We start from the raw sequence: 72,089 nt of genomic DNA, 5'->3' as shown, positions 1-72,089 counted from the left end.
AAGTATTTCTGAAAATTACCTATCTTTAACAAAATTTTGGGTCCCTAACAATTGTGAATCTTTCTGGCCTATGCAATTCCTTAATTTCCCAAGATAAAACCAATAGGGGAAAATTAATGTTAAAAAGATGGTTTCCTGGGGACAGATAGATGGTGCATTGGATAGAGCACTGGCTCTGGATTCAGGAGGACCTGAGGTCAAATGCAGCCTCAGACCCTTGACACTTACTAGCTGTGTGACCTTGGGCAAGTCACTTAACCCTCATTGCCCTGTTAAAAAAAAAGATGGGCTCCTAAAGCAGTAAATAGAAACTTACTCAAGTGCCACCTGGTGTCATACAGATGATATTGGGTTTTCAAGGTCTATGGTAGCAAAGAACAGACTCTGACACATTCTCCAAAGCTCTAAAGGCTTTAAGGGTTTCAATGGTAAAGGTATGAGTACATCTGTCCAGGTGAAGACAGTGAAACTTAATATACAGAGACTGACTGCTACTTCACAATTAAGAAGGCACAGTAACACATTAATTTTTAATTGCTTCTTTTAAAAAGATTTTTATTGATATTTTCTATTTTAACATCACCTAGATTTCCTACTATATCCTTATCTTCCCTTCCCCGTTCCCTAGACAATCAAACTTTATAAAAAAGATTTTTTTAAAAAGATGAAGCAGCAGCAGAAGAAGAAGAAGAAGAAGAAAACAGAAGAAAAATAAACTAAATCAATACATTGAAGACATATCTATCTCACATTATATGCATCCTCCACAGCCATGGAATGGCTATGAAAAGGATTAAGGGTACCTGTCTTTTCATATATCTTCTGTGGGACCAAGTTTGTTCTTTGCAATTTTGCAGCAACCTTTTTTTAAAATTGTTTTGAGGTTATTCTTTTCATTAACATTGTTGTAGTCTATAAACACATGCACATAAAAGCAAATGCGTATTCACATGCACATATACATATTCATTCCTATGTTTAGACCTACAAGCTATACATATGCATATATACATACATACATACACACAAAGTTTTTTTCTGGGTTAGTTTACTTCACTTTATATAAAAGCATGTGTTCCCATATTTCTCTGTAATTATCCTATTTATTATTTCTTATAGTATGGTAATACTCTGGTACATTGCCTATGAAACTTTTGATCAACATTGGAAATCATATTGCCTTCTGACCTCTTTTCCCTCAATTTAATCTTCTTCATGGGCAAGTGTACCACAAGGAAACCAGAGAGAATAGTAATGTGGGGAAATATAGGAATTGAACTTCTCATGGCAACAAATGTGCCTAAAAGTGCGTTTTCTTTAATATAAATTTTCAATTTTAGGAACACCCTGTTCCTCAAAATGCCTGAAGATTTTGGGGATGACCCATAATGAAGAACCACAACTGTTAAATAGTGACATTTGAAAATATTAGGAAATCCTGATATCTGAAAGGCAGAATGTTCTCTTAACAAGGTCGAGTTGGTTGAAGATTGCTCATCTCCCAGGACTTTCGACAAAGGACAAAAGAACAAATTCTCCACCGTCAGGTTGTGAAATGAGTGCTTTGAGGTAAAGCATAGGTTTCTCAAATTTTTGATAAGCACACCTGTCATGGGTGAGGATGCCATTTGTCATTTGTGTAGTTTATTTTATGCCCTAACAGAAGGCTGAGCAATAGTGTGACTGGTGTTTCTTTTCTTTGCCAGATTTCAGACATTCTGGAGAACATATTCAAAACTAACATAGATTCCTATCACTTCATTCTAAATTAAGAACGTCACAGAATCATGGCTTTTGAGCTGGAAAGGACAGTAGAGGCCACCTAATACACCACCCTCCATTTTATAGATAAGGAAACTGAGGCCCAGAGGTTCACAGTCACAGAAGTAGTTTCTGTTTCATGTCAGAGAATTGACACTGTTAATAATAGGCAACACATATAATGCTCAGAAGTAAACAAAGTACTTTTCATACAATATCCAATTTAATTGGCGCAATAATCTTAGAAGGTACATATTATTATTATTTCCATTTTATAGATGATAAGACTGAGGTATGGAGAAATTAAATGACTTGCCTCATAACTTTTAAACTTCAGAGATGACATGCAAACTCAAAATGACAGTTTGAGTTCCTAAATCCATGTCTAGCATTCTGTTATTACAATGTGCTACCTGAAGACTAGAGTGTCTGAAGGTCACATTCCTGGGTATACATCCACTGAAATAAACAAAATCATCTTTCAAAGCCCAAAAAGAAAACTAAACTCTTGCTGTGTAGATCATAATACTAAAACCCCTTAAAAATATGAAGCAATATAATTCTAGTGTCTTATGACTTCCAGTAATGAAACACTATAGTCTATTTAGAATTATAATTGGCCATCACTTAAAGACCCATGGTGAGTATAAGTAGACTTCAACACATCAGTTACTAGGAATTACAAAGGAGAACCAAAGTCAAAGATGTGATAAAGGAAATTTTAGAAGGAGATGACTTGGTCCTATAACTAGAGACAGCAAAGATCCATAACATTTTGGGTAGATTCCATAGGGTGACAGTATGGGCCAAGGGGATGCCCACAGAACATGCACAATAATGGATGTGTTGTGATTTGCAGCGATGAAAGGCTCTTCCACATTGATGGGAAGACAGATCCATGGACATACTGCAGCATACAAAATTGTTAGAATCTTACCTAATCAACTCTAATTATCATCCTCATCCATTTCATCCACTTCTTTGAATCTATAAGCCTTTCCTTCTCAGACAATTTGTCTAACCATCATGGGAGGATCCGTAGATGATACAACAGGTCTGCCCATTGTCATTTAAATGCATAAGAAATTGTGGTGTGCCTGATAATTTTCAAATAAAGACATTGTTCTTTGTTTTCTAGAAGCCTGTGACATTTGGAATAAAAAGAATGCAATTTGCTTAAGCAGCACTTTATTAGTTTTTGAAGAATCTAAGGTACATAGGGAGTCCACTTTTCTAAACTAGCTAGTAAAAGTTTATGCCTGTTCTCCATTTTTAGCAATTAAAGCCTCATTTCCTGTTTCCTCAGTGAAGACTCACTGGAAATGCAGTTTCCCCAGAGATAGCAATCACATATGACCACACCTCCTTTACACATGCACACAGAGCACAAGCTCTCCAACTGAGATGACTTAAGCTAAGGATCACACCAATTACCAGAAAATTTACAGCTGCATTATCTGTTGTGTGGCTGACAGCAGAATCTAGCTTTCAGTATTTACCAACAGAACGATGGTTGATTCCTGGATAATTAGTATGGCATCATTGCATAATGGCCTAGAAACCTTCATGAATCCTCTTTATTACTCCCAGTCTGACTTTGATGTGGGGACACGTTGGGCTGATTTACTATATAGAACTGCAGAGAAAATAATAGACAAAACAACAGCATATATCCTAAGTAAGATATCACAAAAGTCCTCAAGACCTCTGGCACAGGAAGTAGTCTTGAAGTTTTGTTGCCATTGTTGTTGTTGTTGCCGTTGTTGTTGTTATTGTTGTTGTTGTTGCCATTGATGTTGCCATTGTTGCCATTGTTGTTGTTGTTGTTGTTGTTGATGATGGTGATCTTTGGCTCCACTACAATATTCTTTCTGTCTCTTTGCCTCTCTCTTTGTCTCCATTTTTCTATTTTCATCTCTATGTCCCCCTCTTCTCTCTCCTTCTCTCTTTTCCTGTTTCTGCATTTGTCTCTGTCTCTTTGTCTAAGTCTCTCTCTCTTTTTGTCCCTCTGTTTCTGTCTCTCTGTCTCTGTGTGTTTTTGTCTGGAGAGTGGGTTAGGCAACTGATAGAGACAAAAGAGGGAGGGAAAAATAAGGAAAAGACTGAAATTATGGAGCAGTGGTGGTAGGGATAGAATTAGGACCTTGGAAATATTGCCTATGCCCACATCTTAGAGAGGGAAGATGTCTTCAAGTAACAGAGAATCCTAGAGACTAGTGATCACCATGCTGAGGCAGAAAGAGACAAAAAGACAGAGACAGAGACAGAGAGACAAACAGAGAGATGAAAAGAGAGAGAGAGACTTAGAGACAGAGACAAATACAGAGGCAGGAAAAGAGGAAAGGAGAGATAGAAAAGAGGAGGACATAGAGATGAAAATAGAAAGATGGAGACAAAGAGAGAGGCAAAGGGACAGAGAGAAAGATAGAGAAGCAGATACAGAGAGCAACACTCACACATCCTTTGACCTTCTGATAAGAATGAACCAAGATAAGCCTATTCAGAAACCAGCCCCAGAGAAGGCATCATATTTGGGAATTGGGATTTACATAAATCATTGAAAGTTACTGCAGCAGAGCCAATATGGTTATGATGTTTAAAATCTAATGTGGGTGCTCATCTGCTTCTCTGCCCCCCCCCCCAGTTTTGGGGGAAAGCTGGTTAAGATTACTGATAAATTCAGCAAGAGTTTAGGCTTTTAAGTACTTATTAAAGTGTATTAGAAGTTAGTGAAGCGAGAGAAGGTGAGAACAGATCTCTTATAGAATGGAAAACCCTAGTTTAGATCTATGTGGGATAGAGAGAAAACCTCCCTGTTCTCTGTCTGTGACCAAACCAAAGTCCCAAACGAAAAGAGGGAAGTTCCAGCAAGGGAGCCACACCTTCCTACTTCCTGTCTTCCTCCCTGAAAGGGGAGGTCTTTCAAGCTGATTGGTTGAGGGTGGTCTCCTGTTGATGTCTTAGTTCACAGCCTCTGAGAATAACACCACACTCAGGGCTGGCCAGGCATGGTCTCAACTTTATCAATCTTAAGTAGGTTCTCAGTCTCACCTAATTCAATCAATTCCAAATCAGTCTTCAGGTGGGGCCCCTGGGTGTCTGCCAAATCCCATTATTTTATCACATGGCAAAGCACTCCACCAAGCTCTCCTAACATTTGCCTCCAAACAACTCTCACATAATAGACTTTTATGGTCAGGTGGTGTTGGTTTTTGTTTTTGTTTTTGTCTGTTTTATTTTGCTCATTTTCCACCATATTTATTGATTTTTATCTTTATATGTTATAGTTCAGCTCTGTTGCCAATATAGGAAGGTAGGGACACTGTCCCAACCTTCAGGCTCTTTTGTGCTGCTTGTTTCAGAGCTAGTTATGGGGGTTTGGAAGTTTTTGATGCTTCCATGTGATGTGGAGAGAGATGTAGTTATTGCTCTCCTGATCTACATTCTGATCCTTGACCAGAAAGGGTTCATGATCCTTTGAGATTTCAATTTTTGCTGCTCCTCCGAACCCCTGCTCCTTCTTAACTGAAGGTGTTCACCACCCTTGAACTATGTCACAGAAGTGGATTTAGGCAATGAAGCCGCTAACCAGCATCTTCTCCTCTATCCAGTTCTAGTACAGGAGTCCCCAATTATCTCCTTCTAACCCATTGTTAGGTCATTTTCCCATATCTAGCTTGGGAGCTCCCAAAGCTACTGATACTTCTGTTGCCATTACTTAGTCCCATCAATTAGTGTTTTATCCAGAAGGGATCTGGGCGACCCTCTACCTCCATGTCACAGAACTCTCCTTCCAGCATTTTAAATTGTCTTGAGTTAGAAGAATGTCTTACTCTGATCTTTTGTTCTCTCAGTCCCTCCAGAATTTGATGTGATATGTTATTTTGAAGTTGTGTGGATGGAAATATTGGGATAGCTCAGCTGAGTCCTTCTTCTATTCTACTGCCTTAGTTCTGCTTCTGGAAATCTCTATTCATTTTTTTTTTGGTGAAGCAATTGAGGTCAAGTGACTTGCCCAGGGTCACACAGCTAGTAAGTGTCAAGTGTCTGAGGCCAGATTTGAACTCAGGTCCTCCTGATTCCAGGGCTGGTGCTCTATCCACTGCACCATCTAGCTGCCCCTCTATTCAATTTTAACAAGCAAAAATCACACAACTAGCAAAAGGCAAGTCTTGGATGAAAACCAAGGATATTAGTAGTTATGATTTACTTCAAAAATTAATAATTCAATATTCAAACATATACGTTTATAATATATAATGTTTGATTTTTAAATGGTTCTTCTACTGTGGAAGGGAATATTCCATAATGGGGGTAACATGGCAGTATCAGAATATAATAAGCAATTACTGGACCCACTATCACACATAGGTTTGCTGTTCTATAGCAACCTTATTTTCAAACAGAAATGCAATAAAAGGTAAAATGCAGCAATAATAAGGCACCAGCCAAGAAATATTTAGAATCACATGGATGGTGAATAACTTATCAAAAATAATATGATGGTTTAGAAGGCATTAATGGTGAAGACAATGTTGAAGAAAGGCCCATTTTTCTCTTCTCTCACCAGCCAAGTATACATTTTTAGGGGGGGTGGGGCAATAAGGGTTAAGTGACTTGCCCAGGGTCACTCAGCTAGTAAGTCTCAAGTGTCTGGAGGCCACATTTGAACTCAGGTACTCCTGAATCTGGGCCGGTGCTTTATCCGCAGTGCCACCTAGCTGTCCCTAAGTATATATTTTCAGATCCTAGAATGAAGCATGAAGTTTAATGAAGTTTAAAGAATGAAGTTTAGTAGGAAAATTGTACAATTCAATTAACCCACCTAATGAGTCGGTAATTTTTGCTTTATTTAGTGCTTATTTTTTACCTGTATAAAAGAAAGTGTTAAATGTATCCATTTATAGATGCTCATAATAGATCATACAGTTAAGCACACCTAAAAGTTGTAATTCTCTGCATCAAAGAAATTTTCATTATATCCTGTCACTTGTTTCTTAGATACTAAACTCCTCCCAAAGATGTAATATGGACTTTCCAGTTAACTCTCCATTTACTATCAGCAGCTCTGCTTAATTTCAACTAGAGTAAACTGTTGTGGCCCCTCCCTTGTCCTCCTTCCTTTTATTTGTTGTCTTCCTTCATTAAATTGTAAACTCCTTGAAGGGAGGGACTGTCTTTCTTAGTTCAATGCCTGGAACTCTGTTGTTATTTTGTTGTTGTCTTTCCTTCTCAAAGACCAAAATGACAACACTATGATGGAATGTGTCTGACTATCTGATCAGGCCAATATGAGCTTAAAAGGCTCCACCTCAAGTTGGAAACAAATACTCCATGTGAAGATTTGGGGTAGATTCTCTAAATTTGGACATTTCACTGCAATTTTACTTTTCTCATAGAGCATATCACCTTCTTTGATGTAGGCATGCCATGCTGGGTGGTCCTCTGCCAGTGTCTCCCTCATCACACAATCAACTCCAAAGTTCTTCAGAGAAACCTTGAGAGTGTCCTTGTAATGCTTCATCTGACCATAATGTGAGCACCTTCCTTGTTTAAGTTCTCTGTAAAATTTTCTTTTAGGCATTCAAACAATGTGGCCAGCCTATCAGAGTTTTGCTCTCTGTACTAGAGTTTGAATGCTTGGAAGTTTAGCTCAAGAAAGGACAGCAGTGTCCAGTATCTTATCTTGCCAGGTGATCTTCAGAAACTTCCTAAGATGACTCAAATGGAATAGATTCAGTTTCCCAACACAGTGCTACTATACTGTCCAGGTTTCACAGGCATTTAACAATGAGGTCAGCACAATGGCTCTCTAGACCTTCACTTTTGAAGTTAGTCTAATACCTCGTCTCTCCCACACTTTCCTTTGAAGCTTCCTAAACACTGAGCTAGCTCTGGCAATGTGAATGTCAGTCTCATCAATGTATACATCCCTGGAAAGTATACTACCAAGGTAAGTGGATTTATCCACAGTATTCAAAACTTCCTTTGCTACACCTGATGGTTCCACATATGGATGGTGTAGTACTGGTTGGTGGAGTATCTATGTTTTCTTGGTGTTAATTTTTAGGCCAAACGTAGCACAAGCAGCAGAGAATCAATCTGTACTTTGTTGCCTCTCAGCTTTGGAGGCTATACTGAGTGCACAATAATCTGCAAACAAAAAATCATGCACCACCTCTCCTTCTACTATAGTCTTGACTTGTAGCCTTGAAACATAGTAGGTTCTTCATAAATGTTCATTGAATTGAATTGAAATTACTATTTCTGGGCCAAGCCCTTCTTCAGGTTGCACTCTTCACTTTCCCAGTCTTTCTCTAGAAGTTCATTTCAAGTCATTTTTGGACTTCACACCCTGGAAGTAGCCCATACCCTAGCAGCCTATCCCTGAGATTGTCTGAATCTTTCCAGAATCTCCATTTTAAGGAATGTGTCCAGACCAGCCCTGTCTTCATTCCTTTCTAGGATACACTCTTAACTTTCCTGTACTTTATACTATGCCTCTATACTACTCACCTTCATCTCTGCCCCCTCTAGCCCTTTTCAGTTTTCTTTTATCTGTTGTCTTTCCTCATTAGAATGCTAGCACATTGAAGAGAAGGACTTCCTTTCCTCCCACTTATATTAGCATTGTCAACATTTAGTACAGTATTAAATGCTTATTGATTTGACTTATCACCTCATTCCAGAATGAAATTAAATACCTTTCTAGTCTGTCTCCTTTCTTCTAGCCTTGTCTATCTGATTCATCCTGAATATTATTGCCAAAGTAGTCTTCCTCAACATAATTGTCATCATAACCTTCCCCTTATGTTTGGAGAGTAGTTAATAACTTTCTAAATACTTTCCTATGCATCATTTCATCAGATCCTTACAAGAATCCTGGGGCTGGCAAGTTATAACTACATATTGTAGAGTTGGAGAAAGTGAAACTCATCTGATCAAGGCCACACAACTAGTGAGGGTATAGATTACCAGTAAATAAGATCTGCTTTCAAATTAAGCCTTGAATACTAATGAATTATGTGACCCAACCTCTATGAGCATCAATTTCTTTAGCTGTATAATGGGTCTAATAATGGCAACCATCTCATGAGCTTGCTGTGATAATCAAATGAGATTATGTAGAAAGCATTTTATAGATCTTAAAGCCTGTATAAAAGAGAACCCTTGTTATTAGTCAATATTTAGGTATTGTTAATATGTTTTGTTTTGTTTTGTTTTGTGGGGCAATGAGGGTTAAGTGATGTGCCCAGGGTCACAGAGCTAGTAAGTGTCAAGTGTCTGAAGCTGGATTTGAACTCAGGTCCTCTTGAATCCAGAACTCATGTTTTATCTACTATGCCACCTAGCTGCCCCAGGTATTGTTAATATGAATATATGGATCACCTGGATTTGATGGAGGTACCTTATTATCCAAGGGGAGTTTTATGAGACCCTGGATTAATAGGATTAATAATAGCAAAATGGGGGCAGCTAGGTGGCGCAGTGGATAAAGTACTGGCCTTGGATTCAGGAGGACCTGAGTTCAAATCCAGCCCCAGATACTTGACACTTAACTAGCTGTGTGACCCTGGGCAAGTCACTTAACCTTCATTGCCCTGCAAAAAAAAAAAAAGGAGCAAAATGTCCTTCAACTGAACTCCAAAACTGAACTCAGCTAGCACATAAAAGGCCCCACCTAGTGACTTCTTTTCCCTCAGGATAGTAAGTCCCTCTATTATGGGACCATCTGGGCATCCTCATCCTTGCCAAACCCTTTTTTGGAATCCTGTAGTCTTATCATGATGCTTCTGTATTTCCTCCATACTTGTTATAACTGAAATTGTTAAACTACATTTTGCTTCTGGGTTGATTTCTGTATCATATTATTGGAAATGACAATGCCCTGTGATCAATGAACTAAAACCTTATATACCCTCAGAAATGGGGAGTCCCCTGAGCTTCTCTCTTAGGAGGGAAGTCTCCACATGATCATGTGTTTTGTTATCTTTCTTCTTGGGACAATAAAATATTAAATTGGTATTATGTTTTTTCTATCTGTCTCTGATTTGTAGGAGAAATTAAACATTATTTCTCTGACCTGGTTCATTGTAGAAGACAGGCAGTTATAACATGCTCTCTTTCTAGTTATTAGGAGATATAATAATATAATTTATCTGATCTGTTTATTAATTTGTAGGAGAGATTAAACATTATTGCTCTGATCTGTTTGTAGAGACAGGCAGATACTAAAGCTATATTTTAGTATTCGACAGAAACTATCCTATGTCCTCAACTAAACCTTTATTTTCTTAATGTTGCTGGCCCTTTGTTAATGCCTCTATTGATTAGAACAGTGCCTTACACATAATCATTGCTCAGCAAATATTTGTTGATTGATTTACTCACCAACTATTCTTTAAACTTACTGTATTCACCTACTATAGTAGATGCTTGGAGGGCTACAGAGATGTTTAAGATATGAACCCCATCTTATTAGAAATTTTAAATGGGTAGGTGAGATGCCATAAAATCATAAGCACAACACTACATAATTATGGGCAAAATAGAATAAAGGAAACATAAAGCGATATATAGGTTCAGAAGAAAATATAAGCTCTGCTTTGTAGAGGTCAGAAAAGTTCTAATAAAGGTGACATTTATGCTAGATCTTGAAAAATGATTAATTATATGCTAGTTCTCCCATATTTGTCACTCAATAAGCCTTCTTCCCTGATGTAAAATCATCTTTTACTATAGAGTCCAACATTACAAGTTTCATTTCTTTGTTCAATTTATTGGAGCATCTTATATCACAAAGACTTATTCCTTTCAAAAGTGAGGTGTAATTTAAATCATGGTAACTACACTAAGGGAAATTCCACTTTAAAAGAAATGCCCTTTTCCCCTCTTGATGCAAGGGCTCCCTTTACAATGGGAATTATTATCCCATAATTTGTCTGCTTTACAAATTTATGTTCTATGAATAGGGATAATGACCCAATGGTTTTTAAAATAAAATTAACTACACCTTTTTCTTAGTGCTTATGAAAAAAGGCATTAAAATCTATTTGAGAAGTAAAAGAAATTTAGTGGAGTCCCTCATCAACCACAGTAACACAGCCCCTGATGATGGAAATCTCAACTCTAGGAGAAGTTATTCACTCACATTTTTAAAATGCAACATACTTACCTTTGACAACTAGAATAAATTCCTGATCACACAAGATATAAATAATAATAAAGGATAAAATGGAAAATTTCCATTACATCAAATGGAAATGTTTTAGCACAAAATCATGCAACTAAAACCTTCAGGGAGACAATTAAATGTCTGGGGGTGGCGGGGGGGGGGGAGGAGAAGGAGAAACTTTGCATCAAACTTCTCTGTTAAAGGTTTGATATCCCAGGTTTAAGAAAGAGATTCAAATATTTAACAATGTTAGGTGGCATAGTGGATAGAATGGACCTGGAGTCAGAAAGTCTTGAGTTCTAATACAGCAATTGACACTTAATACCTGCAAAGCCCTGGGCAAGGTATTTAACTTCTATCTGCCTGAATTCCCTCCCCTGTAAAATGAGAATAATAATATCCTCTGTATCCCAAAGTTATCATGAGAATAAAATAAGATATCTGTAAAGAACTTTGCAAATCTAAAAGTATTATATAAATTTTAGCTCCTATGAGAATCCCAATAATTTAAAAATGGTAAGAATGGACAAAAGAAATCTGAAAACTACAAGGATCTCCAAATTACAAATAATGAGAGAAATTAAAGTTGGAACAACTTTGAGTTTCAACATTACACCCATCAGATTGACAAAAATGAGGGAGAAAAACCAGAATGACAATTGTTAAAGGGTATATGGGAGGACAGTCTCACTAATATATGGTTGGTAAAGCTATGAGTTTATGCAAACATTCTGGAAAACAATTGGGAACTATACCCCAAAAAACATAACAGAAAGAGGGAAAATACATATATTTCTATGAGAACTTTTTTGTTGTAGCAGAGAACTGGAAACAAAAGAGGAGTCCATAAATTGGGGAATACTAGAAGAAATCATGGTATAGTGATATGATGAAATATAACTATGCTATGAAAAATAGCAAAATATCCAGATTCAGAAAGCTTGTGAAGACATTTATAAATTGATGCAGCATGAAGTAATTGAGAAGTACCAGGAGAACAATTTACATGACAACAACATTGGAAAGAAAACCAGTTTTGAAAAACAGAAGAAACATAATCAATGTGATTATTAGCCATGGGTCCAGAAGACTGATGATGGCTTATACTTCTTATCCCTTGAAAGAAGTGATGGATTATAGGTGTAGAATAAAATGACATTTTCAGATATAATCAATTTTGCATGTTCTTGTTGCTGTTTTGTTTAATTGTTTCAGTTTTTGTTATTTGTTTGTTTGGGTTTTTTTTGGCTTGACTATCTGTGTGACAAAGACGGTTTTTTACATATGGATAGGGATTATGAAATAATGGCAAAAAGAAGAAGAAAAATAAAACATCAATGGGACATTGTATGCAGAAGAGAGCAGAAGGAAGTTCAAACGGGACACAGACAAGCAAGATGATATTGAAATAACCCTCGTTAATTATATACTTTTAAATATAAGTTATATGAAATACAAACTCATGATTCTCTTTTCTGTTATGGTATTTGGAAAGGTTCATGAGGATATATGTTTGCCATGAGAATAAAAAGAGAACAAAATTAATAAGAGAGCAATTTTAAGAAAAAAATTAAAAGCATCATGTAAAGCACATGGATTCAAACCCTAAGTGAGAGTTTCTAAGAACAAAGTTTCACCGACATGATGACTTTAAGTCATTGCATCACAAAGTATTTTGCTCAGATGTTTATCTGATCTCTTTACTTAAAGGGGGGTCAAGGAAGAAGATCAAGTTCTAAGTTAACTCTAGTGAATTTGAATCTGTACCTAGACTAAACTCAATATCATATAATTTTAGGTCTTTATATACTTGCAAGTGAATTATGCTATCCTTCTTCTTTGGATTGGTGAGATCTAACAATATATTTCTCCTCTGCTCAAAAATCTTCATTAGTTTTCTCTTGAATACGATAAAGTAAAAATGCCTTTAAAGGCATGGCATTTAAAGTCCTTCAAAATGTTGCTCTGGTCAATATTTCCTGACCTGTTTCATGTTACTACTTCCCCTCATATACTTTGTATTCCATCTAAACTTGTCCAATTCATTTTATTATTGTAACACACAGGATCTACGTCCTACTGGGTCTTTCCCGGTTCCCATAATGGTGGTTAGTGATGCCCTAATCCTGAAATTATTTCTTCTGTATATATATGTGTGTGTGTGTGTGTGTGTATGTATGTATGTATATAGTACTTATTTATGTAAGTGTAGAATATATAATGTGATGTAATATTAGACTTTTTTCAATATCAACCTACTGAAAACTAATCTATACTTAATTTTGCTAGGCTTCCCCCTCCATTTCTAATTATTTGCTATAATCCCTAGGATGGTGAAGAATACACTGGAAAATTTAGGTTATATAAAAACAAAATATAAAAATAATTTGTAAGTACCCCCATTCAAATAGAAAATACATGACTCCAATCCCACAATATTGCTTACACAAAAATGGGAGGAACAGGGACAGCAAGGTGGCACCAGCCTTGGATTCAGGAGAACCTGAGTTCAAATCCTGCCTCCAACACTTGAAATTTACTAGCTGTGTGAACCTGGGCAAGTCATTTAACCCTATTGCCCCCCCCAAAAGATTTTTTTAAAATGGAGGAAGATTTTGGATAGGTGTGTGCTGTTAAATGTTTAACAACTGTGTCTCTGAAAGCCACACATCAAGTGTGTTTTTTTTTTAAGTTTAATTTTCAGTATTTTATAAACACTGGACTTGAAGCCAAAAGACCTTGGTCCATGGCTCCCCTCTATTTACTAGCTGTGGGAAAATCTGCACATCATCCAATCTTTAAGATTCTCAGTTGCCCCATCCATAAAATAATGATTAAGATTTTCATACACTACCTCAAAAATAATTGTTGGGAAAGTACTTAGTAAATTGTCAAACAATATTAAAATGTAAGATATTGTTAATACACATTTCTTCTGTTATTTCTAAATGCTTGGCTAGTCTAAGGAAATCCCCTGAATGAAGTGCATACTCTTATCTCTGCTCTGACTTCTCTTTCCTCCCTTCCAGATCTTCACCATATAGTTGACCAATTCAACCTCACATTATCCTCTAAATTTCAATCCCTCATCCATTTGTCTTGCCAACACTCCTCCCATTCCTGATTTACTCCCATCATATGCCTCCTCTCCCCCTACTTATGTGCTATTGCACCAAGCTGAAAGAAGTCATACAGCCAAGATTACTTCATACATTATGAATTGATGACATCCAATTTCAACCTATTCTAATTACAGGTAGGCTTGGGGGAAAAACATTTTTTGAGAAAAAGTGATCATTTACTTGAAAGCATTTTAAATAGCCTTCAGTAATGTAGCCACAGTATCACTTTGATATCCCCAAAGAAGAGGGAAGAAAGTATACAGGGAGGAGATAGAGAGAAACAAAGACAGAGAAAAAGCCAGGGACAGAGAGACAAAGACTATAAAATAAACAAAAAGACAGAAATAAGAGACTAGAAGAGAAGGGATGAAGAAAAAGTGATTTACCCTGGTGGAGGGAGTATCCACAATGGTGAAAGCACAGGTATGCTAAAGCATTTCAAATACTGAATACCTTCATCTCAAAGTGAATATCTTACATTTGGCAGCACCATAAATTGGACATTATATAAAGCTGCTAAACAAAAGCCAGAGGAGTAGGTATTCCAAATAAGATACCATCTTGCTTATTATGCTCTGCCCCCTTCTGTGCTTGCTGATTTTCTTTTTATTTTTCTTCATTGCACATTAGTAGGAGGGGAGTTATTTGTCAACTGAGATGTACTTTCTTGGTTTTCCAAATTCAAATTTATTTTTGCCTGCATGTGCTAATTTATGATTTATTCTTAAAAGTGACCACAAATAACTTTGGCTATGCCTGTTGGAAAATAAGAAGCTAAAGGCTGATGACTAGTTTTACATTTTTACTTTTTTTAGTAACTCCTAAAATTCCCAAATTTTGAGACTGTGAGCTTTAAAATTTTTATAACACTATTTTGAAGTACATTTTCCTTTGAAATCTAATATATTTTACTATATGTATTTTAAAACATTATTCTGACAGGTGGGGGAGAGAGATTAGCTTCACCAGGCATCCATGGCAAGAAAAAGAAGCCCTGCACTAAGATTTCTGGGACAGAGCCAGGATGGTGGAGGAAAGGCAGTAAGACGAAGTAAGAGAGGTAGAGGGAAAAGTCAGAGAGGTAGAGGAAAAAATGGAAAGAGAAATGAGAATGATGAAGGAGGGTCATGGGAAAAAAAGCCAACAGCTTGAAAAGCCAAATTGGCCAAATGGAAAAGGAGGTACAAAAGCTCTCTGAAGAAAATCATTGCTTAAAAATTAGGATTGAGCAAATAGAAGCAAGTGGTTTTATGAGAAATTAAGACACAATAAAGCAAATCCAAATGAATAAAAAAATAGAGAGCAATGTGAAATATCTCCTTGGATAAACAGCTGATATGGAAAATAGATCCAGGAGAAATAATTTGAAAATTATTGGAATACCAGAAAAGCATGACCAAGGAAAGAGCTTAGATATTATCTTCTAGGAAATTCCCAGGAAAATTGCCCTGATATTCTAGAAGCAGAAGGTAAAATAGAAATTGAAAGAATCCACAAGTCACTTCCTGAAAGAGATCCCAAAAGGAAAACTCCCAGGAATGTTAGAGCCAAATTCCAGAGCTCCTAGGTCCAGGAGAAAATATTGCAAACAGCCAGAAAGAAACAATTCAAGTACTGTGGAGCTACAATAAGGATAAAACAAGATCTAGCAACATCTACATTAAAGGATTGGAGGGCATGGAATATGAAATTCCAGAGGACAAAGGAATTGGGATTGCAACCAAAAATCACCTACCCAGCAAAACTTGTATAATCTTTCAGGGGGAAAAAATGGGACTTCAATGAAAAAGAGGACTTTCATTTATTCATGATGAAAAGACCTGAACTGAATAGAAAATTTGACTTTCAAATACAAGACCCTGGAGAAGCATAAAACTGTAAACAGGAAAAAGAAACTAAGAGGGATGTTAAAAGATTAAACTGTTTACATTCCTATATGGGAAGATGATACATCTAACTCATAATAAGAAATTTCTCAGTATTAGGACACATGATTGAAATAAATTTAGACAGAGGGCACAGGTGGAAATTTATTATGAAGGGATGATATCTGTAAAGCATTTATTTTTTTGTTTATCTTTTTTGAGGGGTGTTTGGAGTTCTTTGACATGCCTGGGGATGAGTAGTGGGTGAGTGTCTTACGACTTGGGTTTGATGTGGGATTGGGTCCTCCTGGGTTGAGGGTGTGGGATTTGTCCACTGTATCACCTAGCTGCCCCATGATGACATCTTTAGGGTAAAATTGAGAGGTGAGAGGAATGTAGTGGGGGAGGGGGAATGCAAGGTGTAGAATGGGGTGAAATCTCACATAAAAGAAACAGGAAAGGGCTTATGGAGTGGGGGAAGAGATGGGGGAGGAGCAGGGACTTGAATGAACCTCACACTCATCAGAATTGTTTCAAAGAAATTAATCCCATCAGAGTTAGCTCAAAGAGGGATTAACATACACACTCAATTGGGTGGAGTAATCTATCTAACACTTCAATTAAGTAGGAGGGGAAGGGGATAAGGAGGGAAAGGTGAAAGAAGATAGATAATAGAGTCAATATCATGGGGAAGGGAATAGGATGGAGGGAAACAGATAACAATAGTAATTGTTAAAAAGACAAAAGGAAAAAAATGTACAAAAATATTTATGGCAACTCTGTGGTGGCTAAGGATTGGAGATAAAGGGAAAGACCATCAGTTGGGGAATAACTGAAAAAGCTGTGGTGTGTGATTGTGGTGGGATATTATTGTGCTGTGGGAAATGATGAGCAGGATGATTTCAGAAAAACCTGGAAAGGCTTATATGAACTGATGTAAAGTGAAGTGAGCAGAACCAAGAGAACATCGTGCACAATGACAGCATTAGTGTTCTATGTGCAATTGTGAATGACAACTACTCTCAGCAATAAAATGATCTAAGACAATCCCAAAGGACTAATGAGAAAGTATACTATCCACCTCCAGAGAAAGAACTGATATTGAATGAACACAGATTGAAGCATGCTACTTTGCATTTTCTTCTTTTTTTTTACTCGAGTCTTGTTATATAAAATGACTAATATGGTAATATTTTACATAATTGCACATGTATTTCCTATATCCGATTGCTCACCACCTCAGGGAGGGGGAAGGGTAGGGAAGGAGGGAATGAGAGAAGGAAAGTATTTGGAACTCAAAACTTTAAATAAATAAATAGATGATAGATAGATAGATAGATAGATAGATAGATAGATGGATAGATAGATAGATGGATGGATATATTCATAGATAGATGGATGGATGGATGGATGGATGGATGGATGGATGGATGGATGGATGGATGAAAAGATGGATGAAAAGATGGATGAAAAGATGGATGAACATATGGATGAACTGATAGACAAAGAAACAAATGAATGAACAAATGAAGGAATGAAGGAATGAGTGAATAAATAAATAAGCAAATAGATGATAGCTATATAAACAAATACGTAATTAAATAAATAAATTGATGGATGGATGGATGGATAGATGAATGGATAAATAAATGAACAAACAAATAAGTAGATAAATAAATTAAAAATAAGCCCTACACTAATCACAGCTTTCCATTTGAAGAACAGGAAAGTGTCATGGCTTTTCCTTGGGATGGCTACATATATCACTTGGCAAGTCACTTCTCCTCTTGGTACTTATTTCCTCATATGAAACAGGAGATAACAGACCAAAAACATTTAAGTAATTCTCAACTTCTACCCTTCTAGGGCTCTGTGCAGCTTAATTAATCACTAACTATAATTTATTATTTGCCAACTATGTGCTACATACTAGAGAATAAAGACGAAAGGTAAAATGGTGTTTATACCTGAGGAGCTTACAATCTAGTTGAGGGATATAAAGTATAAGGGATATATAGTATGAAGGATACAAGTATAAAACTTGTACAAATATAGGTATATTCAAAATAGATGCAAGATGATTTAAGTGAGGAAGGCAGGAACAAGTAGGGGAATTGAGGAAGTCTTTATGTAATGTTTTACATAATTGCACAAGTGTAACCTATATCTTATTACTGACCAGCTCAGGGAGAGCCAAGGGGAAGGAAATAAGGGATAGAATTTGGAACTCAAAACTTTAAATAAATATTAAATAAATATTTTTTAAAATAAAGAATGCTATTTCATTGGGGAGAGTCCTTATATAACTGGTGCATCTCATCTGTACATTAAAGGGAACCAAGAATTCTGGGAGACACAGATGATGAAGAAGTATTTTCCAAGCATGCAGAACAGACAGTTCAAAGACATGGAGGTAGGGAATGGAGTGCTGGGCACAGAGACAGGAAGACTCTGCTTCATGAGTTCAAATCTATCCTCAGACACTTACTAGATGGGTGAGCCAGGGCCAATCATAACCCTGAAAAAGGGGGGAAAACTGAAAAAAAAAAGCTGGAAAAGGAAATGGCAAACTAATCCATTATCTTTACCAAGAAAATCTCAAATGGGACCATAGAGACTCAGATACAAATGAACAACAACAGGGGATACAGTACTTTTTATGAAAGCTAGCAAGAAGGTTATGGTTCTTTGACCTAGTCTTTATGGTTCTCTGGCAGTCCAGTAAAAAGCAATATAATTATCTCAGGTCCTTATAAAACAACAGATAAGCATCCTACCTCATTCTCCAAAATATTCTATCTTGGCACAGCAAGCATTGGATTATATTAGTTTATAAGACTTTCTCAAAAATATTGTCTAAGACAAGAAGTTTGAAGAAGAAACCACCCCTTTCCCTGGAGACAATTACAATGTATGAAAAATATTTTAAGAGTAATTAATGATTTACTTGAAAGAATTTTAAATAACCCCCAGCAATGAGGTATAGGCAGTTTGGGGAAGAGCAATTAAAGTATAGTAGGACATAGAAGAAGAACCCTGAATACTTTCCTGAGACCCCAGAGCTTAGCGTTGTATTTAGGTACACAGAATGTTTTTGTTACTTTTTTTGGTGGGGCAATGAGGGTTAATTGACTTGCCCAGGGTCACACAGGTAGTAAGTGTCAAGTGTCTGAGGCTAGATTTGAACTCAAGTCCTCCTGAATCCAAGGCTGGTGCTTTATCCACTGAGTCACCTAGCTGCCCCCAAAGATCACAGAATCTTGAGTTAGTATTTCCCTCAGAGATTCACTGGTCCTACCCATGCCTGACTAGAAATCACAGCTACTAAGTTTCTGACAAGTGGGCATTCATTCTATGCATGAAGGTCTCTGGTGTTTAGCCAATCACTACCCTCCAAAGCACCCCTTTCTACTTGTTAGGAACTTCTTTGTAAATCTACCTCTCAGAACCTTCCTCTTGTTGACCTGACTTCTGTCCTGTATGGCCAAATACAATACATCTAGCCTCTCTTCCTCATGGTAGCCCTTTTGATAGTTGAAGCCAATAGTCATGAACCCCATTACCTTTTGGTCTTCTCTTATCTAGGTTGAATATCCAATATTTCTTCATCTTTTGGCATGGTTTCAAGGTTTGTCATCCTAGCTCTCTTCTTTGGAAACATTTTCCTGTTTATTGACACCCTTTCTAAAATGAGGATCACAGAAGAAAACACAGTATTCCAGATGTGTTTTGACAAGGGCTGAGTACAGTATGAAAATAAAATCTATTATTCCTAATTCTCAGCTTGTATTAATGTGGTCTGTCTTATCATTTGGGTCTGTCAGATCACTTTGTTTAAGTTTATTGAAGCTGCCATCCACTAAAACCACCAGATATTTTTAAATGAACTATTGTCTAGTTATACTTACCTCCATTTTATACTTAAGTATCTAATTGACTTTAATATGTGTATACACACATATATTCTTTAAATTATATTTATTAGATTTTTCTGAAAACTTTCAACAAATCTTCCAAAAGTATGCGTGAGATTAATCCACAGTAATAATAATAAATCAACCATTGTATCAGTGAGTTCACTTTCAAGACTGCTCATTTGCCTGACTAACTTCATTATCTGGTACTCTTCAAAGAAAACCACCAGGTCCCTTTATAAACCTACAAGTTCACAAGGCTCAAAACAAATAGTTTCATTTATAAGGTAGTGGCATTCAAGTACTGCTCTGTCCCCATTTGTCCTTCACTCTTCATTTTCACCTGGAGCAGTTAGGCCAAATTATTCAAATTACCCAGGGCTACTTCTGGGAGAGATAGAGAATAGCACCAGCTGCTTCCTCCATGAGGGCTTAGAGACCAGGAAGGGAGAGAGGTGTTTGGTTTTTATTAATTTCTTCTTTGCAACTTCTACCCATTTGTTATTGATTCTTCTTTCTAGGGCCAAAGAAAACAAGTCTAATCCTCTTTCCACATGATAGCCCATTTCTCACTTTTTCTGTTTGTATCCCCAGAATTTAACACAATGGTTAACATCATAGTAAGTGTTTAAAATTGTTTTTCACTCACTCAGACATTCATTCAAATACTTGAATAATCATATACTTCTTTGAGTTGTTTCTTCTCCAGATTAAACATCCCCATTTACTCTAATTTACCCTAACATGACATGAACTAAAATCCTTCACCATTCTAATTGCCCTCTTTTGGACTTTCTCCAACTTATAAATTTCCTTCCTAAACTGTTGTACCCAGAGCAAAATACAATATTCTAGATGAGTTCTTATAAGGGCAGAGTACAATGGACTTAATTACTGGAAAGTATGCCCCTCTGAATGCAGCCCAAGATCACATTAGTTTTGTGGTTTTGTTTTTGGGTTTGTTTGTTTTTACCAATATATTAAACTACAGACTCTCACAATGAATTTGTAATCCACTAACTGCAACTCCTCGATATGCTAGATTTTTAAAAAGCAGAGAATTTAATCTATTTGGCCAGTTGGGTGATCTCTTACTATCTCCTTACTTATCCTTTATATCAATACCCTCTGTGTTAGTTATAGAAGTGAAAGTGGTTGGGAGCAACTAGGTAGCAGTGGAAAAAGCAATGGCCCTGGATTCAGGAGGACCCAAGTTCAAATCCAGCCTGAGACACTTGACACTTACTAGCTGTGTGACCTTGGACAAGTCATTTAACCCTCATTTACACACACACACACACACAAGTGAAAGTGGTTTCTACATCCCCTAATCATTTAAAGAATCTCGGCTAAAAATTAGACCAGGAAATTTCTATACTCCAGGATCAAATGATTTGTTTGCCAGGAAGCAAGAGTCTTATATAAAACAGTATGCACAAGATTACCATATTTATACATATGCATGCATGTATTATACATGCACATATATGCATAGTTTTATGCATATATTTCTGTATGATAGCTATATTCATAAATAAATATAAATCTATTCTATTACCCCTCCACATACACAGGTGATTTTATTTTTACTGGACTTTGAGTTCTATTAGTTGGGAATTCTCAATGAGGAATCTTCAAATGTAGATGGCACCTTCTCTGTCATTTATAGTCTCAGTTACTGAGGGTGGGACAGAGAAGTTGAGTGAGTTGCTCAGAATCACAAAGCTGATAAAATGGAGTTATGACTTGAACCCAAGTCTTCCTGGCTCTGAGGACAACTTTCTGACCATGATTTTGTGGTTCAGTCATTTTTCAATCATATCTAATTCTTCATGAGCCCATTTGGGGGTTTTCTTGTCAAACATATTGTCATGTTTGTCATGTCCTTCTCCAGCTCATTTTATAGATGAGAAACTGAAGTGTGTTAAAATAATGGACTTGGCAGATGCCCAGGGATCCAACTTGATTGACTTAGTAGTGTTTGAATTGGGTGTGAATGAGGAACTACTAACTACCCACTTAAAGGTGATTAGATCTTGAATTTAAATTTAGCCAACCCTGAGGAGAGTGTGTTCTCAGAGACTATGGACTGCCACATCAACAAAAGACTGCTCTCAGCCAATCAACTTGAAGAACCTCCTATTTCTGGGAGGAGGACAGGAAGTAGGAAATTGAGGCTGGCTGACAGGATCTTCCTTTTTTAGGTCGAGACATTGGCTTGGTGGCAGAATTTCACCTGGGCTGTTAGGAAAGGAAAGGTTTCTCTCTCTAGCTATACCAAATAGATCCAACCTTTAATAAATCCTTAAAATCCTAAACTCTTGGTGAATTTATCAGTGATTTTAGCCAGTTTTCCCCAAAACTGGGGGAACATATTAGAACCCACATTTAGATTTTTAAACAACACAGAAGAAAACAGAGGTAAATGACTTACCTAGGGTCACATAGCTGGTAAATGTCTGAGGCCAGATTTGAATTCAAGATGAGTCTTCTTGATTCTTTTCCTGGCATTCTAACTTCTATGCCACTTAGTTAACCATTTATGACCAAGATGTAGCACTCTCAATCTCCACCTCTTCGAGGATAAGTAAGCATACACCATGTCACAAAGAGCTTTTTTGAATGACTTCATAAATGCTTTTTCCACTACTATCTTTGGAACTCTAAGCAAGTCATCTCATTTTTTCTTGCCTTGAGGTTCCTCATGCATGAAAGACAGAGTTAGACAAGATGCACACTACTATTTCTTCCATTTCTAAGATACCATCTTCCACAATTTAATTATTCCTTTTCCTGGCTCTCCCACTCTTCACTTGTGGCAGTGAATATGTCAGTTCCCCTCACTGGGGCCATTTTCTCTTCTGTAAAATGAAGGGATTATATTAAGTGATTTCTAAAGTCCTTACTAGGCCTTAGATCCTAGATTTCTATGACTTTTAAGTTGGAAAAAAACTAGGAATAGTATTCGGAACTTACATAGTGAGATTCAACTTGGAAAAAACACAACTATTGCATCTGTGAAAAATAAAATAAACGAGAGTGTTGGCAGTCTGCTAAGTGCCTAGTGTGACCACGAAGTGAACCAGTTAATGTCTTTTAGCATTCCAACTGCTTGATGGGGTGGCTGTTGGGTTCAGACTAGAGCCGAAGAATGATCCTTGGGAATGGGGGGTGTTATAACTAGCCAAAACTGAAAATGGGACAAATTCAATTGGGGAGTTAGAGGGGGTGGGGAGGACAATAGGAAGGGGGAGATCCATAGATACAGAGGACAGTGTGACAGAGGGAGAGAGAGAGAGAAAAGCCAAGTCATAGCCAGGTTGTGTTGATTTAATAAGTGTAATGATTGGAATGATGCCACCTACTGGAGACTTGCTGTGGGAAAGCTCCCCCATGAGGAAAATGCCTCAGAGGCATTGTGGCTTTTCCTTGGAATCAGGAAATGACGTTTTCTCATGGGTGCTGTCTATCAAGGCTACCAGCCAATCAACTTGAGGAGCCTCCTATTTTCTGGGAGGAGACAGGAAGGAGGAAAGGGAGCCTGCGCGGAGAGCTCTTGCATTTTGGGGGTTCCTGACTTGGTGGTGGTGGCGGCAGAGGACTTCACAGGAAATTTGAGGAAAGATAGGAATGCCAGGCTGTTGGAATTCTGTTTCTCAATCTTTTTCTTTCTATTTTCCAATAAACCCTTAAAAACCTAAACTCGTTTTATCAGTGATTTTAGTCAGTTTCCCCCAAAAACTGGGGGAACAGATTAGAATCCACATTTAGAATCTTAAATTACACATAAGGAAGTGGAGAGGAAAGAGCATACTAGTTGAGAGTTACTGAAACTAAAAGTTTCTGTCATGAGCCCAAGCACTTTTAGGATGCTAAAGAGATACAATTAACTTTTCTCTCCTGCTTGTTGGCCAATTTGTGCCTTGCTATTTTAGTAGCACTTTATTTGGGTGAAAATTTCTCTGCAAATAAATTATCAGATTAATTGATGTACTTAAGTTCACATAAACTTTACTTAATGAATGAGCATAGAGTGGGGTGGAAACAATGTGGCTGAAGAAAGGCAGTGATTTCCATGAGTTTTCCTCAAGACCCCTCCAAATACCATCAAATAATACCATAAGACAATTCCTGGAGCAGCAGAACTTACAAAAGGAGATGGTGAAATTATTTTCCAAACCAAGACAATTTAGAAGTTCCATAGAAAAGGACTATCACATCAGGGTGAGAGTAGAGCACAATCCAGCATGCAGACCTAGCACCAGCAAACCAGAAGCAGGCCTTGGAAGCCAATGAATCAGGAAGAGCAGCAATTGTTTCTAATTCAGCTCACAGAGGGTAATGAGTTTGACAATTGGCCAGAAGGAGATTACAGGGGTCTTTTTGCTAATGCTGAGGTAAGCCTCTTTTGTTTTGCCCATACTCAGATCCAGGTTCTTATCTTGGGTGGCGGTGAAGAACTAATACATCAGAGCTTGTAGTCACAGTGAAGCTGGACAGTCTTTATGATTCTGGAGCAGAAAATCAGGCTTGTGGTTCCTTGAAGACCAGAGCACAGGTCAGGAGAGCAGTAAACCTACCTCTCTGTAAATCATACCACCTTGGAAAAAATAAAAACTTATAAATTCCTAGAAGTATCTCTGAAAACAGCTTCACAGAACCCTTGAAGTTTGAAACAATGTTCCTTCCACCCTGGAAACAGTGCCCTACTTTTTTTTTCCCCATATAAATATTTTATTGTTTTTGAATTACATTTAGAGATAGTTTTCAACATTTGTTTTTGTAATATTTATAGCTTCAAATTTTCCTCCCTCCCTCCCCACCCTTCCCCCTCCCCAAGACAGCAAGTAATCTATATGTACCAAAATAAGGTCAAAATGGTTATATGATTTATACATAAAAAGTGATACCATAGGTAAATGAGGAGAGAAGAAATTGTCTACCTCTCATATCTATGGAGAGAAGAATTTTTGACCAAACAAGAGATAGAGAATATTATAAAATGGAAAATGGATTATTTTGATTACATTAAATTAAAAAGGGTTTGTACAAACAGAAGCAATGCAGCCAAAATTAGAAGGAAAACAGACAATTTCTACAGCCAGTGCTTCTGATAAAGGCCTCATTTCTAAAATATAGAGGGAAACAAATCAAATTTATAAGGATGCAAGTAATTTTCCATTTGAGAAATGGTCAAAGGATATTAACAGGAAATTTTCAGATGAAGAAATGAAAGCTATCTGTTACCATGTGAAAAAATGCTCTAAATCACTATTGATTAGAGAAATTAAAGTTAACATAACTCTGGGGTACCACCTCATACCCAACAGTTTGGCTAATATGACAAAAAAGGAAAATAATAAATGTTGGAGAAGCTGTGGAAAAATTGGAACACTGATGCATTGTTGGTGGAGTTGTGAACTAATCCAAGCCTTCTGGAGAGCAAATTGGAACTATACCCAAAGGGCTATATGACTGTGTGTATCCTTTGACCCACTGCTAGGTCTGTATCCTAAAGATATCATTAAAAAGGGGAAAAGGACCCACATGTTCAAACATATTTATAGCAGCTCTCTTTGTGGTGGCAAAGAATTGGAAATTGAGGGGATGCCCATCAATTGGGTAAAGTCTGAAAAAGTTGCTGAATATAAATGTACTAGAATACTATTGTGTTATAAGAAATGATGACTAGGCAAATTTCAGAAAAAACCTGGAAAGATTTAAGTGGTCTGATGCTGAAAGAGGTGGATAGAACCAGGAAAACATTGTACACAGTAAAAGCAACATTGTGTAATTATCAATTGTGATAGACTTAGCTCTTCTCATGAAGACAATTACAAAGGACTCATGTTGGAAAACGTTCTCCATATCCAGAAAAAAGAACTGTGCTGTTTCTACGTTTTTGTTGTTGTTGTTGTTGTTTTCCTTTGGTTTTTTTCCCTTTTGTTCTGATTCTTCTTGCATAACATGTCTAATGAAAAAATATACCTAATGTAATTGTACACATAGAACCTATATCAGATTGCTTTCTGTCTTAGGCAGGGGGGAGGGAAGGGAGGGAAGGAAAAAAATTTGGAACTCAAAATCATATAAAAACCAAGTTAAAAACTACCTTTACATGTAACTGCAAAATAATAAAATACTTTCATGATTTTTAAAAAAGAGGTACAAAAAGCCAATGAGGAAAAGAATGACTTGAAAAGCCAAATTGGCCAAAAGGAAAAGAAGGTACAAAAGCTCGCTGAAGAAAATAATGCCTTAAATATTAGGATTGAGCAAAAGGAAACCAATGACTTTATGAGAATTTAAGAAACAATAGAACAAATACAAAAGAATGAAAAAAGAAGACAATGTGAAAAATCTCATTAGAAAAACAACTGACCTGGAAAATAGATCCAGGAGAGCTAATTTGATAATTATTAGAATACCTGAAAGTCATGATAAAAAAAAAATCCTAGTTATTATCTTCCATGAAATCATCAGGGACAACTGCCCTTATATTTTAGAATAGGGGGCAAAACAGAAATTCAAAGAATTCACTGATCACCTTCCTAAAGAGATACTGAAATGAACACTCCTAGGAATATTATAGTCAAATCCCAAATCAAGGAGAAAATATTGCAAAGAACCAGAAAGAATCAACTTAAGTGTTGTGAAATGACTGTAAGGATAACACAAGATTTAACAGCTTCTACATTAAAGGATCAAAGGGATTGGAATATGATATTCCAGAAAACAAAGGAACTGGGATTACAACCAATACTCACCTATCCAGCAAAACTGATTATAATTCTTCAGGGGGAAAATGTGCATTCAATGAAAGAGAGGACTTTCAGACATTCTTGATGAAAAGACCAGAGCCGAATAGACAATTTGACTTTCAGATATAAGAATCAATTAAAAGAATAAAAAGGAAAAAAGGAAAAAGAAATCAAAAGGGATATTAAATGGTTAAACTGTTTACATTCCTAGATGGGAAGATGATACCTATAACTCATACAAACTTTCTCATTATTTCTCATTATAGTATATTTAGACAGAGGGCACAGGTGTGAGGTAAATATGAAGGGATGATATCATTAAAAATAAAATTTAGATGTGAGAGAGGAGAAAGGGAGAAAGAAAAAGAGATGGAATGGAATAAATTATCTCACATAAAAGAAGCAAGAAAAAGTTTATGCAGTGGGGGCATAGATAGGGGAGGTGTGGGGAGAGTGAGTGAACCTTATTCTTATCAGAATTGGCTCAAAGAGGGAATGATGTACACACTCAACTGAGTATATTAATCTGTCTTACCCTGCAGGAAAGTAAGAGAGGAAGGGGATAAGGGGTATTGGTGATAGAAGGGAGGGCAGATTGGGGGAAAGGGAAGTCAGAAGAAAAACACTTTTGAGGAGGGACAGGATGAAAGGAGAGAGTAAAGTAAATGACAGAGAGAGGAAATAGGATGGAGGGAAATACAGTTAGTAATAGTAACTGTGAAAAATTATTGAAGAATTCTTGCATGATAAAGGCCTCATTTCTTAAACATACAGAGAACTGAGTCAGATTAATTAAAATAAGAGCCATTCCCCAATTTACAAATGATCAAAAGATATGAACAATTTTCAGAAGAAATAATCAAAGCTGCCTATAGCCTTATTGGAAAAAAAATGCTCTAACTCACTACTGATTAGAAAGATGTGAGTCAAAACAATTTTGAGGTACTAGTTCATACCTATTGGCTTGGATAATAGGATAGCAAAGGAAAATGATACATGTTGTAGGGAATATGGGGGAAATGAGACATTCATGCATTGTGGACTTGTAAACTAATTCAACCATTCTATAAAGCAATTTGGAACTATGGCCAAAGGGCTATAAAACCATTCATACTCTTCAACCTAGCAATACCACTACTTAGTCTGTATCCAAAAAGAATTTTTTTTTAAATTTACAGGACCCATATGTACAAAAATATTTATAGCAGCTCTTTTCTTGTGACAAAGAATTCAAAATTATGGGGATGCCCATCAATTTGGGAATGGCTGAATAAATTGTGGTATGTGATCATGATGGAACACTATTATGCTCTAGGAAATTATGAGCAGGATGCTCTCAGAAAAATCTGGAAAGACTTACATGAGCTTATGCAAAGTCAAATGTACTATGTATAAAGCAACAGCAATATGTACTATGTATAAAGTAACAGCTGTGAATGACTTGGCTATTCTCAACAATTCAATTGTGAGGCCCTTTCATAATACAAATGCTTTATAAGGTTACTAATTAAAGACAAAAGCAGATTTACAAAATTATGAACAAAACGAGCATATCTGTGATTTAAAGGGTTTTCTAAGGTTGGTTTGGGAGAACCACAGGAGGTCAAGTCAGAATCACAGCCAGGTTGGGGAAGGGCTGAGCCTGACTGCTCTGATAACTGAGTAGAAGCTACAAATGTAGGTAGAGAAAGCTGCACATGTCCTGAGAGGAGGGGAAGGGCAATTTGAATCAGGCTTGGTTTCAAACTCAAGCCTGGGTTCCCCTTCCCCCACTTCTAGGGCATGAAAGGCTTCTAGAGGCTGGGTAGTTGCCTCTTGGCATGCAAAATTAGAATAACCATTAGTGTTAGAATTTGGAAAAGCTGCAGGAGTCAGAGGTTTCTCTGAAAAGGCATGGTTGGGGGAGGGGGAGATCTTTATATTCCCTTGTGTGAGTACCTTGCTCGCTCTTCTAACAAAAATGAAAATAGAAAATCCACAAAAACAAAGCATTAACAGTATCTTATCCCCCCTGTTTGCCTGGTTAAACAGATGAAAATCAGGAACAGGGTACTTAGGGAGTTGAAAAATCCCATTTGAAAACTTAAAGGGAAAACAAACAGTAATTTAGAGTTTAAAGGGACAGGGTAGAGGAAATTTCTTACCCAACCAGAAGATCAGGAGATGGAGATTCAGCTGTCCTCTTCATGGTCAGCCATCTGTAAGGGGCTAAAATTCTAGCTAGTCTGTCTAAAATATCTAATGAGTGCTTGCCAATAAATTATAAGCTTTAGCAAGAGTTAGACTTTTAAGCATTTATTAAGGAGAATAAGAATTTGGTTGAGAGAGAAAGGCCTAGATTCATCTATCTATCAAAGGGAGAGCGCATCTTTAGCTCCACTCTCCACCAGAGTCCTCACAAAAGAGACCGAGAGCACCAGCCTCACCCCCTCTTTTTCCCACAAGCAAATGTCACTTCCTGATGCCAAAGAAAAGTCACATGTCTTGCCCTCAGGCACCTTCTTCTCATGGCGGAGCTTTCCTACAGAAAGTTTCCAGCAGGTGGCATCATTCCAATCATTACACAATGATCCAAGACAACTCTGAAGGACTTATGATAAAAAATGCTATCCATCCCTAGAGAAAGAAGTGATGGGATGTGAATACAGATTGAAACATACTTTTTGTTTTATTTAATTTTTCTTGAGTTCTTTTTGTTCACAAGCTTGTCTTCCAAGGGTCTTTATCCTCTTTAGACTGAGGCAAGTTATGATTCATGGATCAAAGATAGTTGGTTAGCATCATTCAGCTCTATTGGCAGACATGACTTGAAGGTTTTCTACATTAAAATGAACTCTAGGGATGACATCAAGGAAAAGAATGCAAAAACCCACACTTAAGTTGCTTAGAGCAAAGTCCATTATCTAGGTGAGGTTTAATCTCATCAGTCATTCAGCCATCTAGACAAAAGAATCTATATTTTTTCCTTTTGTTCCTTTGGATTTGTTCCAGATGAGGGTTGATAAATTTTCTCCAGGAGAATTGACTTTCAGAAGAGGAGTTGGGGGAGAGGACTGATCCCTGAATCCCCTAGAAAATTATTATCAATATTTATTTTCTCACAGAACATAGATTGAGAAACAGAAAGAACTTTGGATGTAGTCCAACCTTTTCACTTTACAGATGAGAAAATTTAGACCCCACATATGGTCAAATGGTTTTTCAGCCTTATTTGTGTCTTTAAAAGGAGTGGTATATATATGTGTATATATGTATGTGTTTTTGTATATATTCATTCATTCCTCTCTATCTTCCATTTATATTTTAGATATTCCTATTAGAATGGAAAGTCCTTGATGAAAGGGTCTGTTTTACAATCTATAGCATTTAGCACAATATCCATTACATATTAAGGGCTTAATAAAAAATTTTAACATTCATTCATATATAAATTATTGGGTACAGTCTTCCAAAATATGCTATTGTCAAGGTCAGAATTCTCTAGATCACTGAACAACTCTATTTCTGCTGAGCAGCCTCCATAAACAAGCATTTACAGAGAGATCTGCATGAAAGAATAATGTTTGAAGACAGAATTAGATGAGAGTTTGTCATGATGACTAATGGGAGGGATGATATAGCTAAATTCTATTTTGACATATATTCAAATATTTCATATTCCAATGTGTACCTATGGATAGATATATAAATATAGGAAATTTGGATTTATTTGACAGGAGAAAGCTTATTATTAAACATTAAAATGAAAGAGAAAAATTCATAGAAAACAAACATGATTATGAGAAGTGTTGGATTTGATTTATGAGCAAACATTAATAAAAATAAATGTGAGTAACCTGGCTGAATATTTAATGGATGTGAATACTCAGCAGGAAGAACTGTTTTGTTTTATATTTTACAGAAGGTGGAGAGAGAGAGAGTGAGAGACCTAAGAATAAACAGAAAAAACTAGAATGAATGGGAAATTCTTGATATAGATGCTTAATCTTAACTGGTAGATTATGTTGGCATTATGACAATAACTTAAATTTATATAGCGTCAGTTATGTTAAGCACTTTCCACCCAACAACCCTGTGAGATAGATAGTAGAGTTATGCTTTCTCCATTTTATGGACAAAGAAACTAACTTCCTCCTGGTCACATTATGACTAAGAAGTTCAAATCCAGTCTCCTGATCCTAGATATAAATATTTTTCCACTATACCATATTGTTTATTAGAACTATACTGAATATACTGAATCAAACACAATACTCATATTTGAGGGAAGCATTCTAGCTTTTACTGGTAACATGACATGGCAGATGGAGTATAATCTTATAGTAAGAAAATCATGAGTTCAAATCAAGTCTCTGGCAATGGGATTCCAGACAAAATCATTTAAGTTCCCTTATCCTCAAGAAAATCCTGAAATTTGATTTACTAAGTTACAGATGGGCTTGTAATTCCCCAGAAAGCATGAGAAAACTTATATGAATTGATACATAGTACAGCAAGAAGAACCCCCCCCCAAAAAAAACAGTCATACAAAATGACTACAACAATTTAAATGAAAAGAAAAAACTAAATGCTGTACAACTTTAATAATTGAGGTTATTCCAACAGAGGAGATGAAAAAATGTATTTCTCTCCCTTCTTTCCAGAGGTGGGGAACTCTGGATACAAGACATTGGCTGATATGTTGGTTAAGTTTGTTGAACTTATTTTTCTCTTTGTTACTCTTTGCTATAAGATATGGTTTGCTGCATAGGGGAAGGTAATGTGATTTAAAAACAAAGGACAGCAATAAAAAATCAAAAGAATAACAATCATTGGAAACTTTTGTAAGAGGAATTTTAGTCTACTGGTGATGTGGAAGTCAGATTACAAGAAACTGAAAATTGAGAGAGAGGTTAAGAAATAGAATTAGAGAAGGGAATTGTTTTAGGATTTAAGCTAAGAAAAATGGAAGAGGTATAGAAAAGTAGATTGAGAGGATGGCAGTGTCAAGTGAGAATTTTTTAAAGGTGTAGTATACCTATGTGTTTGGAAGCAGCTGAGATTGATCTAATCTCTCCAATGTGAGGGATTACACCAGCCCCTATTACATATGGTTGGGAAATTAGAGATGGAAAATCATAAAATGAAGGATTAGGAATTAGGTGACAATATATAGGATAAAAAGAAGGAATATTGGGTAATAGGGGTTAGCTGATAACATCCTTCCAAACTTTAATTTTCTATGGGTCCATAGTTGATGATAGGCTACTTAGGATTTGGGTAGACTAGGTAGATGAGGATAAGGGGAGAGGGTGAATGAAAAAAGAGATTCCTGGAGCAAAATGGAGAAGTCCAGGGTACTGGAGCCAAATGGCAAATGAAGGTAGATGTATCTGTAGCATAAGCTGCAGTCAAACCCCAATACACCATCTTAGCAGATAGGCTAAACCAGTTTGAGTGTAACTCATAGATCTCAAACCTGTCAGTGCATTAGGATGATGTTTAACTCAAACATGTGAAGACTTTCCAAGTGGAAAGAGCAGATAAGAACAATTTGTTCTATCAGTCACGTAGGCAGCTGAAGCAGGCATTGTAGAGCACTTAAAGCTTGGACAGGTATCCAAGATGCCAAGGTCCTGAGCTATCATCATTCATCTTGACTTTTGTCCTACCACTGGATTTCAATGACTCAGTAAGAGACAATGAGGCTGATGACTTTGTGCAACTCTCTGTCACTTTAATCTAATTCACACACACACATGTCAAGATGTCACCCATGATGATGGTACTCTTTGAAAATGGACAAGCATTAGCAATTTTCCAGAAAATCTCACTCTATTTTATAGGCCCATAATCAATGTGGATGATTTGCGAATACTTTTGGAAATACCTAGGCCCCAAATGCAAGGTTTCCCCTTAACTCCCCAGTTATTTACCAGATAGCATATTTCCTTGTGCCCCCAAATAATTACTGCATCTCTTAGGTGAAAATCTTTGTGTATTGTCCTGAGTATTTAGGATCTGCCCTTGATCTCATTAGTATGGCAAGATTCCAAGGACAGGGAACACGAAACTACAAGAAGAAAGCCACTCAAACAATTCCTGAGATGTATCTTTCTATCTGAGTCTCATCCATCATGCCTAACCCTGTTGTTGTTCAGTTGTTCTTCAGCTCTGTCTGACTCTTCATGACTTGGAGATTTCTTGGCAAAGATACTGGAGTGCTTTGCAATTTTCTTCTCCAACTCATCTTACAGATGAGGAAATTGAGGGATGCAGGGTTAAGTGACCTGCCCAGGGTCACACATCAATAACTGTCTAAGGCCAAATTTTAACTCAGGAATATGAATCTTACTGATTCCAAGCCTAGCTGGGATATCTTGAAATAGCCTAACCATAGCCCACCATGGCATAACTTATCATTGTGTTGACAATGTTTTCATTCACTGTCATCTTAAATTTCTACATTGACTGTATTCACCTTGAGCTGCTTACAAGAGCTCTTATTGTGCACCTCTAACGAAATAATCACATAGGAGACATCAAAAGACTTCTTTATCATCACTCTAGGTTTGCCCCAAACCTGTTATCATTGCTGCTTTGAAGCCATCTTCTATTTTCTTGGAGCCTGACATATAAACTCACAGTTCATCATGTCAAATATTAGCCTTAACATCATTTAAGTGTACCATCATCTAAAGGAAAACAATTCTATACTGTTTTAAACACATCAAGCTTAAGAAAATGTTGACTTATTATAATTATCCTCCATACATGAAGGTTAAAATTTGCATATCATGTAATGAAAATCCTCTCTAATGGAAAGACAAAGCCAGCTGCATGCCTTGAATAAAAGCATAGTTTTTTGCCTTTAATATCTATAAATAAGAAATGAGTTTAGAAAAGCTTTTCAAGTTTTAGGCTTCTTTTTTCTCTCTATCACTTTAATATTCAGATAAGTATGGGGTCCTGAGCTAGGCATAGTGGGAGGCATGTTAATCTAACCACATCAACCAACTACTGAATCATTTAGAGGGTTACTTCTGCTATATAGAATTCCCAAAATACCCATCAACAGCATACACTACCTCCAGTAGAATATAATATCTTTAAGACTAAGGATTGTATCTTTTTTTTGTCTGTGTATTTCAATGGCCTGATAGAGTACCTTACATATATTAATTACTTAATATATGTAAAATACAACTGAATTGAATTAACCCATAAAGCAGCTAGGTGTTAAGAAAGGACCTTACAATTGAGAATGCAGCTAATTAGTTGATTTTACTGTGGATATAGGTAAGAAAGTATTAGAGGTTTCCATCACAACCTGTGGGTCAGCCCTAATAAGTGGAGAATTGTCTTCTTTAGTACTCAATTAAAGGGTGATAAAAGTTACAAAAGCAGTAGTTATTAATTTATTCTCTTAAAACAAGTTTTCAAATTAGGTAGAGGATTCCAGAATTGCAAATCTTTAAGAAATTATATATAGCAAGAAAAGAGCAGAGCACATATTCTCCTTTGGATCATGCTATATCCCTCCACCACCCCTTTATCACTCCTTATAATCAAAATATTTTCTTTTAAAAAGTCAATGAACTGAAAGCTAGAGTAATTAATTGCCAAAGCTCTTCAAGCTTGGAATCTCATAGATGATTCTGACTGCCATAGACACAATTCTTTACTTCAACATAGCTATACTTTTGACTTTACTATTGAGCATCTTTATAATTATTTGTAGTGAGAAGGTGTGTGTGTGTGTGTGTGAGAGAGAGAGAGAGAGAGAGAGAGAGAGAGAGAGAGAGAGAGAGAGAGAGAGAGAGAGAGAGCTTTTCCTTGCTGAAGGATCTCATTACTATGTCTATTAATACTTAAAAACAAAAACAAAAGGGAATATGGACACCTAGGGAAGTTATCTACTTTCTAGATTCAGTATACATTACTCTTTTTCTTATACCTTACCATCTGATCAAATGGCTTTTGTCAGGGCAGCTAGATGGCACAGTGGATAAGTACCAGCCCTATATTCAGGTGTACCTGAGTTCAAATCCGGCCTCAGACAATTGACACTAGCTGTGTGACCCTGGGCAAGTCACTTAACCGTAATTGCCTCACCAAAAAAAAAAAATTTAAAAAATGGCTTTTGTATTGTTCCTCATAAATAACCCTTCATCTCCCACCTCTGTGCCCCCACACTGGAACTCTTTCTCTCTACACCACATCTTCTTAGAATCCCTAGTTTCTTACAAAACTCAAATGAAGCACCCCATTCCACATAAAGCATTTTCTGGTTCCTTCAGTTGCTAGTGCCTTCTCCTTCGAGGTTAACACACATCTATTTTGTACATAACAAAGTATGTACATGTTATCTCGACTGAATGTATACTCCTTTAAAGCAGGGGTATATCCTTTTTGTATTTATATATCAAATTAATATAATATTATATTAATAACTAATTATTAATATGTGATCCACCCTTTTCCTCCTATTTTTGTTAAGACCCAACTCCTCAAAAGGTCAGTCCATCTCTGAAGGAGCTGATGACTTTTAAACCACTTTGTCATTAAATGTCTACCAATCAGAGTTGATTTTCCCTTGTCAGTGGAGTTCACTTTCCAAAGGTACACACCTGCTTTAAGGCATTTCAGAGTCTCCCTTGGGGTCTTTGTTTAACAAGAGAAACCACTGACCAATTTATTGATTACAAACTAGCCTAAATAATAAATTGATTACAAATTAACCAGAAATTCTGTCTTTTCAGGGGTTTATTCATAACACATCCCTAGGATCTAGCACAGTACCTGGCACAAACTAAACACTTATTAAATTTTGTTTACTGATTGCTTCAATTTTACCCGCTTCTCCCCACTTCAGTGTGCAGCAGATTTTCTGCCCCAATGCTGAACAACCCCCAATGAGTTTTTCTGAGATTCAGGAAAAATAATATACTACTTCCCATTTTTTAAATTTAAGATGTCCTTTTTTTTTTATTTTGAACTTAATCATCAAAAATGTGAACTTGCCAGAATGCAAAGAACAAACAATAGAATTATATAGTTTTTCACTTATGTATAGTTTTTAAAATACATTAAATTTAAAACAATACTAACAACTGGATTTTCCTTCTTATTTATATCCCTTTCTGAACTTGTTTTTGTTTCCTTCTGTGTGCTTTTGAATGCCTTACTGATCTCATTTTTTTCTCTTTTTTTGTATTTATATCCCTGCTCACTTTCATAACCTCTCTTCCTCCTAAAAGAATCTCTCCTTTGTAACAAAGTGATATGAACAAGTCAAACAATCCAACACATTAGGCATGCCTAAAAATGTATGTCAATAAGATTCTGCAATTCTAGTCAATCCCCTTTCTGTGAAAAGGTGGGTAGCATGCTTTATCATCAGTATTCTGAAGTCATGATGAATGACATAATTGATTAGTGTTTTATAGCCTTTGTTTTTTTCTTTTGAATAACTGTGATTGTTGTATAAATTGTTGTTCTGTTTCTGCTCACTTCACTATGCATAAGTTGATATCAGTTCTTCCAAGTTTCTGTGAATTTGACATTATCATAATTTCTTATAATGAAATAATCATTTTCTATTATTTTTATATATCAGTTCATCTGTTCTCAGTTGATTGAAATATAGTTTGTTTCCAATTATAGCTATAAGGAAGAGTGTTTTTGTACATAAGGGCCATTTCTTTCTGCCTTTGACTGTGGGGAAAAGAAGTCATCTCATCTTATTCTTTGACTTTACAAGATGAAACAGCCAGAGAAGTTCCATGAAATGTCCATTGTTATAACAGGCAGGGAGATGCTAAGTAAATATTCGAAGCCAGGCCCTCTGATGTCAAGTCCAGAACACCTTGCATTGTTGTCTGTTATCTTGCTATCCATTTGTCCTTGGCAACCTTGAAGGGCAGTTCTGATTAAATGGTGGGGATAGGATTAGGAATAAAATGAGTGATCAAGAAATTAGAGATAGTGACTACAGCAAAGCAGAAATTGTGACTAGAACATTGATCTAATCATATTTCCCTTAAGATCATGCAGAGTCACCAGACAGATTTGTGTGTGCCTATTTTTGATTTCACCTTTTGTTGGGGAAGATGGTAAAGACAAAATAAGGAGGAAAATATTGACAAAAAGTCATCAATCAACAAGCATTTATTAAGTGCTTGCTACATTCACAAAAAATTTCAGTGTACATACTATGAATTGATGAGTATAGAGCAGAAGATAAATTATATAAAGAGCTTATTAAGAATTTTTAAATGAAATCAACATATACTTTTATACTTGTTGACTTTAATGAAAAGATTAGAAAAGGTGAGGATGGGGGGTAATACATGGGAAAATATGATTCAGGTGAAAGAAATGAGAGGGCAAAATGCTTGTTTTGGATTATGCAGAAACTTTCCTACTCTATGGCAAAGATTTTCTCCTTTAAATAAATGGATAAGTACTGTAAATAGTAAACACCAAATGTTATCACAATTGACTACATTTTGAGACTTAAAAAAAACTTTTATGGAGGTAGGAATTATCCCTGGGTTACCAACTACGCACAGTCAGACTACACTCATTAGAGCTATGATCGAAATTTATAATAAAAAAGAAGAAACAATAGTAATGAGAAAAAGATATGGCATGCAATTAAAATATTTAACTCAATTATTTAAATAAGCTATTAAATTTTTTAAATGGAAAACAATATAAATCACATGGACAACTATAATAATTTCATCCAGAATTTAAACCAATGCAAAGTAATTACCATAAAAAGACTAAAAAGATTCCATAAAGTATAATAATCAGCATGCATCTGACTTCCTTGCCAAATGGAGAGAGATGGCAACCAAAGGCCAAACCAGCATGGGATATAAGCTCATTTACAAAATTATACAAAGAAGGATGATAAATGATTATGAACTGTGTCATCTCATGAAGCAGAGAGAATCAATAAAGGATAAAAGAAGTTTAAGAAAAGCTTGTTAAGACATCTAACTAAGCAAATTCATCCCAACATAGTCAAGTATGAAAAGAGAAAGATGATTACAATGGATGAAAAATCCTTAAGATTTGCAAAAATCATTTCAACAAATTGCTTTCTCCGTCAAAGAGAGTAGACCCACCACAATTGAACCCTAATATCATAATCCTTGAGATGCTTACAGAGGAACTATAAATAGTATCAAGGAGAACAAAAAAATGGGAAAAGCAGTCAGATTATAATACATACACACATGAGAGAGAAGAGAAGAGAAGAGAAGAGAAGAGAAGAGAAGAGAAGAGAAGAGAAGAGAAGAGAAGAGAAGAGAAGAGAAGAGAAGAGAAGAGGATAGTTAGGTGGTGCAGTGGATACAATGCCTAGGCTGGAAGTTCTGAGTTCAAATCTTGCCTTAGACCTTATAAACTGTGTGATCCTGGGCAAGTCATATAATCTTGTTTGCCTCAGTTTCCTCATCCGTGAAATGAGCTAGAAAAGTAAACGACAAGTCGCTCTAGTATCCTTGCCAAGAAAACCCCAAAGGCTGTCACAAAGAGTTGGCCATGACTGAAATGCATGAACAACAACAACAAAATAGGTGATATCTGCTAGAGGAGACAAAATTTTGAGGGCATTGAGAAACCAATTTATAAAGTATATAAAGGAGGTGAAGGTACTAAAAGTGTTAGAAAAATTTCAGATCGAAATAATTCCAAATTAAAATGATAGAGAAAATATCAAAAACTATTGATCTGTTCACCTTCTCTCCCATATATAGAAAATCTTTATGTGGTCCATCTATATACAAATTGAAGGTATCAACAATGATGGTATTAGTAGGGAATAAATAGACTTTTGCAAATAATATTCAACAGTGGCTCCCAACTTTGCCATTGCAGAACTAACTAAAATTTAGAGAGAAAATAAGATCCCATTGTGCTTATTATTGGTTGACTATATAAGAATATTTGACCCAGTAGGATAAAACACTTTTTTACAATAGGATGTTTCTCATCCAGATATTAACATTATTCAGGATTAAACATCAAGAGAGATATAAAACTGGGAAACAGCAAAATAATTCATGACTGAAGAGATTTAGCACAGAATCTATGTCAAAGAGATTCCTTGTGTGAGATATTATAGATTTTTTTTTCCAGATGACATTGTGACCTTGATAAAGATTCTTCAAGGCTTTATCCTGTCCCCTCTTCTTTTTTCCTCTGTACTATCTTACTTGGTTATCTCAATAGCTCCCATGGGTTCAATATTATCCCTAAACAGATGATTGCCAGATGTATTTATCCAGCCCTAATGTCTCTTCTGAGCCAGTCACCCACCACCATCTTTTGCACATTTCTATATTTCTGTACTATAAAGCATCTCGAAACTCAACATGTTCAAAACAATACTCATTATCTTTGCCCTGAAACTCTAACCTCTTTCCAACATTTTTTTCATTCCTGTCAAGGGTACTACCAACTTCTGAATCACCCAAGCTTGTAACCTTGGTACTATCATTGACATCTGATTGGCACTCATACCACATTATTCAGTTATTGTCTAATCTTGTTATTTCTACTCTCATGAAATCTCTCATATATGTCTCCTTCTTTCCACTTACACAGTCAATAGTCTAGTGTAGTCCCTCATCATAATTTGCCTGCATGGTTGAAATAATTTTCTAATTGGTGTCTGTACCTTAAGTCTCTCCCCATTACATTTCATATGCTTCTCTTCTGCCAAGGATATTTTCTGAAAATTCAGGTTAAGTATATCATTTTGCCCCCATTCAGTAAGCTACAGGAGCTCGCGATTACCTGAAGAAAGAAATATAAAGTACTCCGGCATTTAAATCTCTTCCCAGGGTGTCCTCTTTCTGCCCTTCCAGTTTTCCTATACTTTAAACTCCTCCAGGCACTCTATGACACTGCTACCTTGACACAACAGTCTTTATTTAAACTCCTTTCATTGAATTCCCCTTATACCTAGGTTCCTTCTTCTTTGGTTCTACATCTTGATTTCCTTGGCTACTTTCAAGACAGCATAAATTCTATCTTCTTCAGGGGACTTTCCCTTACTAGTGCTTTTCCTCAAAGTGAGATACAGCTGTGCAAAGTCACCAGCCTCATTCTCAAGGAGATTCTGGAAGAGAGAGCAAGGTTGATGACTTTGCACAGTCTTGCCTCACTTAAGTCTAAATCACTGCAAGTCATGACAGCATCTCCAGATGTCATGATCCTCTTCGAGAATGAATGACAAATAGCAATCAACAACTTTCCCTCAAAGAGTAACTTCTATTTACACTGTATATATCTTGTATATATTTTCATATTTTTCTAATCTTAACATTTAACACAGTGCCTGGTATATAGCAAGTGCTGAATGAATGCTTCTTGACTGGTTAACTGACATTACATTAATTGTATCAAGCCCCAAGCAATTGTAGAGGCCCCTGAAAAAGATCTATAATTGCTATAAAGAATTTGCATGGTCCATCCACATTAGGTGAATACTATCTATTCCAGATTTCAATGTGCATATGAAAAGGCACTTTCTAGAGTGTGTCTATATCTGGGATGGTGGGTTGGATAATGAATTGAAAAGAAGGAAGAGAATAAGATGAATTCTTTTCAAGGAATTGGAAATCACTGTTTACTGACAGCAAGATTCTTAGAACAACAAAGACTCATCTATGCTTTACAAACATTTCACTGGTGATGCTATATAACAACAAAACCTGGAAAATTCCTGTCACCAGAAAGCTAATGATAAGAGTCACATGGAAGGCAATGGAAAGACACATGGTTGTTTTGAGCAAGCTCTACCACACAGTCCACAAGAGAGTCTAAAGAATAATAGGAGTAAAGGATACCATCAAAGATTGTCTCATGTATTTAAAAGATTGGTGATCATGTAGGAACAAGAGATGGCAGGTGGACAGCCCGTGCATCCCACTGGCACTCTTGTGTATTATGAGCTATCAAGGAAAGCCTATAGCACTATGGATGGAATCCCTGTGGATAAGATTGAAAAGGGCAGGATTGATGGTTGCCCAGGATGAGCAGACATAGATGCCTTGTGATCTGCATCCCTGGAGAGAACTCCCAAATTGATGTGATAACAAGATCCATTTGAATTTAAGAATTATATGTGCAGGCATTATAAAAAGAACAGGAGAAAAATAAAGACAAAAACAGTTTTTGCCATCCAAGAGTATACATTATAGTCTGTGAGATACCATGTAAATAATTAGGCATGGGCAAGATACATAGTATATGGAATATAATCTTGTGGAAAAAGGTTTTGCATCTATAAGGACTGGAAAATGTTTCCTACAGAAAGATAGCACTAGAGCTGAGTCTTGTAGAAAAACAGGGACTATCAGAAGAGGAGAAATGGAGATGAAGCCTTCCAGGTATGGAAGACAGCCCATGAAAAGGTACATAGATAAGAGATATAGAGTCCTGTGTGAAGAAAAACAGGTAAACTGGTATGACTGGATCAAAATATGTAGACGGGGGAAATATAAGAAAAGTATAAAGGTAGGGAGGAACCAGCTTGGCCAAAGAACATCATTGAAGATACTAAATGGCACTGATTTAATGTCATAGGTAGAGGGAAGTTTTACAAATGGCCCTCACTCCATTTCCAGGACAAATCATATCTTTCTGAGAGTCAGGGGGAAATAGAAGGAAAATGACGATATAGAGAAATATTCAGATGTAGAGGGGAGTTCAAGAAGTTCTCATTGTACATTCATTTTTCTCAGGAAAGTAAATGATGACATCATATTCTTAGAATAATGACATAAGTGTTAATATTGATGGTTTGAGGAGAATGGAAAAGAGAAATGCACTACAGAGACAACAAAAAAATGAATAAGAGAGCTTCCATTCTATTAGTAGTGACAAGATATGCATATAAATCTACAGATAATATAAACATATACAAATTAACACAAAAAACACAAGGTAGTAAACACAAGGTAGTTAGGGAGGGAGGGTGAACACCATTAGTTGGTGGGATCAGGAAAAGCTTTGTGTAGAAGGTGGTGCTTGAAATGTGTCTTGAAGGAAGTAAAGGAATATATGAACAGATTCTGGACTACTAAATATTTGATGAATGACTAATCAACTAAATACCAGATTTAGTTAGACCAGATTTAGTGCCTATTAAGTTGTTATCTTCATGAATATTAAAAACTACAAGGAAATATGGCTTGCCAAATAAGGACAACAAAAAAGCGAAATCCCCAAAGCATCTTAAGATTATTTATGGAAATTAATTGTCATTAAACCAGACTTGTGATGCCTCATACAATGAAGTGTCATCTTCAAGGCAAGCCATATTTATGGGATAAGTAAATTCAAATAACTGAGGCCTCTTGGAGTAAGCCTTCTTTTTTTCTATTTACCAATGACTAATTTGGAGCTATTCTTCTCTCTCAGAGATTGAGGACGATGCTACCACCCATAAGAAAAAAACACCAGGAAGGATGGTGTCAATAAGAAAGGATTTATCCCCTGTCCCCATTCTATAGACCCATTTTTCCTTCCATGGTACCTCTTTCCTCTCATAGAGAAAAGAATCCTAAACATGAATTTAGGAGCTATGAGTTCAAATCCCAATTCTGAACTATAATAGTTCTAAGAGAAAGGTAGGGTGGGGGTGTAAAATAAGAGGGAGAGCAGACTAAGAGGAAAAACAGTCACACAGAGAGAAGGAAAAATAGAAAAAACAGAATGAAATGCACAGTTAGTAATCATATCTGTGAATGTGAATGGGGTGAACTTACCATAAAATAGAAGCAGATAGCAGAATAGATTAAATATCAAAATTCAACGACCTGTTGCTAAGCACACTTGAAACAGAAAGACACCCACAGAGTTAAAATAAAGGTTTGGAAAAGAATCTATTATGCTTTAGTTGATATAAAAAAGCAGAGGTAACAATCATCAATCAACAAAGCATAAGCAAAAACACACCTAATTAAAAGAATTTCAATTGATGTATGATACTGGGCAGTTTCATGTAACTTGTTGGAATGAATTTACTCATATATCAAATGTGTAATAATACTTGTTATTATCTACCCCACAAATTTGTTTTGAGGAAAGGATTGTGTCAAGTTGTTCATAGAATTTTTTCTTTTATCATCCTTTGCAGGGGCTATTTTTGTATAAATTGTAATTACATTCAAAGTGGTACACTTATTTATGGTTTCTGTGAGAACTGCAGCGGCAACAACCATCGTGTTATGAGAACCATAATGACATGTGATCATTTTACTTTGATTTTATCATCATCAACATCATTTATGGTTCTATGTCACTGTCCCCAACCCACATAACCAATCATTTAACACCTTCAAGCTAGTTTGTATGTCAAACACTTGACTATTTCTTTTTAGCTTATAAATGTTCAAGATTTCTATAAATATTTGATTTCTATTCTCAGATAAAAAAATTAGAATTGGAAGATACCATGGAAGACATTTCATCCAATCCCATTTGTAAAAAAGAATCAAATGAGTTTCAGAGAAGCAAAGTCACTTTGCCAAGGCAATAGAGATAGTAAGAGAAAGAACCAGAATCTCTGGATATAAGACCCTCTCTTTTGAAATTATAGTTTTATATTATTTGAATATAAATAACACACTCCTTGCAACTCATATTGATTACTTTTTTGTGTGGGACAATGAGGGTTAAGTGACTTACCCAGGGTCATACAGCTAGAAAGTATCAAGTGTCTGATGCTGGATTTGAACTAAGGTCCTCCTGAATCCAGGGCCAGTGCTTTATCCACTGTGCCACCTATCTGTCCCCTCATATTGAGTACTTTAAAGTAAAATTTCACCCGTTCCCTTATCTCCCCCAAAAAGAAAAAAAGGCAGACACAGAGATAGGAAATTTTATCATTAATAAATCCAAAATATAAGCAAAAAATATTCTAAATTATTTCAGAGCCACACTGCCAGTCTCCACATCCAAATTATAAGGAGTCCACTTGATCAACAGTGCTTCATAAAAAAACAACCCCCCAAAGTGCGGTGAGGGAGGGGGCTGGGAGAAGAGTTGCCATGGTTACTACATTTAGAATAGCTTCAGTGTCAAATATATTGAGAAACAATCAGCAACAAGGGCCATGCACAAAATCAATGACAGATGGGTAGGAAAGTTAAAAATACCTGATGAACAAGAATATCCCACAATCAAAATCAGATTTCAGTATTTGTATAACTTTATTACTAAGAGAATGGCAAAAGGAAATAAATGAGTGGCTAGAATAACATTTAAGGTCCCATTTTCAGAATATTATTTCTGTGAAGTAGATCACCAGGCAGAGTGGAACAGTGAAGGGCAAAATATACTAAGCTAACAGTCAAAGCAGTTAGATATCAGGCTCTTTGATTTAACATATATTTGTCTTTGGACAAGTTACTTGGCTTCCACAGGTCTGTTTTGTCATCTATGAAGTGAGGAAGTTGGACTTGATGATATCTAAGGTCTCTCCTTGCTCTAAGTCTAGAATTTTATCTGGTAATTATACTACTCTGACAAATATGGATCTTTCAAGTTTGCAAAGGGCTTTACATTCATTATTTTATCTGACCTCCATGAACAAATAGATTCCCTTCTGGATCTTAAGAAATCCTCAGGAGAGAAAATATCACATATTATGAACAATCCCCAAAGCAGTGAAAGGAACCATAAAACAAACTAAATGGAACTATCAATGGATACTTAGGAAAGGAAAATCCAACAACCTTACTTAGCCACCGGTATTTATTTTTAAGGGCATTCGAGGTGAGCTCCTTCTTGTCCATGGTGTTTGTCAGTGTCATTCTCATTGATCCCATACCTTCCTATTTTCCTCAGTAGATTGCTTCCTCAATCATCTCTTCTCTCACTCTTAAACCTCTCCTTTTTCTTCCTGTCTTTAAAGTGCCAACATCTTATTCAACCTGAAAAAAAAACCCTCTTTGGACTGTACTAATCTTTTTAGCTATCTTACCCTATATCTTGCAACCCCCCTTCTCAGCCAAACTTCGAAAAAACTGTCTATACTGTGTTCATCACTTCCTAACTTCTCATTACTCCTCAACTCTAAAATCTTTCTTCTGACCTTATCATTCAACTAAAATTGCTTTTCCCTAAATAACCTGTGATCTCTTAAATGCCAAACTAATTACCTACTCTAAATCTTCATCATTTTGTCCTCTCTGCAACCATTGATAATATAGATCACACTTATGAATACTCTGTCTCTTTATGTTTTTGTGACATCTCCTGGTTGTATTCCCACCTGTCTGATTTCTCTTTATAAATCTTCTTTACTCTGTCTTCATACAAGTCACACCAACAAATGATCATCATTCTATAAAGCTCTGTCTTAGGCCTTCGTCTCTTCTCACTCTATGCTATATTGCTTGGTGTTTTCATTAACTTCCATAGGATCAATTATCATCTCTATGCCAATCATTCCTAAATTGATATATGTACCCCTAATCTTTCTCCAGAAATGCAGTTTTGAATCACCAACTGCCTTTTGGACTTGAATTAGTTGTCCAACAAGCATCTCAAAGTCAACATATCTGAAATAAAACTTTTGTCTTTCACCCAAATACCTACTATCCTTTAGATTTCCTATTATTGTAAAGGGAACCACCATCCATCTAATGAATCATACTCACAATTTTGGTGTCACCTGCAATGTCTCATTAGCACTCACTCTACATGTCCAAACTATTCACAAGTTTTGTGGTTTCTACCTTCAAAAATCTCCTCAATCCAAGATGTCAGAGTAGAGGAAACAGTTGAGCTTTCCCAACATTCACCTCCAAACAACTAGAAAATAAGACCTCAAATTAAATTCTAAAGCAGCAGAGCCAATGAAAGATTAGGGTAAGACTTTTTTTTGAGCCAAAAACAATATACAAGGTTAAAAGAAGAGATCTATGACACTACAATGGGACCCAGTCAAGAGTGACCTTGAAGGCAACACAATCTGTGGACCTCATATGTGACAACAGCAGCAGTAGCAACTTATGAAAATATCAAACCAGACTTGGTAAGGGAATCTGGAAATTGGTCAGAGAGAGACTCTAGGTGTCTTTTGTGAGAGAAATAGGCACAAGACAGAGCACTTCGTGTCAATTCCATTATTTATACCCACTTCTGGGATAGTTCCGGGATAAAAAGAAGCACTTGCAATCACAAGAGATCAGGAGCCCTGAAGAACAGTCTTGTTTTTGGGAAAGGGAACCTGAAGAACCACTTGCAGTTTCAAGGGATCAGGGGTACTGCCTGGATAAGGACCAGAGCACAGACCAGGAGACCAGTGACCACACATCTCCCCACATCACAACACTTTGGAAGTAATAACTTCCAACTCCCCAGAAATATCTCTGAAAACAGTAATGCAAAAAAACCTTGATGCTTGGGAAAGTGCCCACTCACTCACATTATAGGAACAGAGCTGAACTTTAACATAAAGTTTAAAGTCAAGAAATATGCGGGGCAGAAAAATCAAATGGTAGGAAAGGAAAGGAAAGGAAAGGAAAGGAAAGGAAAGGAAAGGAAAGGAAAGGAAAGGAAAGGAAAGGAAAGGAAAGGAAAGGAAAGGAAAGGAAAGGAAAGGAAAGGAAAGGAAAGGAAAGGAAAGGAAAGGAAAGGAAAGGAAAGGAAAGGAAAGGAAAGGAAAGGAAAGGAAAGGAAAGGAAAGATATATACACAACAAGAATTCCTGAAAGAGATAAAAATGATTTAAAAAATCAAATAAAAGGGGTAGAGGAAATTGGGGGAAAAGAAATTATAGCAATGCGGGAAAATAATTAAAAGGCAATTAATAGCTTGATAAAAGAGGCACAAAGAAATACTGCAGAAAAAATATCAACTTAAAAATAGTCTTGGCCAAATCATAAAAGTGAAATAAAAATTCATTGATGAAAGTATTCCTTATAAAGAAAAGTTTGTCAAATGGGAAAAGAGGTACAAAAGCTCACCGAAGAATTCCTTAAAAATTAGAATTGGGAAAGTAGAAGCTAATTACTCGAGACATCATGAAATAAGAAAACAAAGTCAGAAGAATGAAAAACAATAGAAGAATATGTGAGATATTTTATCAAAAAAACAAATGACATGGAAAAGAGATTGAGGAGAGATAATTTAAGAATCATTGAACAATCAAGTCATGAACAAAGAAAGAGCCTAGACATCATATTTCAAAAAATTACCCTATAGCCAAAGAGGAAAAGAGAAATAAAAAAAATATCTACCAACCACTTCCTTAAAGACATCCAAAAATGAAAACTCCCAGGAATAGTATAACCAGATTTCGAGCTTTCAGGTCAAAGAAAAAATATTTCAAGCAATTAGAAAGAAACCATTCAAATACAACAGATGAAAAGTCAGGATCACATAAGATTTCACATCTACTACATTAAAGGAGCATAGGACTTTGCATATGATATTCTGGAAGGCAAAGAAGGTAGAATAATAACCAAGAATGACCCACTAAGGAGACAGAAGCAAGATGGAGGATGAAAAGCAGTGATTCACCTAAACTCTCCCCCAAACCCTCCAAATACATTTAAGTAATGCAATAAGACAATTCATAGAGCAGCAGGCCCCATAAAAGGGTGGGTTGAAATGATTTTTCAGCTAAAAACAACTTGGAAGGTTGTCAGGAAAGGTCTGTTGTACCAGGGTGAGAGTGGAGCACAGTCCAGCATAAGTCATGCCAATGCAGACCCAGCCCCAGCAAACTAGGAACAATTCTTTGGAACCATTGAAACAGCAACTACAGCAACTACTTCTGGAATTCTCAACCCACAGATAGTAAGGGGGTAAATACCTGGCCAGGAGATTACAAGGGTCTCTTTGTTAGCACTGATGCAGGATTTTGTTACTTTACTCATATTTGGATATGGATCACAATCATAGGTTTCAGTCCTAGGGCAAAGAGGAGCACCACAATACCAGAGCTATACCAGTGTAGCAGAAACCCTCATCACAGTTTCAGGTCAGAAAAGAGTACATGTGGTCACTCACAGACCAGAGCACAGGACAGAAGAGTAGTAAACACTTCTTTCCTTAGATCATATCATCATTGAAGAATTTAAAACTTATAGGTTCCTAAAAATATCTCTGAAAACAGTTGCACAAAACCCCTGAAGCATGAGACAGTGTGTCCTCCACCCTGGAAGTAGAGCTCCATTTCAACAAATAATTCAAAGTCAAGAGGCTGGGAAAATGAGCAAATAAAAAAGTCTGACCATAAAAAGTTACTATGGTGCCCACAAAGATCAAAATACACCCCCAGAAGACAATAAAGTGAAAGTTTCTACATCAAAAGCCTTCATGAAAAATATTAATTTGTCTCAGGCCATAGAACAGCTCATTTTTTGAAAATCAAGTGAGAGAGGTAGAGGAAAAATTAGGAAGAGAAATGAGAGTGATACAAGAAAATCATGAAAAAAAGAATCAACAGCTTGGTAAAGGAGACAAAAATTATTGAAGAAAATAATACCTTAAAAACAGACTAGGCCAAATTGTAAAAGATGTAGAAAAGCCAAAAAGGAGAAGAATGGCTTGAAAAGCAGAACCAGCCAAAAGTGGGGGCGGGTAAGGCAGAAAAATTCATTAAGAAAAAACTGCTTAAAAGTAGAATTGGCCAAATGAAAAAGAAGATACAAAAGCTCACTGAAGAAAATAATTACTTATAAATTAGAATTGAGCAAATGAAGCTAATGACTTTATGAGGAATCAAGAAACAATAAAACAAAACCAAAAGAATGAAAAAATAAAAGACAACGTGAAATATCTCATTGGAAAAACAACTGATCTGGAAAATAGATCTGGGAGATAAAATTCAAAAATTATTGGACTCCCTTAAAGCCTTGATCAAAAAAAAAGGGCATTGTTATCATTTTCAAGAAATTATCAAGGAAAACTGCTTTGATATTCTAGAACCAAAAAATAAAATAGAAATTAAAAGAATCACTAATCACCTCTTGAAAGGGATCCCAAAATGAAAATTCTCACGAATATTATAGGAAAATTTCTGAATTCCCAGTTCAAAGAGAAAATATTACAAGCAGCCAGAAAGAAATAATCCAAGTACCATGGTATCACAGTCAAGATAACACAAGATTTAGTAGTACATTAAAGGATCAGAGGGCTGGGCAAATGATATTCCACCTACCCAGCAAAACTGAGTATAATCCTTCAAGAATAAAAATGGACATTCAATGAAAGAGAGGATTTTCAGGCATTCTTGATGAGAAGACAAGAGTTGAATAGAAAATTTGACTTTTAAATACAAGACTCAAGAGGAGCATAAAAAGGTAAACAGGAAAAGGACATCATAAGGGATTTAATAGGGTTAAATTGTTTATGTTCCTACATGGGAAGATGATGCTTCTCACTCATAAGAACTTTCTCATTATCATGGCAGTTAGAAAAAGAATATATGTGTGTGTGTGTGTGTGCATATATGTATATGTATGTATATGTGTATGTATGTGTATGTGTATATATGGGGACACAGATGTTGAATTTGAAGGGATGATATCTAAAAATATTAAACTAAGGGGGTAAAAGAGGAAGGCACTGGGAAAAGGGAAAACGAGAGATGAAATGGGGTAAATTATCTCATAAAATAGGCAAGCAAAAGCTTTTATAATGGAAAGGAAGATGGAGAGGTAAATGGGAATAAATGAATTGGCTCGAAGAAGGAATAACATGAGTATAGAAATTTATCTTACCCTTCAGGAAAGTAGGATGGGAAAGGGATAAAAGAAGGGGATGGTGATAGAAGGGAGGGAAGATTGGGGGAGGGGGTAGTCAGAAGGAAAACACTTGAGGAGGGACAGGGTGAAAGGAAAAATAGAATAGAATAAAGAGGATGAGGAATATGGTGGAGAGAAATACAGTTATCAATAGTAATTGTAGGAAAAGTTTTAAAGCAAGTTTCTGTGATAAAAGTTTCATTTTTCATAGATATAGAGAATTGAAATAAATTTGCCAAAAATAAGTCTTTCCGCAATTACTAAATGTTCAAAAGATATGAAGAGTTTTCAGATGAAATGATCAAAGCCATCTATAGTCATATGAAAAAAAATGATCTAACACTATTAATTGGAGAAATGCAAATTAAAACAATTCTGGGATACTACCTCATACTTATTAGATTGGCTAATAAAACATAAGAGGAAAATGACAAATACCAGAGGGAATGTGGTGAAAATGAGGCATTAATTTATTTTAGGTGGAGTTGTGAACTTATTCAACCATTTTGTAGAGTAATTTGGAACTATGCCAAGGGGGATAAAGAGCCAAGCACACTCTTTAAACTAGCAATACAACTGCTAGGCGTCCATCCAAAAGAAATTTTTAAAGGGGGGGGGGGAGGAGAGGCCTATGTGTGAGGAGTATTTATAACAGCTCTTTTCTGGTGACAAAGAATTGGAAATTGAGAGAATTTACACCACTTGGGGAGTGGCTGAACAAATTGTGATATGTGATTATGATGGAATAATATTGTACTATAAGAAATGATGGACAAGATATTCCCTGAAAGACATGGAAAGACTTACATGAAATGATGTAAAGTGAAATGTGCTATGTACAAAATAACAATATTGTAAGATGATCAGCTGTGAATGACTTAAGTATTCTTAGCAATACAATGATCCAAGAGAATTCTGAAGGAATTACAATGAAAAATGCTATCCATCCCCAGAGAAAGAAGTGATGGGATCTTAATACAGATTGAATCATATTTTTTCAATGTCATTATTATTCTTGAGGGTTTTTTTGTCTATGTTTTCTTCTGCCACATGACAATTATAGAAATGTTTTGTATGACTACACATCTATAACCAATATAGAATTGTTTGCCTTCTCAGTGGAGGGAGGGAAGAAAGGAAGAGAATTTGCAACACAAAGTTTTAAAAATGGATGGTAAAAATTGTTTTTACATGTAATTGGGGTAAAATAAAATACTAATTATTAAAAAAAGAATAACCCAACCAGCACAATTGAATATAATCCTTAAGTGGGGGAAAAGGATATTTAATGAAATAGAAGACTTTCAAGCATTCCTGATAAGGCCAGTAATGAATAGAAAATTAGTTTTTTATATATGACTTAAGAAAAGCATAAAAAATGCAAATATAAAAGAAAGCATATAAAATTTAGTAAGGTTAAACTATTTATATTCCTACATTTAAAAATGATGTATGCAAGTCCTAAGAACTTTATGATTATTAGGACTGTTAGAAAGACTCCACAAAGACAAAGGACATAAAAGTGAGTTATTTATATTGGGATGACCTTTCAAAAATAGATGGATGAGAAAGAAACATACACTGGGAGAAGGGGGAGGTTTAGAAGTTACTTTACCCAATTGTATGCCAGTAAAACTGACAACCTAAGTGAAATGGATGATATTTATAAGAATATAAATTGTCCAGGTTAACAACAAAGGAAAAATAATATATAAATAACTATATCTTAGAAAAATAATTGAAGAAGCTATAATTGAGTTTCCTAAGAAAAAGTTCCCAGGGCCAGATGTATTTACAAATGAATTCAACCAAACATCTAAGGAATAATTCATCCTAATACTATAGAAATTATTTTTTTAAATACAGAAGAGTCCTACAAAATTTCTTTTATGACCCAAATATGTTTTTGATATCTAAAACAGATAGAGCAAAAACTAAAGACTTATTTGCCTAATAAATATCCATGGATAAATTTTAAACAAAATGCTAGCAAGGAAATAATATCAATATATCCCAAAAATGATATACTATGACCATGTAGGATTTATACCAGGCTGGTTCAATATTAGGAAAATATAAACATAATTGACTTTATCAATAACAAAACAAAACAAAAACTGATGATTTTATCAATAGATTCAGGAGAAGCCTTTGACAAAATATATCATAGGAATAAATGGAACCTTTCTTAAAATGATAAGTAACATATTTCTAAAACCCATAGGAAGTCTTATCTCTAATGACGACAAACTAGAAGCCTTTTCAATAACATCAGAGGTAAAGTTAAGATTATTATTCAATATTTTATTAAAAATGCTACCTATAGCGATAAGATGGGAGAAAGACATTGAAGAAATAAAAATAGGCAATGAAGAAAAAAACTTTCATTCTTTTGCAGATGATATAATGGTATACTTAGAGAACCCTAGAGAATCATGTAAAAATTATTTGAAACCATTAACAACTTTAATAAAGTTGTAGAGTTATAAAATAAATGCATACAAATCACCAGCATTTCTATGTATTACCAACAAAACCCTGGAGGAAGAAATAGAAAAATTCCATTTTTGAAAAATGCAGACCAAGTAAAATACTTGGAATACTTCCAAGATAAACCCAGGGACTAAATGAACACAATTACAAAACACTTTTCACATAAATAGACAGATCTAAACAATTGGATAAATATTAATTGCTCACAGATATGCTGATCCAATATAATTAAAATGACAGACCAACCTAAAATAATTTAATTATTCACTTACATACCAATAAAACTGCAAAATAATTATTTTATTGAGCTAGGGAAAAAAAAGAATAACAAGATTCCTCTGGAAGAACAAAAGGTCACGAATACCAAAGGAATTAGTAAAACATAAAGTGAATGAAGGTGGCCTAGCAGTACCAGATTTCAAATTATATGACAAAGTGTTAATCATAAAATAATTGATTTGTAGTTTCTTTTATACTCCTCTGCTTTTATGTTCTCCTTTGTTTTAAAAGGGGAGACACGTCTATGATGCTCTCCCTGTGGTCACTCACAGTATTGCAATAAAACGGGAAACTGAGTCACTGAGTCTTGTAATTCTTTTGGGCATGACTCACTATCAATCTGATCAATTAAACCCATTCCACATAAGCTCTACACAGGAAGTCCTACTTCTCACACCTACCAACTCTATAAATTCCTTAGAAAATGAGGCAAGTTTGAGAATAGATCCTAAATCCTCAGGAAAGAAAGAAGAGCTTCTGCAGACCAGAGAGGAACACCAAAGTAAAACAGGACCGTGGTCAGCATCAATAAGCTTCATGAGGAAGTCCTCCTGGAGTTGTTCTCCCTGGTGCCAGGCTGGAAACTGCTGAGGCACTGCCAGCCAGTCTACAGCCTCTGGAGGGACCTCATCAACCAGGTGTCCCTGTGGAAACGCAAGTGCCAATGAGAGGGCTTCATCTCCAAGGACTGGAACCAGCCAGTAGCTGACTGGAAGGTCTTCTTCTGCCACTGCAGCTGTGAGAAGAGCCTGCAGAAGAACCTGATCTGCAACCCCTGTCATGAAGATGGGTTGAATTTTTGGATATATCAGGGGAGAGAATATTGTTGGACTGTATAAGACATACCTGGACCCTATGGAAAAGAGTTTCCAGACTTCTGAGTCAGGAAATGCTTTCTCCCGAAATATGGTGATTGTCTCAAGTTTCAGAGGGTGAACCTGAAAGCCAAGGGCTATTGCGAAGAACTGATGGACACAGTGAGGCCAGACATTGTGATCAAGGACTGGTTTGCTACCAGATTCAACTGTCCCTGTAACTACAACATCTATGTGCAGTTGCTATCTGATGACTTTAAAACCCTGGATACATTCGAGCTCTCAGAGGTAGTGGTTAATGGATGGAGCAACTATGAGTGGAGAGAAGTCTCCCACACATTCTCCAACTACCCCCAGGAGTCTATCACATCTATTTCCAACATGGTGGCATTGACACTCAGCACTGGGATGGGCCATGTATCTTCGAAGTCACCAATAGCAGCATTACCATTGGTCCTGAGATTACCAGGAAACCCAGTTGTACAGAAGAGGCAGCCAGATGCAATAACTAGATCTAGACACAGATGAACTAACGGTTTCAGTATCTTCCTACTTTTAGCAGCTTTGGGTTTCAATAAACACTGCTCTAGATTTTAAAAAAGAAGTTATAAAAGGGCATACATAGAAAGAAATTACAATAGAGTGGTAGATCAGTGGAATAGGTTAAGTATACAATATACAGTAGTAAATGACCAACCTAGTGTTTGATAAACCCAAAGTTCAAAGCTTTGGGGACAACAACTCACCATTAAAAAAAAATGCTGGCAAAACTGGAGAGTAGTTTGACAGAAACTAGGCATAGACCAACATTTTACACCATTTACCAAAACAGGTAAAAAACATAGATTTAGAGATAAAGGGTGATATCATTACTTAGGGAAACATGGGAAAATGTTACTGTCAAATCTATGGATAAAGGAAGATTGTATGACCAAACAAGAGCTAGGGAGGATCACAGGAAGTTTTTTAAAAAAGACAATTTTGAATATATGAAATTTAAAAGATTTTGCACAAACAAAACTAATACAGACAAAATTAGAAGGAAATCAGGAAACTGGCAAAAAATTACAAGTTTCTCTTTTCAAGGCCTAATTTCTAAACTATGTACAGAAATGAATCAAATTTGTAAAAATAAGAGCTATTCCCCAATTGATTAATACTCAAAAGATATGAACAGGAATTTTTCAGAAGAAACCAAATCTATAAATAGTTACATAAAAATGCTATAAGTCACTACTGATTAGACAAATGAAAGAAAAAATGATAAAAGCTGGAGGCAATGTGGAAAAATTAGTAAACTATTGGTAGAGCTTCTTTCTATTGCCCAGTGAACAGAAACCCTACTTCATATTCTAAGATATTTCCCCTAAAGTCTGAAAATATTTCATGTCTCTTCTACATTGTTTTGTAGAGATAGTACATGAAAATCATTTGAAAGAAGAGGATTTGGATTGATTTCTTTACTTTAAAAGTTTGACCTTTTTCAGAAAATGCCCAGTGACAGAAATGGACTCTTATCCTATATTCATTGTCATTAGTCACCCAAACCTAGTTAGAATTCCTTATCTTTTCATAAAAATATCCTTTAAAAATTCAAACATATTTTTATATTTTCTTTTCATCTTACAAAAAAGAAAAAATATTCAGAAAAGTTATGTATGCCCTTTTAATCGTTTCTTAAAAATACTTATTTTTTATTATGAACTTAACACCAAATAAAATGAGCATTTTCCCATATAAAAGAGAACATAAGAAGAGAATTATAAAAGAGATTATAAATCTCTCTTTTAGGTAGAATTTGCTTTTCCTAAATAATAATACCTAGCATTTACATATTTTTTTAAGGTTTGTGAAGTACTTTATATGTTATCCCATTTGTTCCCCACAACAACCATAGGGAAGTACTGGTATTTTCTTCATTTTACTGTTGATGAAACAGGCTGGGAAAAGTTAAGGGACGTGTCCAGGGTCCCACAGCTAGCCAGTGTCTGCAGCAGGATTTGAACTTCTGTCTTTCTGAATCTATGTCTGATATTCTATTCACTACCACTTTGCTGACTTAAGTATATAATACATTTCTTTAAAATTTAAACTTCACATGGAACTTTTAAAGCTGTGCTGTTGTCTGTGTTTCCTCCTAGCTTTCCTGTTCTCTTCCATGTTTAAAATCTCCAATGACTCTTTCCTTGGGGGGGCAGGGAACCCTATTGATAGTCCCTTCCCCCCACAAAAAGCCCACCATAAAAAAACCACACCTTGACACAGATATGCACAGACTCATATTTGCCATATCCCAAGAGTGTCTTATCCTGTACCTTGAATCCATCACTTCTCTGATAGGTCTGTGTTGGGGGGGGGGTAGTATGCTTTATCATCAGTCCTCTGGAATCACTATTATGATGAAATTAATTGTTCTTTTTCTGTTCACTTTAAAGTCCTCCTAGGTATATATGAAAACATCCCTTTCATTATGTCTTACAGCACAATAATATTCCTCTGTATTTCTATCTATAACCTCCCTAAGCTTTACTTTGCTCATCTTCAAAATGAGAGGATTTTACTAAATAGCCACTGAGATCTTTCAGGTCTAAATCCATGATACTGTAATACTTGGATCGCAACAGTGTCAGACCCTTCTTGTTCATCAGAAGGTCTCTGGCTCCCTGAAGTGTGGACTAGACCAGGGCTTCTTAAACTTTTTCCACTTGTGACTCCTTTTCAACTGAGACATTTTTATGTGACCCCAGGTATATAGGTATAGAAAATAGGTATACATTACCTTTTACTGTTGCCAAATTTTTGCGACCCCCACATTCAGTTAGGTGACCCATATGGGGTCACACCCACAGTTTAAGAAGCTTTTGACTAGACAGCTTCTAAGGTTTATTTCAACTCCAAATCTATCATGCTATTAAAATATGTGCATGAAGGGTCCAGGGCGGGCAGAGGCGGCCAGGTGGGGGTGTCCCGGCCCAGCGTCCGCCGCCCCCCGACCCCCGCCTCGGTCCTCCCGCAGATGCCCAGATTCACGGCGAAGGACGTGAACCAGCAGGAGTTCGTCCAGGCCCTGGCCGCCTTCCTGAAAAAGTTAGGGAAGCTGAAAGTCCCCGAATGGGTGGACACGGTCAAGCTGGCCAAACACAAGTTGCTGGCGCCCTATGATGAGAACTGGTTCTACACCCGAGCTGCCTCCACCGCCCGCCACTTGTACCTCTGAGGCGGGGCAGGGGTGGGATCCCTGACCAAGATCTACGGCGGGCGCCAGCACAACGGGGTCATGCCCAGTCACTTCAGCAGAGGCTCCAAGAGCGTGGCCCGGAGGGTCCTGCAGGCCCTGGAAGGCCTCAAGATGGTGGAGAAGGACCAGGATGGGGGCCGGAAGCTGACACCTCAGGGACAGAGAGACCTGGACAGAATCGCCGGACAGGTGACTGCTGCCAACACGAAACATTAGGACAGACCACACCGGATTCACTAATAAATTGCCTTGTTCATAAAATAAAATAAAATAAAATAAAATAAAATGAAATAAAATAAAATGAAATGAAATGAAATGAAATGAAATGAAATGAAATGAAATGAAATGAAATGAAATGAAATGAAATGAAATAAAATAAAATAAAATAAAATAAAATAAAATAAAATAAAATAAATAAATATAAAATAATAAAATAAAAATAAAATAATAAAATAAAATAAAATAAAATAAAAAAATAAAAAGTGCATGAGGTGCTCACCTCATAGCTCTCTCACTGGGTTTTTGGATAACTCCATTTTGGGGTTAGCTCATTTATTTCAACATGCCCTCACAATGGCAGGTTTAGTTTCTAAGTAAGGAGCACTACTGTGTGGTTAACTTTCTGAGGATCTTGGACTAACTCTATTTAGGGGAAATACCATGCCCCTACTGACCACTATACCTCTCAAATCCTCATAGGTATGCATATATTTACCTGAATCCAACAACTCTTTTGTAATATGTTTAGATTGTAAACTAACCTTTCCTTAACAACCAAGCAAAAGAAATAACATCACAAGGACTCATATATAAACATAAATACAGGAATGACACATACATTAAAAACAACACCGCCACCTAAATCTAGATCACATTTTCTGCCCCAACGCAGCAAGCATCTCTGGGAGAGACTTAGGAACACCTTTGAAAAAAGACCTTTCTGGGAAACAGATGAGTGAGGAATATACATTGGCTTGAGGTAACTCACTCCTCTGGAGTATGGGTATAAATGTCATAGGTCCATTGAGAAACATCTGGACCACATGAAATTGCTTCTCTACTGACTGCTTCACTTCTGCTTGTTGCCACTCAAGCTAAAAAATTCTTTTTCTCATCTACTCTTGGATCAATGAAACATTTACAATCTCTTTCAATTCATAATCACTCTTAAATGGGCTCTTAATATGCCTATCAGTTCCCTTTAAACCAGAGAACTCAGCAGGCTAGTTGTCTGAGCTAGACAGATAAGTCCAGTTAGTTATTCATTCATCTATATACTGCATTGACTAGTTTTTTAGTAATATGAGCTAAATACAAAACAGCTTCAAAGCCTGCCTTTCTCTTCTGCTTTTCCCTTTCAAGTCAAAGATGGTTGTTGTTGAGTCATTTTTCAGTCGTGTCCAACTCTTTATCACCACATTTGAGGTTTTCTTGGCAAAGATCCTGGAGTGGTTTGCTATTTCCTTCTGCAGCTCATTTTACAAATGAGGAAACTGAAACAGAGAGGGCTAAGTGACTTCCCCACAGGCACACAGCTAGTGTCTGAGCCTAGATTTGAACTCAGAAAAATGAATTTTCCTGACTCCAGTCCTGGAGCTCTTTCCACTGTGTAACCTACCTACCCTCCAGAAATGGTACAGATATTCTAAGAGGCTTCATCTCTCTCAGGTTGAGGTAGTACTGAAGGACAATAGCTGACACTGAAGCCCTTTTCCAATAAGATTGTGCTTCTCTGCAAGCCATCTTATAACTGAAGCCTTCTGTCAGCTGATTGCTTTAGATACTCCAGGAAAACTGGTCTTTCTACTCATTTTTTTTCTTTTAACCTTCACTTGCCAGATGCTTCATTCTTCACTCTTTTACTACTTTCAAAGTCTTAAATTATAATGTGTTATTCAGTGACTTGCAGTTTACTTCTGAGATTAAAAACTCACCAAATCTCCCATATAATTTTTAAATGTTACTTAATCATTCCCTAGTTTCAAAAGCATTCTATATTTTTTCATTTTATAAGTTTTACCCTCTTAAACTTTAACAATTATAGGAAAATAAACTGAGCTAACACAATTCCCTACAGCTATTTATTCTATATTCTTCAAAAATGACCAAGTTGGGTTTCTATCTTTTGTAAGTCTTTGTTTATACTTGAATTTTAGTAGTACTAATTGTAGAAATGCTTATTAAAGAAATGTTGATGTTCTACCTCACAAAATGATCAGTTTGGCAAAGATGATAAAAGAGGGAAATGACAAATATTGGAGGGGCTATAATAAAAAGAAGTACACTAGTGTACTATTGAAAGAGCTATGAATTGGTCTTGCTGTTCTGGAGAGGAATTTGGATCTATCTTTTTTTTGTGGGGCAATGAGGGTTAAGTGACTTGCCCAGGGTCACACAACTAATAAGTGTCAAGTGTCTGAGGTCTGATTTGAACTTAAGGTCAGTGCTTTCTCCACTGTGCCACCTAGCTTCCCCAGCAGTTGGGATCTATCATCAAGAAGTTATACAACTGTGCATATACCCTTTGACCTAGCTATGACACTCCTAGGCCTATACCCCAAAGAAATCAAAGAAAGAGAAAAAGGATATAGATACCCACATACACACAATATATGGGTGTGTGTATATCTATCTATCAAGTGACTCTTCCCCTATTGGGGAATGACTAAAGAAATGGTGATATATTAATATAATGGAATATCACTGTGCCAGAAGAAATGATAGAATGAACATTTTCAGAGGAACCTAGGAGACTTTTATGAACTAATACAGAGAAAAGTAAGTATAACTAAAACAATTTACCTAATGATAACATTATAAAGAAAAACAACTTTGAGAGAATTTAGAACTTGGATCTAGATATAAACCATGAATTCAAAAGAATGAAGTTAAAACATGCCACTTACCTGTTGGCAGAGAGGAAATGAATGTAAAATGCAGAAAGTAATATGCATTTTCACATAAGGTTTAATATGGGGATTTGTTTTAGCAGATTGTAGATATTTATTGAGGGACTGATTTTTAATTTTTGGTTTTGTAACTTATGTAATGAGGGGAGGGGGGGAGAGACAGATTAACAAAAACACTACTTGAGAGGCAGCTAGGTGGCACGGTGGATAGAGCGCCGGCCCTGGATTCAGGAGTACCTGAGTTCAAATCCAGCCTCAGACACTTGACACTTACTAGCTGTGTGACCCTGGTCAAGTCTCTTAACCCCCATTGCCCTGCAAAAAAAACCCAAAAAAACAAAAAAACAAAACAAAAAACCACTACTTGAAAAATAAAAATAATGAATTTTTTTTTAATTTAAACTTTGAACAGCATAGGTTCAATGCCAGCTCCCTAAAATACACTACTAGAGATCTGCTTCCAAAATTCCTCCAAAGCTTTAGCTCTTTAGATCCAGTCATTTAATTGATTCATAAATGATCCAACTGTATTATCATGTATACCATATCCCTTGATTTTGACCACATGTATACCTTGTCAGATTATGTCAAATTATTTGATGAAATTTAAGGAAAGAATTTTTACCTTAGACCTATGATTTTCTAGTCTTGTTAACCTGTTGAAAAGAGAAATAAGGTTAGTCTCGTATGATCTTTTTAATGAAGGGTTTCTGGCCCTTAATAATACACACTTCACTATCATGTTAATAATATGTTTGAGAATTTTACCAGGAATTTAAGTCCATCTCATTGAACTATAGCCTGTAAACTTTACCCTGTTCCCCCCCACACACACACCTTTTTTGTTGGTTTTTAAAAATCAGGATGATATAGCCTCTTGTCCAGTCTAATAGCATGTCTTCCATAATCTTTCAAAGATCAACATCACCTCAGTAGTTCATCTACCCATTCTTTCAGTACCTTTGGGAGTAATTTATCAAAGTTTGGTGCCTTGAACTCATTGGTTGCAACCAAAGGGTCTATTCATCACCTCATTAAATTCAATTTTGACTCAATTAACCATTTTTATTATATTCTTTCCAGTTCAAATAATATGCTCTTTGTAAGAGAAAAGCAAAAATTTTGTCTTTCAGCATAAAATATTATAATCCCATTCATACTTAAGAGTAGTCCATTCTTTTATGTGAGCATCCTCTTGTTCCATTATAAAGCACCTTTTTCTTGATTTTAGCTTACGACAACAGCTTAAGATAATTTGAGATCTCAGCACTCCTGACATTATTTGAAAAGCATGTACCATTTTCTTTTTTATATTCACCCTCAGTTACTTGTTCTTTAGGTGGACCCAGATCCAACCTTGCTAATATCTACAAGTTGACAAAATTATCAGAAGTCCATTGACAGGACACCATGGAGCACTGCTATGGCTACTAGGCAGGTAAAGAAACAGTGTAGATCTGAGAAGTGACCTGATAACCCAGACCTACAGCAAATCTACCTGAAAGTCAAGACACTGTGTCATGCAGGCAAGGGAGAAGTGCATCTAGCAGCCACACCATACCCAGAAATGAATTTGGCGGGACAAATGTTTCAAAGCAACCACTTTAATTTGGAATTGATTCTTGCCAGAAACTCAGCTGGTAGTGGAGAATATGCATTCATTTAAAGGGATATTTCTATACTTTGGTTCTTGCTATATCTTTTGAGTAAATATACTTTAGTAAAATTTAATTGATATTAATTATTGATTATATCAAGATGATATCAACAGTGTTGTATGATATTGAAGAGCTAATCACTCATGATGATATTGGAACCAATATACTGGATGGAAACTCATAAATAAAATTAGAAAACCTTCACCTCTCAGGAGGATTCCCTACACTCTAGAAAGGGGATAGATATAGATATAGAAATATTACAGTCTCACTAGAAAGGAAATTAGGGATTCTAAGAGGTGGTAGTGAAAAGAAAGTGTTTCCAGGGCTGGAGAGATACTGTGCAAAAGAGCAGAGATGGAGATGGGATGTGTTAGAGATGGCAAGTAGGCAGATTGGTCATATTGTGGAGTGCATCAAGGGGAGTAATGTGAAATAAATGCCAAATGGCAATATGTATTTTATTCTGTGGGCAATAGGGAAGCCTTCAAATTTTGGGGTGAGAGTAATAACATGGTCAGATTTGTTGTTTAGCAATATCACTTTAGCAGCTAACTATGTGTTAGAGGGATTAGAGAAGGGACAGACTTGAGGCAAGAATGCCAATTACAAGGTCACTATAAGACTAGGCAAAAAGCAATGATGGCCTGAAACAGATGGGGCCTATGTGAGTAGAAAGAGACAGATGACAGGAATCTGATAATCTGTGATTGAGGCTAAACAATTTAATTATAGTCTTCATATTCATATGCTACAATTTGACCAGTCATTACAAAAATTTATAAATATTTCATTCTTAGGTTTTTTTTTCATTACTACAAGTGCTGCTGGAAATATGTTGATATATAGAAAAAAACCACTCCACTTTTTTTTTTCTATCTTCAACCTCCTTGGGAAATATTAGGATATGTGTCTAATAGAGAGATCACTGAGTCAAAGGGTATAAAAAGTTTAATATCTTTTCCATAATTCCACATTTTTTCCATGACAGTAGGACAAACTTGAACTTTTCCAACAGTGCATTATTATTATTCTTTACACAGCCCCACCATTGGCTTGGCATTTTTTATTATTTTTGCCAATTTATTGGGTTTAATGTAAATCCTTAGAGTTGTCTTAATTTGTATTTCTCTTGGCTTGGAGTGTATAGAGCATTTTTTTGATGTGTTTGTTCATAGTAAGCCATTCTTTTTTTTTCTGGGGGGAGGGGGTAGCAATGAGGGTTAAGTGACTTGCCCAGGGTCACACAGCTAGTAAGTGTCAAGTGTCTGAGACTGGATTTGAACTCAGGTCCTCCTGAATCCAGGGGAAGTGCTTTATCCACTGTACCACCTAGCTGCATGCCATTCTTCTTTGGAAAGCTGTTCAAGCCCCTTAACCCCTTATGTATAGGATAATAATGAATATTGTGCTGATAAATGTTTAACAACTGGATCTCCAAAAATGTACATAAGACACATTTTCAAATATAATCTGTATTATTAACATTTTTCCATCACTTCCCTAGCTTTAGGCAATCAACAAAACAACAAATCAAGTCCTATTTGTAGCATTTGCTAAATTCTAAAATATAACATAAATGTATGAGCATTAAATGCATGAGCTAAAAAATTAACAATTAGCTCTCACAAGTTAGTTCAAACTGGCTCCAACAAACTCCTATTAATACCTCTTAATCTAAGGATGGTATGAATTAGAAGGAATTCTTCTGGAAGTGGTTGGACTAATTGTCCATTGAGGTATTTTTTGACCCTGAGATTCTGATACCATGCATGACCCTCACTGTTAGCCCTTGGAATTCAGCTGTTAGCAGAAGGTACCAACTAGTCAGAAATGAAGCCCCTACAGGGGTATGAGCCGAATACTGGGCAAAACAGCCCAGCAGGCCATATGTGACTTGCTAGAGTATTTTGCCCACCACTGAGCTATATCAAAATGAAGATTTGCCTAAGAAGATTACCCTGGCAGGAAGTTTCTTTGTTAAATGTTTCTAAAGCTTTCTTTAAAGCAATATAAAATTATATTTGTGTAGGGCAAATTGCTACTCTGCAGGTGGAGTAATTGCCACAGTTTTGTAGAATTTTTATACACACAAACTCACCATAAAATGGGGGAAATTCACATTCATTAGAGAGGTACGAATTTCCTTTGCCTTGCTTTTTAACTAGAGTCAAAAGATAATAAGGCCACACCATTCTGAGGTAAGGGTTGATGTATTGAAAAAGCAAGAAGTCAGGAAAGAAAGTTAAATGTTGAGAACAGAGACTAAAGTCTCCTAGGGATTATATTTTTAAAGAAAAAGTACATTTCACTTCCAAAGAGCCATAGAATGGGGGCAGCTAGATGGCGCAGTGGTTAAAGCGCTGGCCCTGGATTCAGGAGTACCTGAGTTCAAATCCGGCCTCAGACACTTGACACTTACTAGCTGTGTGACCCTGGGCAAGTCACTGAACCCCCATTGCCTTGCAAAACAAAACAAAACAAAACAAAAAAGAGCCATAGAACAATTATGTTTTTAATTAAATTTGTTTTTATTTTCAGGTCCAGAACAAACTTCAGGTTTGAGAAACCCAATTCCATGTTATAGAAATCTAGTTCCATGTGGTATTTCTGGTTGGTAATTTGTTTGCAGTGTTGTTTTTATAAAATTACCATGAAATAACTGACATTTTTGCTCTCTACTGACTCTTTTTAATTTCACTGTAAAGTAGGTGAGTAATATCTAATATAAGGCAACTAAAGCTTAGAGAAACTGAATGACTTACACAGCAGCTAATGGGTGAAAGGAGATGTTGAACCTAGGTCTCCTGATTCTAGATGCCAGGTTGATTCTAAAATACCACATGACCTCTAATGGGAGAATGGGCATTTGAGTTAAATTACTCCAAGGAAAGAGTTCTTAAATTGGACTCTGTGAACTATTTGTGTTTATTGTATGTATTTAAAAGCATTGTTTTGAGAAAAGACTTGTCCATCAACTTCTGTTGTTATTATTCAGTTGTTTTCAGTTGTGTCTGACTCTTAATTTAGGATTTTCCTGGCAGTGATGATGGAGTGGTTTGCCATTTTCTTCTCCAGTTCATTTTACAGAAGAGGAACTGAGGCAGAGCTAAGAGACTTGGTCATGGTCACACAACTAGTAATAAGTATCTGAGACCAGATTTGAACTCATGGCTTCCTGATTCCAGGCCATTTGCTGCCCCCTTCAAGCTCAAAAGTTAAATTTATCTAAAAATCCTTCTATTGATTAGCTTTCCATGCTATATTTTCCCTTTCTCCATTGTACTTGTAGTCAGTGTGGGTACATGCAGGTGTATGTGTGTGTGTGTGTGTGTGTGTGTGTTTCCTGCAACAACTCTTGACCTTAAACCTTCCTCTCCATTCTTTCTTTCTCTGTATTCTTTCACCACATCATGATAGTTGCTCCAAGCAGGGAAAATATTTTTGAATTCTTTTGTATTCCTCCAAAGACTTTGTTGGAGGGATGTGGGTATTGTGCTAATACTTTTCACACAACAGGTATTGATTTCAGGGTTTAGTACCATGAATTTCATTTTCTTCTCTGTAAAATATCCACAAAATAGAACACCTTTCCTAACAAAGGGAGAAATGCTTAAATTCCATAGGCTATAATGATTAACATATTTATGTATAGATTTTTGCATTGAACATATAAAACTTGGACTGCAAGTGCTTCTTCAATTAGATTTTTACCCTTTGTTACACTTAGAGAGACACTTAACACAGCATTCCCCAAACTTAATTTGGCTCTAAGACACTTTTGGGGCTTGAAAAACAGTGATAGCATTCATAAGTGAATAAGGCCAGAATGCCACAGTGTCACAGGGGTGGAGTAACAAGGAAACAGGGGAATTCACTGGGACCAGAGTTTGTAAACATTAATCATAATATTAGGGCATTAAATTTAATGCAGAGTTTTATTTAAGGTGAGAAAAAATCAGTTTCTCATTAAATCCTTTCATTTTTATTTATACATGGAAATGTTAATTTTATTAAGTTCATTGATATCTGTTAAATTCATGAGAGTTACAGAAGGAAAAAGTAAACCACAAGCCAGAGGTCCAGTTTAAATTATTTTCTCTTTTATATTCTTTTCTTTTTGTGGGGGATATGGGTAATGAAGAAGGCATAGTAAAGAGGGAGTAGGAGGGAGACAGAAAATAGAGGAAAGGGTGGAAAGTTGGTTGTAGCAGTGTTACCACCTTGATCCTGGCTCAGCAACATGGTGGCACAGCAGGCCAGTTGTGAGATCTGCCAGCACCAGCTGAGAGGGCAGGCTGCCAGCTGGAGGGCCACCAATGGGACAGTCATAACTGGGCTGGGCCATCCCAGTGCCTGGAACAAGCCCAGGGCAATGAGGAATCCACAAGCTACAGAGAACTCAGAGTAGAAATTCAGTGACATAGCCCTTATCCCCTAGCACAAGAAGCTAGAAACAGTGACACTTGTACCCCAGGAGCAGATCTCAACTTTAAAAACAAAAAAGTACATAAGTCATAATATGAGTAAGAAACAGAAAAGGGCTCTCTTACCATTGAGAGATTCTAGGTCAACAGGGAAGAGCAAAACACAAACTCAGATGAGGACAATACTCTCAAACAGCCTAAATGTAAAGCCTCAAGAGGGAAGATGAATTGGTCTCAAGACCAAAAAGCCTTCTTGGAAGAGCTCAGAAAAGATTTTAAAAATCAATTGATAGGGGCAGCTAGGTGGTGCAGTGGATAGAGCACCATCCCTGGATTCAGGAGGACCTGAGTTCAAATCTGTCCTCAGACACTTTACACTTACTAGCTGTGTGACTCTGGGCAAGTCACTTAATCCCAATTGCCTCACCAAAAAAAAAATCAATTTATAGAGGTAGAAGAAAATTGGGGAGAGAAATGAAAGCTATACAAGAAAATTATGAAAAAGAATCAACAGCTTGTAAAAGGAAGCACAAAGTTTCACTGAAGAAAACAACTCCTGAAAAAATTCATTTGGCAAAATAAAAAAGGAGTGCAAAAGCTTACTGAAGAAAATAATGCCTTAATAATTCGAATTGGACAGATAGAAGCTAATGACTACATGAGACACAAGGAATCAGTCAAACAAAATCAAAAGAATGAAAAAACAGAAGAAAATATAAAATACCTCATTGGAAAGACAACTGACCAGGAAAATAGATTCAGGAGAAATAATTTGAGAATTATTGGACTACCTGAAAACTATGATTAGAAAAAGAGTCTAGAAACTATACTCCAGGAAATTATCAAGGAGAACAGCCCTGATATTATAGAATCAGAGGAAAAAATTGTCATTGAAATAATCCACCAATCACCTCCTGAAAGAGACCCCAAATTTGAAAATTCCAAGGAAGATTTTAGACGAATTCCAGAATTATCAGGTGAAGGAGGAAATACTACAAGCATCCAGAAAGAAGCAATTTAAATTCCATAGAGCCACAGTCAGCATTGCATAGGACCTGGAATCTTCAACATTAAAGGATCACATGGCTTGGAATATGAAATTCTGGAAGGCAAAGGAGTTTGGATTGCAACCAAGAAGCAACTACCCAGCAAAACTGATCATTCTCTTTCAGGATAAAAGATGGTCATTCAATGAAATAGGGGACTTCCAAGGTTTCCTGTTGAAAAGACCAGAACTGAACAGAAAATTTGATCTTAACATACAAGATTCAGGAGAATTATAAAGAGGTAAATAGGGGGAAAAGTTATTCAATAAAGTTAAACTGTTTACATCCCTACACAGGAAGATAATACTTATAACCCTTGAGAACTGTATCTCTATTTCGGCAGACAGAAGGAGTATATATAGAGGGTATAAATATAAATTGCCTTTGATGGGATGATTTAAAGAAAATTAAGGAGTGAAAAAATGAGTATATAGGGAGAAGAGAAAGGGGGGTAGAATGATGTTAATTACATCATCTGAAGAATCACAAAAAACATACTACATTAGAGGGGGGAAAGGTAGGGATGAGCATTGTTTCAACTTTACTCTCATCAGATTTAGTTCAAAGAGGGAATAAAATATATTCTCATTTGGATAAAGAAAATTAGTTTATGAAGTGATATAATTACTAAACATGTATATGCCAAGTGGTATAGCATCCAAATTCTTAGAGAAGTTAAATGAGTTACAAGAGGAAGTAGATAGCAAAACTATACTAGTGGGGGATATGAATATTCCCCTCTCAGAATCAGATAAATCTAACCACAAAAAAAAAATAAGAAGTTAAAGAGGTGAATAGAATGTTAGAAAATTTAGATATCATAGATGTGTGGAGAAAATTAAATGGGGAGAAAAAGGAATATATATTTTTCACAGTGGTACATGACAAATATTCAAAAATTGACCATGTATTAGGACATAAAAATTTCATAGTCAAATGTAGAAAGGCAAAAATAGTAAATGCATCCTTCTCAGATCATGATGCAATAACAATTGCATGTAATAAAGAGCCATGGAAAGGTGGACTGAAAATTAATTGGAAACTACACAATCTCATCCTAAAGAATGAGTGGGTCAAACAACAAATTATAGAAACAATCAATAACTTCATCTAAGAGAATGACAATAATGAGGCAACATACCAAAACTTATGGAATGCAGCCAAAGCAGTGCTTAGGGGAAATTTTATATCTCAAAATGCTTACATGAATGAAAAAGAGAAAGAGGAGATCAGTGAATTGGGCTTGCTACTAAAAAAGCTAGAAAAAGAAAAAATTAAAAATCCCCAAGTAAATACTAAATTAGAAATCCTGATAATCAAAGGAGAAATTAATAAAATTGAAAGAAAGAAAAATATAGAATTAATCAATAAAACTAAGAGCTAGCTTATGAAAAAACAATAAAATAGATAAACCTGTGGTTAATTTGATTTAAAAAAAGAAAGAAGAAAACCAAATTACTAGTATCAAAAATGAAAGGGGTGATTTCACCACCAATGAATTGGAAATTAAAGCAATAATTAGGAGCTATTTTTCGCAACTGTATGCTAATAAATTTGACAAGCTAAATGAAATGGATAAATGTTTACAAACATGAAAAATGTCCAGTTTAACTGAAGAGGAAATAAAATCCTTAAATAAGCCCATATTAGAAAAAGAAATTGAACAAGCCTGCCAATGAACTCCCTAAGAAAAAAATCTCCAGAGCCAGAAAGTTTTACAAGTTAATTCTATCAAACATTTAAAGAGCAATTAATTCCAATACTATACAAATTATTTGGAAAAATAGGTGAAGAAGGAGTTCTACTAAATTCCTTTTATGACACAAATATGTTGTTGATACCAAAACCAGACAGAGCCAAAACAGAAAAAGAAAATTATAGACAAATTTCCCTAATGAATATTGATGCAGAAATCTTAAACAAGATATTAACAAGGAGATTACAGCAAGCAATCACCAGGATAATACACTATGACCAGGTGGGATGCATACCAGCAATGCCAGGCTGGTTGAACATTAGGAAAACTATCAACATAATCAACCACATCAATAAGAAAACTAAACAAAACCATATGCTTATCTCAATAGATGTAGAGAAAGCTTTTGACAAAATAGAGCACTCATTCCAAATAAAAAGATTAGAGAGAATAGGAATAGGTTGAGCATTCCTTAAAATAATATACAGTATCTACCTAAAACCATCATCAAACAATATGTATTAAATACAAAATAGATGATTTCAATTACATTAAATTAAAAAGGTTTTGCACAAACAGAAGCAATGCATCCAAAATAAGAAAGGAGGCAGAAAGCTGGGAAACAATTTTTATAGCCATTATTTCTGATAAAGGCCTCATTTCTAAAATATATAGGGAACTAAATAAAATTTATAAGAATGTAAGTCATTCCCCAATTAAGAAAGGGTCAAAGGATATAAACAGGCAGTTTTCAGATGAAGAAATCAAAGCTATCTATTGCCATATGAAAAAATGCTCTAAATCACTATTGATCAGAGAAATACTAATTAAACAACTCTGAGGTACCACCTGACACCTATCAGATTGGCTAATATGACAAAAAAGTAAAATAATAAATGTTGGAGAAGCTGTGGAAAAATTGGAACACTAATACATTGTTGGTGGAGCTGTGAAGTGATCCAGCCTTTTTTGAGAACAATTTGAACCTATGCCCAAAGTGTTATGGGACTATGAATACACTTTGACCCAGCAATACCACTGTTAGGTCTTTTTCCCAAAGAGATCATAAAAAGGGATAAGGACCCACATGTACAAAAATATTTATAGCTGCTCTTTTTGTGGTGGCAAGGGATTGGAAATTGAGGGGATGCCCATCAATTGGGGAATGGCTGAACAAGTTGTGGTATATGAATATAATGGAATACTATTGTTCTGTAAGAAACAATAAGCAGGTGAATCAGAGAAACCTGGAAAGACGTACATGAACTGATGCTGAGAGAGATGAGAAGAACCAAGAGACCATTGTACACAGTATCAACAACATTATGTTTTGATCAATGTGATAGACTTGACTCCTCTCAGCAATACAATGGTCCAAGATAGCTCCAAAGCACTCATGATGGAAAATGCTCTCCAAATCCAGAAAAAAAAAAAGAACTGTGGAATCTAGATGCAGATTTAACCATACTATTTCTACTTTATTTTGTTTTTGTTTTTTGAGGTTTTCCCCTTTTATTCTGATACTTCTTTCACAGCATGACTAATGCAGAAATAGGTTTAATGTGATTGAACATGTATAACCTATATCAGGTTGCTTGCTGTCCTGGGGAGGGGGGAAGGAGGGGAAGAAGGGAGAAAAATTTGGAACTAGAAATCTGATAAAAACAAATGTTGAAAACTATCTCTACATGTAACTAGATAATAATAAAATACTTTTATGATTTAAAAAAATGTGGTGTACCACAAGCTTAGTAAAAGCTCCATACTTGAAAATGCTTTTTTGAGACTTTCTGTTTTGAACAATTTCACATGCTAACAGGTCATAGATGTCAATCTAGAAAAAATCTTAGAGGATATTTAGTCCAACATCTTCATTTTACTGAGGAATTAACCAAAGTCCACAGAGCTTAAGCTAAATACCCAAGATCAAGCAGAGAGTAAAAGGCAAAGCCTGTATTTGAACTAGGGCCCTGTGACTTCAAGTTCAGAACTTTTTTCCATTATTGTGCCATGCTATTTCTTCTTCTTTTAGATTTAATGGTACTCAAGAAAGTGAAGAGCAAGATTTGTGCGACTTCACTCCAAGACACAAGACTACATAGGATTGGAGCAGAAACTAGAGCAGAAGCAAGGGAAAGGAGAAAGTCCTATAGCCTAACACTTTCCTCTTTCTAGTCAGAGAAATCTTTGTGAATCAGGGAGGAGGTATGGCTTTTTCTTAATGGTTCAATAGTATCTTAATTTTCTCAAGGGAGCTTATCCACCACCACCACCTCCCTTCCCCTCCCCCCCCACACAAACAAACATTTTACTAGAGATCCACAAAGACAGCAATCAAGAAACACAGGCATATAAAATTTGGGGCCTCTCCAAATTCTAGAAGGTATATTCTGTTCAGAATGACATGGGTTCCGACCCCACTTTAACCCCTTCTCTATCAAAATTTTAAATCTGTCTGATGACTGTTCACCTAGGAATCCATTTCACATTCTAGATTATGAATCAAGAGGAAATTGAATCTGATATACAATATCCCACTTTGCAGACAACTTTTCCTAGCTCACATTTATTTTATAAATTGAGGCATATCTGAACTAGATGATGGTGATGACGCATAATACAATTGCAGTCTGTTATGAGAAAAACTAAAAATTCCTTCAGGCTTGTGTGAATCTTTGAGATAGAACCAGCTCATTCACAGTAGAATTGTCTTAGGATGATGCATTGAATTAGTTCAGCTGTATTTTTTCCATCTACCACAATGCATTGTTTTCATTTTTCCTATTCTGTAGTCTCCATAAGATACTTTCAGCATTTGAATCTCTTAAACCTCTTCCCTTTGATTTCAATCACAGAAATATTTATCCTTTTTGCTGAATAACTTCCACGCTTTCTCATTGATATGATCCTATTTAAAAGAGAAATCATATCAAGCTCCTCCCAAACATTCAGGGTTCTTCATTTGCATCTCTAACAGTGACAAAATAAAAGACAGGATAGTATACATTATTTTGTGAACAATGGGTTAAAATCACATACACAGACACACATATATGCCTATATATTAATATATGCGTATGTATGTATATGTATGTACACACACATATATATGTATATGTGTATATATGTGTATGTATAAATAAATAAAATTAGAGGAAATTCAGTGATATCTCACTGATATAAAAGTTTACAATTACAAAGTACTTTGTATGGACAGCTAAGTGGTACAGTAGATAAAGCACTGGACCTGGCATCAGAAGGCTCTGAGTTCAAATCCAGCCCCCAACACTTGATACTTACTAGCTGTGTGACCTTGGGAAAGTCGCTTAATTCCAATTGCCTGAAACATCTGGCACCATCCCCAGTCATCCTGATATATATATCTTGCCACTCCACCCAGGTGTCTCTGGAGGGGAAAGTGAGGTTGGTGACTTTACACAGCCCTCCCTCACTTAAATCCAATTCACTACAAGTCATGATAGCATCTCCAATACCATGGTCCACTTTGAGAACAAAGGACACACAACACCAAAGTAATTTGTAAAAATTGTCTCCTTCCATCCTTCCATCCACTACACTGACCCTGTTAGAATCTCTGTGTCCTTGTGGGTAAACTGTGGGACTTGGATTCAGATTGAATGCCTGTGTGACCATGGATAAATCACTGTTTCTTTGAGCCTCAAGCAATTCTCTAAGTCTTATATACCAAAATATATAATAGGCATTCTATATTAATAGAGAGAGTTCCTAGACCTAGGGGATCACAGAACATTGATAACTTTTTAGATAATTAAGTCATTAATATACTTATTTTAAACTTGAAGAATCTCCCAAAGTCACCCATCTAGTAAGTGATAGAGCCAGGATTTGAATTCAGGTCTTTCTCTAAGAAAAAACATTTCATTGCACTGTTCTTTTAATTATGACCCCGTTATTCTTTTAAAGGAAGACCGGTGATTATATTTTTGGATGCGACTTCAGTTTTGTTTGGCAAATTAATTTGGCAAATTCAAATTTAAAATTTGAAGAGGAAAAAAATGAACCTTTATTGGATTTAGTGTTCATTTTAATAGATCAAATAAGAATTATTGTTCTTACCATTCCAAGAAAAAGAAACTTGATCCGCTGTCCTATTTCACTCCTTGCCACTCAAGGTGTGCTAAA

General features: G+C 36.0%; 2 pseudogenes; both read left to right on the top strand.

The window, feature by feature from the left end:
* The first annotated feature begins 40,968 nt into the window (after positions 1-40,968).
* LOC122749618 lies at positions 40,969-53,463 on the top strand (annotated as a pseudogene).
* Positions 53,464-55,967: 2,504 nt separating this feature from the next.
* On the top strand, positions 55,968-56,405 carry LOC122735706 (annotated as a pseudogene).
* The last annotated feature ends 15,684 nt before the right edge of the window (positions 56,406-72,089 follow it).

Source organism: Dromiciops gliroides, chromosome 1, assembly GCF_019393635.1.
Source record: "Dromiciops gliroides isolate mDroGli1 chromosome 1, mDroGli1.pri, whole genome shotgun sequence".
Lineage (NCBI taxonomy): Eukaryota > Metazoa > Chordata > Mammalia > Microbiotheria > Microbiotheriidae > Dromiciops > Dromiciops gliroides.
The sequence above is the reverse complement of the archived record's forward strand: the minus strand, read 5'-3'. Positions and strand labels throughout refer to the sequence as shown.